At 40.8% G+C, this 72,089-nt stretch overlaps 2 protein-coding genes across 2 annotated transcripts; one reads left to right on the top strand and one right to left on the bottom strand.

Annotated features, from left to right (window-relative positions):
- The first annotated feature begins 38,739 nt into the window (after positions 1–38,739).
- Positions 38,740–53,560, top strand: LOC131227874 (uncharacterized). Its single transcript, XM_058223705.1, has 4 exons — positions 38,740–38,976; positions 40,089–40,229; positions 46,583–46,756; positions 53,154–53,560. Exons 1-4 carry the CDS (start codon positions 38,743–38,745, stop codon positions 53,235–53,237), a joined length of 633 nt encoding a protein of 210 aa, XP_058079688.1. The 5' UTR covers positions 38,740–38,742; the 3' UTR covers positions 53,238–53,560.
- An 8,380-nt stretch (positions 53,561–61,940) lies between these two features.
- LOC131227239 (uncharacterized) lies at positions 61,941–64,926 on the bottom strand. The gene is made up of 2 exons (XM_058222994.1): positions 64,896–64,926; positions 61,941–62,581 (listed from the first exon to the last, which is right to left on the bottom strand). The coding sequence occupies exon 2, from the start codon at positions 62,567–62,569 to the stop codon at positions 62,087–62,089; it is 483 nt and encodes a 160-aa protein (XP_058078977.1). The 5' UTR covers positions 62,570–62,581; positions 64,896–64,926; the 3' UTR covers positions 61,941–62,086.
- Positions 64,927–72,089: the final 7,163 nt, after the last annotated feature.

The following is a 72,089-nucleotide window of genomic DNA, read 5'->3' as shown; positions in this document are numbered from 1 at the left end:
CCTAAATACACTACAATGGGCTTTACCAAATTGGCTGGAAATATGTCATAATGAGCCTCAACCCATGGGCCCTATTACATCATAATGGGCCTTATCACATGAGCCTCAAATACATAACAGGTGGGCCCTGCACCTGGGCCTCAAAACACGCAACAGGTGGGCCCCGCTCATAGGTCAAAGATACACCATGATGAGTCTCATGTATGTCAAAGTGGGCCTCTCGATTAGGCCACAAAATACATCAAAGTGGGCCCGACTGATGGGCTACAAAGTACATCAAGGTGGATCTTACAAATGGGCCACAAAACACATCAAATGAGCCTCACGGATGGACTACAAAAAATACATCAAGGTAAACAATCTGCCCACATGTTCAAATAGTGGACGGTGTCTATGTACATCAATGTGGGGCTTGCTGCCAACAAAGGAGCAGTTAGATGGCTGCTGCACAGGCAGCTAGCTGCACTTAAGAAGGCAAAGTTGGGTGCCACGTAGGGCCCACCACCATGCATATATTATATAGTATGTAATATGTAATATATAATATATAATATATAAAATAATATATTATTTAGTAGTGAAACCCACAACACTTCTGTTGTCATATGGCAGTGGGTCCCACCACCAAACAGATGGACGACATGGAGGGACACATACATCATTGGGGTCCCACCATCCAGTGATGTGGATGGTGCGGACAAAACACATGCACCATGGTGGGTTTCACCGTCCCACACTGTGGACAGTGGGATAAAACACATACATGACAGTGGGCTCCACCGTCTGCCTAGACGGTGCGAATGAAATACATACATCACTGTGGGTCCCATGTGGGGCCCACCATAATGTTTCTATGCCATCCAACCCGTTCACAAGGTCACGCATACCTGGATGAAGAGTAAAAAGAAATTTCATATTGATTCTGAAACTTCTGTGGTGACCCAAAGGGGTTCCAAGGGCAGACGTTCAATCAACACTGTTTCCTATAATGCGGGCCACCTGAGCGTCAGATCGGCCTGAGCTTTGGAGGGGGCCCACTACAAGAAGGGGCCCACCACATGAACGACGTGGATGAAGAATACACATCATGGTGGGGCCCACAGCTGGGACCATGGGTCCTTGGTCGTCCGCCCACCAGCGCAAGACGCCTCCGCGTCCTCTCTCTCTGTCAACAGCAGCAGCAAAGCTGCTGTGTTTATTATTTTATTTTTAAAAAAAAATCTAGAATTCCCGGGGTTTTCCTACACGGGGCTCGCTTCAAGTGAATCCAATTTAGCCATTGCGTCCCATGGCTCAAGACAAGCCAATAAGTCCAATATTGAGTATTTTTTGGTGCATAAGAACATCAGGGTAAATCTTAATAGTGAAAAACATTGTTTTCTATGTAATGGCCTGCCATATAATCGGATTACTCTCATTTTTTTGGCTCAACGACTAAAATAAAGTGGGGAATGGAATGGATGGCGTGGATCAGATTTATACATTAAGGTGGGGCCTACATAAGCTACCCACCTAAAAACCATTAAATCAAGCTAATATATATATATATATATATATATATATATATTATTTTCATTTGCTGGACAGTGCACCATGCTGTCAGTCCACGCTTCGCTTTGTAACGACGTCCAGCATCCCTGGACGCTGGACGGTCAGGCACAACACATATATTTGAGGTGGGTCCCACCTACTGACGTACAAAGGAGGGGTGGGCCCTACCCAGGTGGGCCACCAAGTGGCCGGATGGTATAGATAAGACATACATGAAGGTGGGGTCCATTCGGGCGGCCACACAGCCATATCATCACTCAAAAACGATGGAGAGAGAGAGAGAGAGAAAGAAGCACCCACCTTTAAAACTACTCCTCCTTCTTCTGCACTAGGGCAATCTAGCTCCAAGGAGAAAGAATCAATGGTTGAGATTGGATTTTAGAGGTTGGATGATGGGGTATGAAGCTTCATGGTGGGTGAAAAAATTGAGGAAAGCTTGGACGTGAGTTGCTCTCATGGAGCTTGAGAGAAATGAGAGAGAAATGAAGAAGAGAGAGAGAGGCGATAGGTGAGAGATGTGAGTGGTGGATAGGTGTACTTGATGGGTGGAGAGAGAGAGTGTGTTGACTTTAGGGGTTGCTTGGGGATGGGTGTTTGTACTTGACATGATGGGATGGAGTACTTGACACTTAATGCGATTGATGGGACATTCTCTTGGGATTGCAACACGTGGCATTTCCCTCGAACTGAACGCGGGCCCACATCTCCTGGCTCGGGTATCATCTCGGCGCGTAATATGCAGCGTCGGAACCGTGGCGATGGCATGGTCGCCTGGGTATAAGTCTCAGGTCGGGCTGACTCTAGAATACAAGATATGACACAGGGTTGCGCGTAACTACCGATTACAGATCACTGGTCACCGGAGTTCGATCGAGAGGACTGCGGAAGCCTATGGAATGATATGGGTTGGGAAACGGGTATTACAAGGCTTGTTTTAGCCCCATATATGGCCCATATGAGAGGCTGTATCTGTCCAGATTGAAGGCTGGTTCTTAGCTCGGTTCAAGGCCTGATGAGGGCCTGGTTTCTAGCTACTAAATGGCCTAGTTTTGGCCCACATTTTAATCATCATGCGGACTGATTAAGAGAGCCAACAGTTATACTACCACTAGAATTCAAACAAATTAATGGACATGGTGTGCTCAGGGTTACCTGGGCTCTTTCTCCTTCACTCCTTGGTTGTGAAGTTGTAGGCCCACACTGACCTGACTTGGTCCGATTTTCATAGGCTGAGTTGGTGCAGTGTGCACTGAGTCCACTCGACTGAACTTGCACTCTCTCTCTCTCTCACTTCTTTTGCTTTCTATCTCCTTTTCTTTCCTCTCTTTCTGGTGTGAAATCCTGAAGAAATAGTGCCCTATTTATAGCTTAGAGGGGAGGTTATTAACCGTTGGGGGAGGACCTCCTTTAACAACGGTTGTGATCGAAGGGTGGCTGTGCATGGGGTCCATCTGACCCTTGAGACGAGTTGTCGGTGCTCTGATCTCTCAGAAGAATAGTTCTTTAAGGCTGGTGGGACCCATCTCGTGATCGGGTCCCGATGGGTTATTAGGGAAGATGATTGAGTCATTAATGACATATCATAATCCTATGAGTTTCGACATGATCTGATCCATTTGAGTGGACCAAATGTGTCCCCTGATTAGTGTGGGGCCCACTTTTAGGATCACAAATGCAAGTCCGGTTCATCTCATCAGAAGATCTATTTTTTTCTTCTTTTTCTCATGAGATGAGATATCTTAGCTTCTCATTTCGTATCACCCACAAGGATGGGCTGGGATCGTGCCACTGGCCCCAGGGAACGATCACAATCATGTCGGCCTCTCTTATCCATTTGCTTGACCATTTCTGGCTATGAGAAGACCTTTCCTTAGTTGGCTAGTGGGTGGCTGTAATCCCATGGATAAAGGGATGTTAGCTTGTATATCAGGCTACCTGATGGTCCCTCATCTTGGATCTTAGCCACACATGAAAGGAAAGGACGGTTCGGACCCAACTCCCCCCAACTCTCCCATTTCTATGCATGGGTCCGAATCCATATACCGTTCTGGTTGGGCGGACCCCACAAACAAAATGGATGGTTTGGATCATTCGAAAAGTGGCCAGGGTGGCCCACTTTGGGATTTGTAGTCCAACAGTTTTAAATTTAAAAAAAACGGCGAGTTCCTTCTCTTTTCATGAAATGTTGGTTAAAGGCCATTTGACCGCATGCACTGGTCCGGTGCACTTCGTGCATGATACGCTGTAGTGCACATGCACCACGTATGGGGCCCACCGTGACGGTTTCCTCAAATCCATTCCGTCCAAACACTTTGGGGGCCCCATTTGGAGGTCCTGGCCCACTTTGGTTTATGATGAGGTCCAGGTGGGCCATATCATGCACTTTGGGTCTTTGTTTGGCCCATACATCGCAATCCAATGGTCGGATGGGTTCGAGATCTTGTTTTGACGATTGAAAGGGGTTTTGAGAGGTTTCAAGTGCCTGGTTAGCCACTAATTAATCCTCGAGGGTTGATAGTTGTGTACAGTGTCAGTATAGGTGACCTACAGTATCTTTAACTTGAAGTGCTTGGTTAAACTTACCCTCTTGGCTGATGTAGGGTCCATTTCAGCTCCTACATGCGGTGATGGATGGCCTCAATGTTGCTTGGGAGTCCCATCCTACACGTGTTAAGTTCAAGTCGTCTAGTTAATCGGTTTCGGTTTTCATAAATGTGGGTTTAAGAGGTAACACCCGTGTACCGGAGGTATTATAGGTTACACTAAGGACTCTGAAATGCCAACAGATCTATAACAAATAGTTTTCAGTTCTACCAAGTGGACCTTCAGTAGCACCGAACTGCAATCGATGACACCAAAATATCACTCGGTGGTTCCAAATTAGATCCTGAAGCTACTGGATGAAATTTGTTACTTTCGTAGGCATCGAACATTGTACTTCGGTAGGAGTCAGTGGGATCGAAAATCTAATTGATGGTACCGAATGAATTACTTTGATATATTGCTGGATTTTTTTGGGTACTTTTGGTGGCACCGAAGGTGTCTTCAATGGTACTGAATAGCACTTCAGTAGTACCGAAGGTGTTATTCGGTCGCACATTTTCCAACCGAATTGGAATAGATTTTCCTGTTTGAACTTTTGTCCATCAATTCATTCAACAACTTTGAACCTACTAAAGCCAACATTAGAATGATGGAAAATATAGACTTAAAATGGCTTGAATAGATGATCTAAGTGGGTTTTCCTATTTGAGTTAGGATCATCTATATGTAAGATCAAGATCATAGAAGCTTCTTGGTAGTTTGAGCTTGTAGCTTGGGCTTCTGCTCCAGTTGCATCGTCGATCTTCCTTTGCCAAGGACTCATCCGACTACTTGACACAACTAGTCACATGATTGACAAACATGTGTGCACGGTGAGTGCACTAACATATCCTACTCAATATGGTGCAACAATTTAATTTATTTTAATGTGAAGGTTACGTTTCACTCAAGCTATGAGAAAATAAATTACAAATTTTGAGATCTAAAAAGAAAGACTCCTTAAAGAAATATCATAATTTTGAGACAATCTACTAAATGCAGGCTTTCTTATGAGCAAAAAGGACCTGACATTATTCAAGAGGTAGGCCCTATAGATTTCTTTGATTTTACATGTGTGTGTGATAGAATAGCATATGTTTAGGACATAAAGACCATATGTAAGTCATAGCTCTATCACCCAAGATGACCTTACCCTGACCCATTTGACAACTTGAGCATCATACTATGTGCTAACGAGGGTTACAACAAACAAGGCCAATTATCTAGGAAACCATGCCTCTCATATGTTTGATCGTAGTCCAACCATTCTCATTTATAGATATCAAGATCTAAAGTTCTCTAACTGCAAGACCCGTATCCTAGTCTGAACCGTTCTGTAGGCTTTCGCGGTCCTTTCGGTCGAATTCTGGCAATCCTCGACCCGTATCCAACATTTGCACATGATCCAAAGATGAGTCCTGTATACCAAAGCTGGCTGGAATCGAAACATGTACCTTGGCGACCGCACCGTCGCCGCGGTTCCAACGCCGTGACTTGCGCACTGATCCGATACCTAGGTCAGAAGATGTGAGCCCACGTTCAATTCGAAGAAAACGCCGCGCGTTCGAATTTTGAGAGAATCTGTACAACATGTCCCATCAATTAATCAATCACTCATGTCAAGTACAAGTCAAGTACAAGCCATACCCAAGTACAAGCAACCCTTCTCTCCCATTCCCAAATCAACTCTCTCTCTCTCCACCCATCCCTTTCTTACAACCCACCACTCAACCCATCACCCATCCTTATCATCCCATCACTTCTCTCTCTCCGTCATTTATCAAAAAAAAAATCTCCCAAGCATCCCACGTCTAACCTCTCTTCTCTCCCCAAAACAACAAATATAAGTGTGGCCCACCCTCTCATCTCTCATCCCCACCATCAAAACCCCATCAACCACCATTAAAAGTGAAGGTAAGAAGCATAGGAGTCCAAGGGAGCAAGAAGGAGGCCAATAGGTGGGTGATCCACCGTTGATTTCAATTTTAGGACCACTTGTTGTGGGACCCACAATGATGTTTGTAATGTAGCGAGGGACCCATAGTGGCGGGGTCCCTCTATCTCACGATCCTTTCTCTCTCCTTCTCTCTCTTTCTTTTACTTTTATTATTATTTATGCTAATAATGAGGTGTGGCCCACCTTGATAGAAGATCCACGCTGTCCAGTGGGACCACATGCCGTCCATATAGTGAGACCCACAGTGATGGATCCATTTCTTTTACTCACACTGTCCAGGGCACACTGCTGCCATGAGGACAATCTAGATGATGGAAAAACACACATATCAGGTTGATCCATCCAGTGGGCCACGTTAGTGTGGGACCCACCATGACAAATGTAATCACCCAACGGTCCAGCGTCCCTGGACACTGGACGTGGTCCAAGTGAAGTGTGAACCGGTAGTGGGAGGTACTACCAGCCTCTGGACATGAAAAAAAATATATATTACCTTGATTCCAAATTTTGGGGTGGACCACTCCTACAGCCCCCACCTTAATGTATGTATTTAATCCAAGCCATCCATCTCATTTCCCAGATCATTTTAGGCGTTAAGCCAAAAAATGAGGTTAATACGAGTATCTGGTGGGCCATAACATAGAAAACAGTGTGTCTACCATTGAAATTCACCTTAATGTTTCAATACGCCAAAATATATCGAATATTGGGCTTGATGGGTTTGTATTGAGCCATGGGGACCAATGGCTGGGCTGGATTTCCCTGATGAGGGCCCCACCTAGGAAATTCCTCAAAAAAATCATTTTTTCAAAAAAAATAACTAAGCAAACAGGGATGTTGTTGCTGTCAGTGTCTAGGGACGCTGCAGCAAGCAGCGTCCACTACTTGGGCATTGGGACCGTGGGCCCCACTTCAAGTTCCACCGTGATGCATGTGTTGCATCCAGACCGTCCAGCCTTTGGCAAGCTCATTTTTAAGGCTTGAGACTAAAAATAAGACAGATCTAGGATCAGGTGGACCACATTATAGAAAATAGTGGGTTTGAACGTCCACCATTAAAACCTTAGAAATTTTAATGGTGAAAATCCATATCACCACTTATATTTGGTGTGGCCCATTTGATATACGCGTGACCCATTGTTGAGGCCCACCTTGATTTGTATAAGGCACATGTTGTGAGGCCCATTGTGATGTATGCAAGGCCCATGGGTTATGGCCCATTGCAAGGTACGTAAGGCCCATTGGTGCGGCCCATTGATACAGCCCACTTGACAAATATAAGGCCCATGTGATTAGGCCCATCTTGATATATACAAGACCCATGTTATGAGGCCCATTGTAATGTATGTGAGGCCTATGTGATTAGGCCCACCTTGATGTATATATAGGCCCATGCTATGCGGCCCATTTGATGTATCTGAGGTCCATGGGTTGAGGCCCAATGGGGTGTATATAAGGCATATTACAATGTATAATTCCACCATGGTTTATGTAATGATATTTTGGCGGCCATGCCTTGGGAGCAATGATGGTTTAATGTCCACATTGTAAAGATAATGTTGATTAAATGTCCGCATTATGACTCTCTCTAGGGTCCATTGATAGGTCCATACTTGTAGTGTGTAGGCTGTCTAGGCCCATCATCGTTATGAACAGAGCCCATCACCACATAACTTGTTTAGTATAGATCCATGATTCATGCTCATTATGAATCAAATTGATATTAGATATCCTCCTTATAGGATCCCAGGATCGGAACCTGGTAAATAAGTGTCGGGAGCTAAGAATGGGGTTCTACAGAGGCTATCGGCGCTGGATTCGGCGATTGAGAATTTTGTGAGCTCGGTTTCTGAGTTTGGGGCGTGACAGAAGTTGGTATCAGAGCATAACTTGGAATAACTGAGAACAACATCACATGTTTGCTAAGAGTTTAGGACGATTAGGTTCCGAGGGCATAACCTTCCAATTGAATTCCCTAACATGCGATTCTCAAGGTTGATTGGCGTCCTTATTCTTCCTATAGGACATGCCGCGCAGGCGAGTGACCCGATCGACTCCAGCTCCACCACCTGAGGCTCCCGCTTTACCACCTGTGGCTCCCGCTCTACCCCCAGAGATCCCTACTCCCCAGCCTAAGGATGTCGTTCCTCCACCTGAGACTGGTACGGATCCGACCATGCCTGTGAGTGCCTCTCAGTTACAGCAGATGTTACAGGCTGTGACAATTGCACTTCAGAGATAGGGTAGGCGCCCAATTATTTCTCTAGCCTAGGCAAAGTAGGAGCGCACGAGCCACCTTCTTCGTGAGTTCAGACAGCTCAATCCTCCGCATTTCCAAGGTGAGTCAAATCCGACTGCAGCCGAGAGATGGCGCTCCGATGTAGAGAAGATCTTCGATACTATGGCATGTATGACCCAGCAGCGAGTCCAGTTAGTTTTATTCCTTCTCCAGGGTGAGGCAGAGCACTGGTGGAGCTCCGTTACCTACGTCGCAGGACCTGACTATGTCTGGACATGGGAGGACTTTATCAACTGATTCGAGGAGCAGTACTTCCCTGACCACATTCGACGTCAGAGAGCACTGGAGTTTGAGACTCTAGTGCAAGGGGACATGACCGAGGCACAGTACGCGGCCTATTTTGTGGCGCTATCAAGGTTCGCGCCATATATGGTTAATGATAAGGGGCGAAAGGCCCGCCATTTTGAGAACGGCTTATGTTACGGCCTTCGAGGCCGTGTGATTAGGCACGAGCTCCTGACTTTTTAGGCAATAGTGCGAAGGGCCCAGATTTACGAGACTGAGTAGGCTGGCTCACAGGGCGATCGAGATCAAAGGAGAGGTCGGAAGAGGTAGGCCCCCACCAGTAGCTCCCAGCAGCTTCGACGCCCACAAAGGTACAGGAGGCACCCACTTGATAGAGCACCAGCAACCCCAGCAATATATCCAGCACGACCCCAGCAGCCATTTGTAGGCACCTATTTTGGATGTGGTGGGACAGGGCACCGCCAGTCTAAGTGTCCTCGCCCTCATCTACGGCAGTCGAGAGGACCACAGCGGCCTCCAGTGTAGCAGCAACCTCAACAACAGCCTCCAGCACAGCAGCGACCCCATTAGTAGCGACCGCAGCCACCTCAGCCATCGAGGCCCCAGCAGCAGCAGCAGAGACAGTAGTACAGGGCGCTGCAGAGGCATTAGCAGCACCAGGGACCTCAGAGGGAACAGGCACCTCCCCAGCCAGCTCAGACTAGATTCTATACAGCTTAGCAGGACCTGCAGACTTCCGGAGGAGTCGTTGAGGGTATACTTTCAGTCTCTTCATGCATCGCTTGAGTGTTATTTGATTCTATCACTTCGCACTCATTCATGTCCAAGGGTTTTTGCTGATCGACTAGATTGTCGTCAGAGTCTGCTAATGAGGGATTGACCGTATTGACACCCTTGGAGAAGACTATAGTATTAGGCCGTTTCTGTTCATCTTGCCCTATTCTGGTCGGTGATATCTTTTTACCCGCTGACTTATTTATGCTGCCGATGACAAATTTTGACGTTATCTTGGGCATGGATTAGCTTACCGAGTACTACGCCATCTTGGACTATTCCGCGAGGACAGTCACGTTCTATATACCAGGCTTGCCGTAATTTCAGTTTGTTGCCGAGCCCCAAGGAGAGCCATTGTCTTTCTTGATGTCCTGTACCGTTGAGGAGCCTGTTGCTGCTTGTATTGATCAGTGGCCGATTATCGGTGATTTTTTCGATGTGTTTTAGGAGATTCCGGGATTATCCCCGTGTCGACATATTGAGTTCCAGATCAATCTTGTGCCCGGTACCGCGCCTATATTGAAGGCCCTGTATCGTATGGCACCAACGGATTTGCATGAGCTGTAATGACAATTAGACGAGTTACATGAGTTGAGATTCATTCGTACGAGTAGTTCTCCGTGGGGATCGCCGGTGCTCTTCGTCGGGAAGAAGGATGGCTCGTTGAGGCTCTGTGTAGATTACTGCGAGCTCAACTGGGTCACGATCAAGAATAAATACCCGCTCCCAAGGATAGATGATTTGTTTGATCAGCTGCAGGGTGCATAGTTCTTTTCGAAGATTGACCTGCATTTCGGTTATCATCAGATTCGAGTCCGAGAGGAGGACATCCCAAAGACGGCTTTTAGGACGCGTTATGGTCATTTTGAGTTTCAGGTCATGTCCTTCGGACTGACCAATGCACCCGCAGTTTTCACGCAGTTGATGAACAGGTCTTCCGTCCATATCTTGATCAGTTTGTTGTGGTCTTCATCGACGACATTCTGATATATTCAAGGACCTGTAAGGAGCATATGCAGCATCTGGAGATCGCTTTACAGACCCTCCATGCCCATTAGCTATATGCGAAGCTGGAGAAGTGTGAGTTTTGGCAGGTGGATGTGAAATTCCTCGGTCATGTGGTGACGAGGGAGGGTGTTACAGTGGACCCCTCGAAGGTTGAGGCAGTGCGTTAGTGGGGTCAGCCCACAACTGCGTTTGAGATTCGTAGTTTCCTTAGTTTAGTGGGATACTATCGGTGTTTTATTGAGGGCTTCTCCCGTATTACAGCCCCGTTGACCAGGTTGACTAGGAAGTGCGCAGATTTTGTTTGGTCTGACACATGTGAGCAAGCATTCGTGGAGCTAAAGGACCATCTCACGTCTGCTCCTATCCTCACTCTTCCCTCTGGGAGTGATGGATTTGTTGTATTTACCGATGCCTCACATATTGGTTTAGATGCTGTCCTGATGTAGCACGGCAGGCCTGTAACCTTTATGTCCCATCAGCTCAAGGTCCATGAGCTGAACTACTCCACGCATGATTTGGAGCTGGCAGTAGTCGTCTTCGCACTGAAGGTGTGGAGACACTACCTCTATGGGGTCAGGTTCGAGCTCTTCTCCGACCACAAGAGCTTGAAGTATCTATTCTCTCAGTCTGAGCTGAACATAAGGTAGAGACACTGGATAAAGCTTTTGAAGGACTATGATTTTGACCTCCAGTACCACCCAAGCAAGGAAAATGTGGTGGCGGATGCCCTCAGCCGTCAGCCACGAGGCCTGGTGGCACATATGATAATTCAGAAGTGGAGGATGCTCGAGGATATAGAAGAGTACGACTTCGATTTTGGTCTGCAGTCTACTATCGTCCAGCTATCGAGTCTGTCGATTCAACCCTCTCTTGTCGTAAGGGTGATCAAGGCTCAACAAGCAGACAAGTCATTACAGGATTACCGAGCAGAGGCAGCATCTGAGAGTCAGACAGATTGGTAGATTGGTACTGATAGTAGACTTCACATTTTAGAAGCCAATTATGTGTCCCAGATATTCCTGAGTTGCGTAAAGATCTTATGACTGAGGCACATCGATCGCGATTTTTTATCCACCCTGGCTCGACAAAGATGTATCGTGATATGAGGAAATAGTATTTTTAGGCGGGGATGAAGTGTCAGATTACCAATTTTGTAGCCGAGTGTGACACGTGCCAGCGTGTCAAGGCCGATCATCAGAGACCCCCTGGTCTATTGCAGTCGTTGAGTGTCCCAATGTGGAATTGGGAGCACGTACCTACGAATTTTATCATGAGTTTACCGAGGACTCAGCGCGGTCATGATGCCATCTGGGTTATCGTGGACCGTTTGACGAAGTCGGCACATTTCCTTGCTATTCGTGCGACTTGGCCTTTGAACCGACTTGGAGGTTATTCATTGAGGAGATTGTGGACTGCACGGCGTTCCAGTCTCGATCGTTTCTGACTGAGACCCGAGGTTCACGTCTCAGTTTTGGAGGAGCTTTCAGAAAGTAATGGGCACTGATTTGCAGCTCAGCACCGCATATCACCCATAGACCGATGGCCAGACCGAGAGGGTCAATTAGTCCTTGAGGACATGCTTCGGGCCTGTGTGATTGACTTCGAGGGTAGCTGGGATGAGCATCTGTGATTGGTTGAGTTCACATACAACAACAGCTATCAGGCGACCATTGGCATGACTCCTTTTGAGGCATTGTATGGCAGACCATGCAAATCTCCGAGTTGTTGGACCGAAGTAGGAGAGCGGCGTCTCTTAGGTCCTTAGCTTGTGCAGGAGATGTCAGAGGTTATTGATATCATCAGGCAAAGGATGTGCACAGCTTAGAGCCTGCAGAAGAGTTTTGCTAATCGCCGGCGTCGTTCCTTAGAGTTTGATGTAGGGGACCACGTGTATCTCAAGGTCTCGCTCATGAATGGCATAATTCGATTTGGAGCGAAGAGCAAGCTTGCCCCAAGATTCATAGGACCTTTCGAGATCAATGAGCGCATTGGCACTGTGGCCTATCAGCTTGCCTTACCATCCTAGTTGTCTGGCGTCCACAACATTTTCCATGTCTATGTTAAGGAAATGTGGGTCAGACGTAGTTCCTGTTATTGATTGGCAGCCGTTAGAGGTTCGTGAGGATGCTTCTTAGATTAAGCAACCAGTCCGTATCTTTGATCGGAAGGAGCAGGTCCTCCGGACCAAGGTCATTCCCTTGGTGAAGGTTCTTTAGAGTCACCATTCTGTTGATGAGGCGTCTTGGGAGCGCGAGGCCGAGATTCGAGAGCACTATCCCCATCTCTTTGATGATTGATTATATGTTGTATCTTGTATGATGTCTCCGATTTTATTTGATAATGTTATGTTTCCTCATCCTTCTGAGTTATGCTTACTTGCAATGATTGTGTAAATTTTGAGGACGAAATTTTTATTTAGAGGGAAGAGTTGTAAGACTCGTATCCTAGTCTGTACCATTTCGTAGGCTTCCACGGTCCTTCCGGTCGAATTCTGGCAATTCTCGACCCATATCCGACGTTTGCGCATGATCCTACGCTGAGTCCTACATACCGAAGCCAGCTCGAATCAAAACTGTACCTTCGCGACCAAGCCGTCGTCGCGGTTCCAATGCCACTACTCGCGCACTAATCTAATACCCAGGTCAGAAGATGTGAGCCCGCGTTCAATTCAAAGAAAACGCCGCGCGTTGCGAATTTTAAGGGAATCTGTATAACATGTCCCATCAACCAATCAATCACTCATGTTAAGTACAAGTCAAGTACAAGCCATACCCAAGTATAAGCAACCCATCTCTCCCATTCCCAAAGTCAACTCTCTCTCTCTCTCTCTCTCTCTCTCTCTCTCTCTCTCTCTCCACCCATCCCTTTCTTACAACACATCACTCCACCCATCCCTTTCTTACAACCCATCACCCATCCTTATCATCCTATCACTTCTCTCTCTCCCTCATTTCTTAAAAAAAAAAAAATCTCCCAAGCATCCCACGTCCAACCTCTCTTCTCTCCCAAACAACAACAACAAGTGTGGCCCACCCTCTCATCTCTCATCCCCACCATTAAAACCCCATCAACCACCATTAAAAGTGAAGGCAAGGAGCATAGGAGTCCAAGAGAGTAAGAAGGAGGCCAATAGGTGGGTGATCCACCACTGATTTCAATTTTAGGGCCACTTGTTATGGGACCCACAATGATGTTTGTAATGTAGTGAGGGACCCATAGTGGTGGGGTCCCTCTATCTCACGATCCTTTCTCTCTCCTTCTCTCTCTTTCTTTTACTTTTACTATTATTTATGCTAATAATGAGGTGTGGCCCACCATGATAGAAGATCCACGCTGTCCAGTGGGACCACATGCCGTCCATATAGTGGGACCCACAGTGATGGATCCATTTCTTTTACTCACACTGTCCAGGGCACCTTGCTGCCGTGAGGACAATCTGGATGATGGGAAAACACACATATCAGATTGATCCATCCAGTGGGCCACGTTAGTGTGGGACCCACCATGACAAATGTAATCACCCAACGGTCCAACGTCCCTGGACACTGGACGTGGTCCAAGTGAAGTGTGAACCGGTAGTGGGAGGTACTACCAGCCTCTGGACATGAAAAAAAATATATATTACCTTGATTCCAAATTTTGGGGTGGACCACTCCTACAGGCCCCACCTTAATGTATGTATTTAATCCAAGCCATCCATCTCATTTCCCAGATCATTTTAGGCGTTAAGCCAAAAAATGAGGTTAATACGAGTATCTGGTGGGCCATAACATAGAAAACAGTGTGTCTACCATTGAAATTCACCCTAATATTTCAATGGGCCAAAATATATCGAATATTGGGCTTGATGGGTTTGTATTGAGACATGGGGACCAATGGCTGGGCTAGATTTCCCTGATGAGGGCCCCACCGAGGAAATTCCTCAGAAAAATTATTTTTTTTCAAAAAAAATAACTAAGCAAATAGGGACGTTGTTGCTATCAGCGTCTAGGGATGCTGTTGCTGTCAGCGTCTAGGGACGCTGTAGCAAGCAGCGTCCGCTGCTTGGGCATTGGGACCATGGGCCCCACTTCAGGTTCCACCGTGATGCATGTGTTGCATCCAAACCGTCCAGCCTTTGGCAAGCTCATTTTTAAGGCTTGAGACTAAAAATAAGACAGATCTAGGATCAAGTGGACCACATTATAGAAAATAGTGGGTTTAAACGTCCACCATTAAAACCTTAGAAATTTTAATGGTGAAAATCTTTATCACCACTTATATTTGGGTGTGGCCCATTTGATATACACGTGACCCATTGTTGAGGCCCATCTTGATTTGTATAAGGCCTATGTTATGAGGCTCATTGTGATGTATGCAAGGCCCATGATGCCAGGTTCCGATCCTGGGATGCTACAAGGAGGATTTTCATCATAGGTTTGATTGGTTATAAGCATAACCAAAGGCATAACCCACAAACAACAACCAAAAACTCCATCACATTTCCACTATAATCAAAAACTTTACAAGTACAATGAGCATAAGGGAAATACAATGAATATAGACCAAAACTCCAAAAGAAGATCAGCCACGCGTCCAAGCCTCGCTGCGATCCAACGTCACCCGCACGCAACGGTCGTGCATAAGCTTATAGAAAGCTTAGAGGGTGGTGAAAGTGTATTCTCAAGGTGATAATTTATTAATTCAGTATAAGAGTAATGCGGAACATGCTGATGAATGCTAAGAATCCCATTAGCCGTACCAAGGCCATGCGGTGCAAAGAATGATGTCGGCCATACCAAGGCCATGCAATGCAAAATGCAAGTCAAGCATACAAATCCTCATCTAAGTCCACATGTCAATACGGCTCAAATCTGGAATATCACCGGGGTCTAGTACACTCCAAGCCGATTGCCGCCCCATCGCGCGCAATAAGGTGAGTGGAAAAGACCTCACTATCCGCCTGCCAATATCGGGCTCGGCTCATAGCGGACCCATTCCTCAAGCTGGTCAGACTCAGCCTAGCATTGCCCCCTACTCTCGGGCGGGTAAGGCCGCACCCCCTTCCAACCGACCACGACACAGTGGAAAGCGCAACCGTCTGGTAATCGGCACTCAGCGCTCATGCATCCACTCGGTCTAGACGTTGGAGCAACCTCCTGGTACCATAAGGGTTTAGGGACTTTCACCCAGGGATATCTATCGCACCCCATGTAGAACAGTATTTTCGGTATCCAATCCTGCCAACCACGATACGTCTGTGGAGGCTATGGCCCTGATATCGCTAGGGCGTACAGTAACCATATCACACAATGCGAATGCATGAATCACACTGTTCAGTCATGCAACAATCCTGCGCGTATCGTGCACTCATGCAGGGCAACACCCCCTATGCGGGAGTCCCTAAACAATCTACCCAAAGACTTATGCTATGATCAGTCATCTCTCATATCAAGCATACATATGATGCATATGATCATGAATTTATGGAATTTAAACATGCTATATAGGATGGATGACATGCATAACGAAGGTGGGCCTAGACGACCTGCACATAACACGCATGGGCCCGCCAATGGGCCCTAGGGGAAGGCATAATGCGGACATTTAACCAACATTATACTTGCAATGTGGACGTCAAACCAACATTGCTTCCAAGGCACGACTGTCATAAATCATGTCGGGATTGCACATTGCAATGGACCTTTGGTATATCCCATTGGGCCTTTAATACATCAAATGAGCCGTATCATATGGCCTATATTCATTAAGCGGGCCGCACCAATGGGCCTTATGTACATTGCAATGGGCTATAACCCGGGGGCTTCAGAACATATCAAATAGGCCTAAGCTTATGGGCCTTACACGTGTCAAATGGGCCTCGACAGTTGGGCTCCATATGTACATCAAATGGGTCTACTCACCTGGCCTTATATGTATCAAATGGGCCTCACTAATTGGACCCCATGTGCACATCAAATGGGCCTCAACTCATTGGCCCCATTACATCAAATGAACCTCGACCCATGGGCCCCTAATACATTAAATGGGCCTCGACCCATGGGCCTCTAATACATTAAATGGGCCTCGACCCATGGGCCTTATATATACATCAAAGTGGGCCTCAACCATGGGTCACAAGTACTGAGGTGGGCCTCCCACCATCAATAAATTATATATAATATAATACACACACACACACACACACATATATATAATATTATATTTAATATAACATTATATATATACATATAACATATATTATATATAATATAATATTATATATATATATAACATATGATATTATATATATAATATAACATTATATATACACATATAACATATATTATATGTAATATAATATTATATATATAAATATATACACACACACACCAGCACACACATGCACCCACACACACACGCGCACACACACGCACACAGAGGGCTCCACCGTCCAGGCGGACGGTGGAGGTAAAACACATACATCGCTGTGGGCTCCATGTGGGGCCCACCATAATGTTTATATGTCATCCAACCCCTTGATAAGGCCAGTGGGCCTTAGATGAAGGGTAGAAACAAATTTCACTTTGATCCTAAACTTCTGTGGGCCCCAAAAGGGTTTCAAAGGTAAGGGTTAAATCCTGCTGTTTCATACGGTGTGGGCCACCTGAGCCTTGGATCGAGCTGATTTTTGGGGTGGGCCCACGTCAGGTAGGGGCCCACCATATGAACGGTTTAGATAGCATATAAACATCAAGGTGGGGCCCACGGCTGCAGCCGTGCTGGGCTGTACGGCGGCCAGTCCGCCCGCCCGCTGAGCGCAGGCAGCGCCTGCTGCTGCTGTGTTCAAAATTATTATTTTTTTTTATTTCTATTCTTTTTGAGGATTTTACTAGTGGGGTCCATATCCAAGGAATCCACGCCATCCAGTGCTCTTCCATGGCTCACCACGAGCAGTTCAAGTCCAATATCGGACATGTTTCAAGGTACAACCAAACAAGGAAGTTTTCAATGGTGAAAACCACCATTTGCGATGGTATGGCCTGCCTGAAGGTCTGATGGATCCCACCTTCTAGCTCAACGCCTAAACTCGCCTTGGGAAAGGAATGAACGGCATGGATTTAATACATACATCAAGGTGGGGCCTACATGAGTGGACCACTCCAAGGTTTAAAAAAATATATATATTTGTGTTCCCTTCCAGCAACGTCCAGGGACGCTGGACTTTGTATGTACTTAGGAGGTGGGCCCTGCTTAGGTGGGCCACCAGGGAATGGATGGCAGGGTACTTACACATAGAAAGTGGGCCCCACTTTTAAATGATTTGGATAAAATACCTACCTCATGGTGGGGTCCATTCAAGTGGGCCACATAACCTCAGTATTACAAAAAAAAAAAAAAAAAAAAAATAAGATAAAAAGGGAGAGAGATAGAGAGTGAGACCGTGTGATGGAGGGACCCCGGCACTATGGGCCCTCCCTTGCACTAAATCATACATCAAGTGGGTCTCATTACACATGGGTCTATAAAAATTAGATCCAACGGTGGAGATCCCTTCTCCACTAAATTAAATGGTCTAGATGACCCTAAGCATGTAAAGAAATAAACATCATGATGGGGTCCATGGAGAATGGCCCCATCATGGAATGATCATGATGATCCAAGTGGGCCATTGGCCACATCTTAGGGTCCAAAGTGAGATCCAAACCATTGATCGGTTGGCCTCACTTGGCCCAACTTAAAAGCATCAAAATCTATCCTATCCAAACACCCACCGCTAGATCTTCTTGCTCCCTTGGCTTCCTTAGCTCCTTGTACTACCCTTTGATGGAGGAAGATGGGAAATGGATGGTTGAGATGAGAGATGAAGGGGTGGGAAAGGTGGACCTCACAAATGAAGTTTTCTCACCATGGGGGACTCATACGTATGGTGCTCTCTCTTGGATTTGGATTTTTGAAAAAATGAATAAGAGAGATAGTTGTAAAGGGAGAGAGAGAGAGAGAAAGAGATGGGTGATGGAGTGATGGGGGATGGTTTGGGTTGAAAATTGTGAAAAGGTGTATGGTTGTTGTTGAAATTTGGAAAAGAGGAGTGGTGAGGTGGAAAGAATGGTGGACTTTTGTAAAAGGTAGAGATGGGTTGATGTACTTGAGGTATGGGATGCTTTAATGGTTGATTGATGGGACTAATAGTAGAGATTCCCTCGAAATCCGTAACGCGCGGTGTTTCTTCGGAATAAACGCTGATCGGCATCTTCTAGCCTGGGTATCGGTTCGGTGCGCAATAAGACAGATCTAGGATCAAGTGGACCACATTATAGAAAATAGTGGGTTTAAACGTCCACCATTAAAACCTTAGAAATTTTAATGGTGAAAATCTTTATCACCACTTATATTTGGGTGTGGCCCATTTGATATACACGTGACCCATTGTTGAGGCCCACCTTGATTTGTTTAAGGCCCATGTTGTGAGGCCCATTGTGATGTATGCAAGGCCCATGGGTTATGGCTCATTACAAGGTACGTAAGGCCCATTGGTGCGGCCCATTAATATGGCCCACTTGACAAATATAAGGCCCATGTGATTAGACCCATCTTGATATATACAAGACCCATGTTTTGAGACCCATTGTGATGTATGCGAGGCCTATGTGATTAGGCCCACCTTGATGTATATATGGGCCCATGCTATGCGGCCCATTTGATGTATCTGAGGTCCATGAGTTGAGGCCCAATGGGATGTATATAAGGCATATTGCAATGTATGATTCCACCATGGTTTATGTAATGATGTTTTGGCAGCCATGCCTTAGGAGCAATGATGGTTTGATGTCCACATTGTAAAGATAATGTTGGTTAAATGTCTGCATTATGACCCTCCCTAGGGTCCATTGATAGGTCCATACTCGTAGTGTGTAGGCCGTCTAGGCCCATCATCATTATGAACAGAGCCCATCTGTAATGTCTCGGAAAAATCCGTACGAGGACCCAAGTACTACCTCAGACAGAAATCACCCAGAACCAAAACCTTTAGAAATTAGGTTAATATTATTAAGTGCTAAATTAGAGTACTTGTGAAATTAGCACTAATCACTTTAAATATGATCTGCAAGACCTAAAACGTGCAGTATCATCAACGCTACATTACCTTGAAATGTAAAATCCATGTCAAAACCTAGTTGCTCTCGGGAGCATCTTGAAACTTCGTATTGGACCTGGACCGCACGTCGAAAGTACGATTACCCTGAAACTATACGAATATGACCGTATTACTGGACTTGATATCCACCTCAGAAATCAAGTCTCAATTGTGTCTAGAAATGCACAACTTGAGCATGGAGCAAAGTGTGTGAGAAATGTGAAAATATTTAGAAATAAAATCCGAATTTAAGTAATCTGAGTTGTGTCACTTGCGGGCCAAATATAAGGATTCAGAACATCAAAATTTGACCCAAATACACCCTCAGATCAGGATAAATGTCTCACACATGTTGGTGTACTTGTGGCCCTGATCGAGTGCTAGTGACCATTAAACTGAAACTAGTTCGGCACGGCTGATCTGTAAATCCAATCGGAACGAAAACTCAGCCTGACATAGATCCATGGTCAGGGAGCTTAAGTCTGACTGCACGTGAAAAAGGGGCCACCAAAAGTGCTCCGTCGGACCGGAACAGTCTGTATTTGGATATAACCTAAGTATACCTTGGCCCTGGGGCCATTCCCATCAAACCTGGGCCTATATAAGGACCTTAAACCCTCACTCTCTCACCTTATACGAATTTGAAAAACCCTAGGAGAGAGAGAAGAGAAATGAGAAAGGAAAAGAGAGAAAGTGAGAGTGAGAGTTGGAGATTTTTCTTGGGATTCTATCCCGCTATTCCATGCACTCAACCACCATTCCTGTATCACTATACAGGTGATTCCGATTCCGTTCTTAGGTAAGAAAACCTAATCCTAATCTATATTAGGGTTTCAGATAGTGTAAGTTATGAAATAGCTAACCTAATTTATGCTATAGGCTGTCAATCTACCGTAGACAAGACTTAGCTTTTAGAACCGAGTTCGCTACGAGTCTACCGGCAAAAGGTGCGAACTATAAATATATAGGTTATGGTTTTCAAGGCTTTCAATGTCGGTTAATGGTTTATTACTGATGTGGGTGCTATTTCACATGCCAAATGCGATGTTTGTTTCACGTTTCAAATATGTATGAACTATGTAGAGTTTAGTGTATTCCATGTATTTGTAGAAAAGACCGTATACGTATGGAATTTGAAATTATGTTTGCCATGATTAATTGTCATGTGATTATGCTAGTTGTATGTGTAACAACTCCTTGATGAAAGGATTTACCCAAATACATGTTATCCCAACATACGTTGTGTATGTAAAAAAGGTGTAGTCTAAGTGTTCATGAAAATGTCTGAATGAGCAAGTACTTAGCATTAGGTACTTTATTTGGGTGTTGAGATAAGATTCTCAACTACCTTGACTATGTGTATGATTTCCTCCATACAACTTATATTATATCGTCTGTTTTACTTATCAAATGCGCATGTGTGAATTCCTGTGCATGTTGTACTTCATAATATGCTCAAATGGTTGTAGGATTGGAATTATATGTTTATTACTGCTTTGACTATTTCATACGAATACTTGTTATAATTGAATGTGTTTGGGACTGCAATATAGTCCAGGCAATCGGTAACAGGCCCTAATTTGGTGGCTGAGGTTGTTTTCGCCCCACAGGACGTGTTCAATGAGTCCGAGCCGTACTTCAGTTGTCGACAGTGGTTAGTTCACACGAAGTGCTCGTGCATTTCATGTCTATCAATTCGATGTGCGCTCGTACCAGTCGAGCTCGTCAAGTAACCCGATTGATCCGATGTATGTTCACCATGTATGGACGCTACCATTTGAATCTAAGGTACCAAACTCACCAATGAAAAATCTCTTTAATCCTTGGTACCTCGATTTGCTAAGACTCATGAGCCAGGCATGGTTGTATGAGACACCGTGGTTGAGCTGTCGGCCTACGCTGGGATGACGAGCCTTCCCGTAGTGACCAGTGAGCAACCCAGACTCATGAGCCGAATACGGTGGTATGGGACACTGTATTCGAGCTGTTGGCCTATGCTAATAAGGTGACGAGCCCTTTGTAGTGACCTCAAGTGTACTCTATGACCGCGTAGAGGCGACGAGCCCTTACGTAGCAACAAGAGTACACTAGGCCTGCACTGATAAGGTGATGAGCCCTTTGCAGTGACCTAGAACCGTAACATCGTATGAGATTTACTAGGATTGATGACCCTAGAATGGATCACCGGTTGAGAATTGATATAAGGGAGGTATCTTAGCTTCCCAATCCTGATGTATGAAAAAGACTAATAAGAACTTGGTAACACTACCAAAAAAAGGGGCAAAGGCTATGGATTAAATCTGTAGCCATAGACCTATGGCTACGGATTCAGTCCGTAGCTAGTCCGTAACACGACCGTCGTCGTAGGTGCCATAACGATAGGTCTAGAACCTATAGCTACGGATTTAATCCGTAGCTATAGGTCAATGGCTACGGATTAAATCTGTAGCAATTATATCTATAGCAAAAAACTTAAACAGCTACGGATATTTAATATAGCTGAAAGTCCGTAGCAATAGGCCAAAATTTAAAAGGCTACACCTGTCTGATTATTGGCTACGGATTTAATCCGTAGCTATATGTTAAATAGCTACAGATATAATCCATAGCAATTATATCTGTAGCAAAAACTTCAAACAGCTATGGATATTATTTGTAGCTGAAAGTCTGTAGCAATATGCCAAAATTAAAAAGGCTACACCTGTCTGACTAGTGGCTACGGTCAATATCCGTAGCTATTTTGTACATTGAAAAATTAAATCATTTGTTCATTCTATTACCACCTGTTCATTCAATTACCACCTATACAATCATTCATTCATTCAATTACAATTACAATCCTTCATTCATTCAATTACAATTACAATCCTTCATTCAATTAATTACAATTACAATCAATTACAGTTATAATTACAATAATGCTGAAAATACAAATCTTTGGCTTCATTAGAGAAATGTGCTCGACTTCATCCTGAAATTTCAACAGCTTCGTATATTCCATCATCCTACAAACACTCATGTCATTCATAAATTAGATGCCCATTGGAGAAAAGAAAGACAGTGAAAGAAATGCATCACATATAACCACTTTTTTTTCTTAATGAATTAAAAAAAAAAACTCAAAGAGGAATGAAATTGACACAAAAGAAATGGTCTCACCATATGATTATAGGTTTAGGTTTTGGTTTAGGTTTAGGTTATAGGTTTAGGTTAAGGTTAGGCTATAGGTTATAATTAAGTTTAGGTTATAAGTTAAGGTTTAGGTTATAGGTTTTAGTTTAGGTTTAGGTTAAGGTTTAGGTTATAGGTTATAGCTTTTGGGAACTTGATTACAGGTTAAGGTTTAGGTTTAGGAAATCAGGTTCGGGTTCGGGATCGGGTTTAGGTTTGGGTTTTCAAGTTTAGGTTTAGGTTAGGGAGTTGAGATTAGGATTAGGTGTAGGTTTGAGTTTAAGGATTTGAAAATACATTTAGGTTTGAAGTTTAGGTTTAAGTTAAAGGTTTTAGGAAAGGTTATAAGTTTAGGTTAGGTTTATGTTTAGGTTTAGGTTTAGGTTATAGGTTATAGCTTTAGGGAATTGAGAATGGGTTATGGTTTAGGGAAAGGTTAGGTTTAGGTAATAGGTTTTGGGATTTGGGAATAGTTTTAGGTTATAAGTATAGGTTTAGGTTAGGTTATAGGTTAAGGTTTAGGGATTTGAGTTTAGGCTATAGGTTTAGGTTTAGGTCTAGGTTTAGGTTTAGGGAATTGAGTTTAGGTTATAGGTTTAGGGAAAGATTAGGTTTAGGTAATAGGTTTTGGGATTTGGGAATAGTTTTAGGTTATAAGTATAGGTTTAGGTTAGGTTAGGTTATAGGTTAAGGTTTAGGGATTTGAGTTTAGGTTATAGGATTAGGTTTAGGTTTAGGTTTAGGGATTTGAGTTTAGGTTATAGGTTTAGGTTTAGGTTTTATGTTTAGGTTTAGGTTTATGTTTGGGTTTTGGGATTTGAGAATGGGTTCGGGTTTAGGTTATAGGTTTTGGTTTCGGTTTAGGTTATAGGTTTTGGGATTTGAGAATGGGTTCGAGTTTAGGTTATAAGTTTTGGTTTTGGTTTAGGTTTAGGTTTAGGTTATAGGTTTTTGGATTTGAGAATGGGTTATGGTTTAGGTTTAGGAAATCGGGTTCAGGTTCGGGATTGGGTTTAAGTTTGGGTTTTCAAGTTTAGGTTTAGGTTTAGGTTAGGGAGTTGAGATTAGGATGAGGTGTAGGTTTAGGTTTAGGGAATTGAGTTTAGGTTATAGGTTTAGGGAGGGGTTAGGTTTAGGTAATAGGTTTTGGGATTTGGGAATAGTTTTAGGTTATAAGTATAAGTTTAGGTTAGGTTGTAGGTTAAGATTTAGGGATTTGAGTTTAGGTTATAGGATTAGGTTACGGTTTAGGTTTAGGTTATAGGTTTTGGGATTTGAGAATGGGTTCGGGTTTAGGTTATAAGTTTTGGTTTTGGTTTTGATTTTGGTTATAGGTTTTGGTTTAGGTTATAGGTTTTTGAATTTGAGAATGGGTTCGAGTTTAGGTTATAGGTTATGGTTTTGGTTTAAGTTATAGGTTTTGATTTAGGTTATAGGTTATAGGTTTATGTTAAGGTTTAGGTTTAGGTTAAAGGTTTTGGGATTTGAGAATGAGTTCACGTTTAGGTTATAGGTTTTGGTTTTGGTTTAGGTTATAGGTTTTGGGATTTGAGAATGGGTTCGGGCATATAGGTTTAGGTTTAGGTTATAGGTTTTAGTTTAAGTTATATGTTTAGGTTTAGGCTATAGGTTTTCATTTTGGTTTAAGTTTAGGTTATAGGTTTTGGTTTAGGTTATAGGTTATATGTTTTAATTTAGGTTATAGGTTATAGGTTTAGGTTTTAGGTTTTGGTTGTGGTTTTGATTTAGGTTATAGGTTATAGGTTTAGGCTAAGGTTTTAGGGAAAGGTAATAGGTTTTGATTTAGATTATAGGTTATAGGTTTAGGTTTTAGGTTTAGGTTTAGGTTTTGATTTATATTATAGGTTATAGGTTTAGGTTTAGGTTATAAGTTTTGGGATTTGAGAATGGGTTCGGGCTTAGGTTATAGGTTTTGGTTTTAGTTTACGTTATAGGTTTTGGGATTTGAGAATGGGTTCGGGTTTAGGTTATAAGTTTTGGTTTTGGTTTTGGTTTACGTTATATGTTTTTGGATTTGAGGATGGGTTATGGTTTAGATTTAGGAAATCGGGTTCAGGTTCGGGATTGGGTTTAAGTTTGGGTTTTCAAGTTTAGGTTTAGGTTTAGGTTAGGGAGTTGAGATTAGGATTAGGTGTAGGTTTTGCTTTAGGGAATTTAGTTTAGGTTATAGGTTTAGGAAAAGGTTAGGTTTAGGTAATAGGTTTTGGGATTTGGGAATAGTTTTAGGTTATAAGTATAGGTTTAGGTTAGGTTATAGGTTAAGGTTTAGGGATTTGAGTTTAGGCTATAGGTTTAGGATTAGGTCTAGGTTTAGGTTTAGGGAATTGAGTTTAGGTTATAGGTTTAGGGAAAGGTTAGGTTTAGGTTATAGGTTTTGAGATTTGAGAATAGTTTTAGGTTTGGGTTTTATGTTTAGGTTTAGGTTTAGGTTTGGGTTTTAGGATTTGAGAATGGGTTCGGGTTTAGGTTATAGGTTTTAGTTTAGGTTATATGTTTAGGTTTAGGTTATAGGTTTTGGGATTTGAGAATGGGTTCGGGCTTAGGTTATAGGTTTTGGTTTTGGTTTAGGTAATAAGTTTTGGGATTTGAGAATGGGTTCAGGTTTAGGTTATAGGTTTTGCTTATAGGTTAAGGTTTAGGTTTAGGTTATAGGTTTAGGGATTTGAGAATGGGTTCGGGTTTAGGTTATATGTTTTGGTTATAGGTTATAGGTTTATGTTAAGGTTTAGGTTATAGGTTATAGGTTTAGGTTATAGGTTTTTGGATTTGAGAATGGGTTATGGTTTAGGTTTAGGTTTAGGAAATTGGGTTTAGGTTCGGGATTGGGTTTAGGTTTAGGTTTTCAAGTTTAAGTTTAGGTTTAGGTTAGGGAGTTGAGATTAGGATTAGGTGTAGGTTTAGGTTTAGGGAATTGAGTTTAGGTTATAGGTTTAGGGAGAGGTTAGGTTTAGGTAATAGGTTTTGGGATTTGGGAATAGTTTTAGGTTATAAGTATAGGTTTAGGTTAGGTTATAGGTTAAGGTTTAGGGATTTGAGTTTAGGTTATAGGATTAGGTTTAGGTTTAGGTTTAGGTTATAGGTTTTGGGATTTGAGAATGGGTTCGGGTTTAGGTTATAGGTTTTGGTTTTGGTTTTGGTTTTGGTTATAGGTTTTAGTTTAGATTATAGGTTTTTGAATTTGAGAATGGGTTTGAGTTTAAGTTATAGGTTATGGTTTTAGGTTTATGTTTTAGGTTTTAGGTTAATGTTATATGTTTAGGTTAAGGTTTAGGTTTAAGTTAATGTTGAGGTTTAGGTTATAGGTTAAGGTTTTAGGTCATAGGTTTTGGTTTAGGTTAAGGTTATAGGTATAGGTTAAGGTTTAGGTTTAGGTTTACGTTTAGGTTATAAGATATAAGTTTAGGGAATTGAGAATAGGTTAAGGTTTAGGTTTAGGTTTTGGGTTTAGGTTTAGGTTTTAGGTTTTAAGTTAAGGTTTAGGTTTAGGTTAAGGTTGAGGTTTAGGTTATAGGTTAAGGTCATAGGTTTTGGTTTAGGTTAAGGGTATGGTCCCTGCAAATACAGATATAAACACGGCCATCCGACACAAATGCCAGGCCCTTCCAATGCTGTCCATAAAAAATGGACAGCTTCATCATGGTCATAATAGCAGTTCCCTCTTTCCAGGGAACCCCACTCTTCCGAATAGCTCCGACGCACATCCGGGTCTGCTCCATTAATTTCGATCAAATACATAAACACGGCCTGTCCAAATGGCCAGGCCCCTCCAATGCTGTCCATAGGAAATGGACAGCTTCATCATGGTCATAACAGCGGTTCCCACCTTCCAGGGACCCCCGCTCATCTGGATAGCTCCGACGCACATCCGGGTCTGCTCCATTAATTTTGAGCAAATTTAATGGAGCAAATACATAACCACTTGGTCTCAAATACTTACTTTATAAAAGAAAATCTCCCATGTTTTCTCAAATTTTCCATTTCAATCTTTTTTAGCTCAAATCCATGTCAATGCATGAGAATCATGCATAAACATGGATTTTAAGCAAAATACATGAGGGAAATTACAAGATAGATATCATGCACACGATATCACATAATGTATTATTTGATGAACTACACATGTGCATTCTTGACAAGAGACGTACCAGATGCTTGAATCTGAAATATGCAGCTCCAACCCTCCCACATGCAACATCTGGTTATCAGTATCAGCTGGGTGTAAGAAGCTAGAAAAACACACGCAGAAGAAATTAGTGAGCAAAACAAACATTGAGAAACATGAAAAGCTAAGAAAATAGAAGACTTACTCATTAAACTCGGTAAGATAACATGCATATCACTTTGATCACCTAAAACAAGGAAAGAAAGGAATACAAATTAGACTATCAAAACAAGCATGTATGGCATAGCCATCACTATAAAACATGACATTTCTCTAAGCAAAGCTGCTCACCGGGAGTCCGTTGGTCATTCTCAGCATCAGCAAACAGGTCCCTTACATTCTTTTCAGTCTCTCCAACATATTTACTTAGGACTTAAGGCCCATTAAACAAAAGGCTAACGGTTAATTGAAAAAGGCCCATAGGATATTTTTCATTTTTAGCTGTCCAAAAATATTCATACCCCTCCGGCGCTGGCAGCCTTTTCTGGAACAATCAGAACTTTAGCCTTCCTCGGAACATCAATTGCTTGCGGCGTACAGGGCATATTTGAACCTGGCACCCAGACAAGTATGTATTATTGGCAGAAAAGACAACTAAAAAAAACACACACCGTGGGCATTGATGGGTTTTAATGGAAAAGTCATGTACGTTTATAGATATCTGTTTTCCATCTCATTTAGAGTTTTGATGAGTTATAGAATTTTATGATATTTAATAAAATCTGGAAATGTGACGCCACCTTTGAAACCTTCCTAGGCCCACCATGATGTTTATTTGAGAACCAAATTATTTATAAGTTAACAAAGACGTATAATAAGGGAAAATACAAATATTAGCTTAATCAAAAACTTATGTGGCCCAAAGAATTTTTTAATAGGAGGTGTTTAATCCCAACTATTTTCTGTGATGGGGTCTACTTGAGCTTTGGATCTGCCTCATTCGTTGTCTCATGCCCTAAAATGATGTGATTTATGATAATACAACCGAGGTAAGGAGAGACATACTTCTTGGGTAATAACAGCTTTAAAACATAGCGGAGTTCTCCAATGTTACCGACCACCCACCAAAAAAGGGACACTGATTGTAAATATTCCAGCTATTTTGTGACTGAAATTCAAGGGTCTAGATTCCCTCGTAGCTCGTTTCCTTTGTTTTAGGGTCCTTAGTGGTTTTCTAGGGTGAAGAATCTGATGGTATGGTTGAATAGTGCAAATAAATTACTTGGGACATCATGTTTCCAAATCGAAGAGTGGAGGTGATATATTTTTAATAAAATAAAGTAAAAGAAGCTCACCTGCTCCATTTGGATGTGCATAGACAGCTTAAAACAGTTGGCACCTGTGATAGGACACTTGAGATTAGACAGAGTATATGGATGTGCTACCATTTATCTTAAAGCGATGTATATGCTATAGTATTGTCAATGCCCATCAAACGCCTACATATCAATTTATCATATATTAGCATAGTACACCTTCATCTTTAAGTTTTCCGCATGTATGATTGTACAAGCGTACGCCATGCCCATGCACCACATGTCCCTCACCCATCTTCAAGCTCCGCTTGTGCACCACATGCGGATATGCCACGGGGCACCGTGAGCTACAATCCATATTCAACCGCCCCATGTGCCAGGGTACCACATGTTCTTAAGTGACAAAGTAACATGTGCTACAATTTATCTTTAACACTACAAAAGATTAGAAGTGAGAGGTGATAGATTTGAAAGTGTATGAAATTTTTTCAAAAACTAATCTCATTGAAAACCAAGCCCTAAGCATACAAATGGAATTATAGGTTAGGTCTAGTGTTTTAAAAACTAGACCAGACCATCCAATCCAACCGGGTTCAACTAGAACTGGAGCCCTTTTTAGTTTGGTTTTAATAAAACTACTCAAGCACTCAAAGAACATTAAAAATGGACTGAATAACGGCATGCCGACAGTGGAACCTGTACAAACAAGTATGAACTGTCAGTTTATTCGGTTTAAACCAAACTTAACTAAACTCAATAGGACATGTGCAATCAGTATAGCTCCATATACATCATGAACTCTTCACCTTTTAAATCTTGGCATTCATATTATCTATTCACTATACAGCCGAGGAACTTGCCTTGTAAAATGAAGTGAAAAAAAGGGCTAGATTTTGAATAAATGCCTGAATGGACCAAAAGAAGCATATCAGACATGCTCAATGGCACATCAGAATCTCAGTATGAAGATGCAGCAGAGGCATCATGAGTTTACATGCATGCAGCAATTCCATGCAATGAAGAAGTACCTGCTCTTCCCATTTGCATAAGAATTAGGAGTATTTGTTCCAAGTGGGAGAATACTCTATGGAACATTAGATGATGTGTCATTGAGCACACTCAAGGAAACAAATAGCAATTTTGGATATAGAACTAATACACATGCAAATATGCAATGATAACAGAACGATACCGGTAGTTGCATCATGAACATAGTGTACATTTTAACATATTGCATGTCATAGTAATCTTCAAATTGAAGGGACGAAACCTGTGAACATCATGACATTAGGAAACATAGAATAATCACTACTTAACAGAGAAAAATGGTAAAATATAGATTTCTATTGAACTGTGAAATGGATTCTTACATCTGTTAAACACAGGAGAATAAGATTCCTATACAATGCCATGGGAAAGAACTTTAGGAGTGTTTCCAGCTATCACATCCACAAAACATTAGCAAATGCATAAGATTAATGGGAGATAAGAAAGTCGGATAAAGGAAAATGTTATAGAAAAATATAGAAACCAAAAGTAACTTAGCATTAATAACTCTTTAGATCCGTAGTTGTTAAAGCACAAACCAGCAGGGATTCAAATATATAGCCCAGAGGAATCCATGATAGAAAAGCATGCTATATTCCCAGTGTTGCTCGTATAAGTTTTGTCCTTTGTGATGAAGATAGTACATATAAGCACAATTCATGAATTAGCTGAAACTCACTGTAGAAAAACCAAACAGGATGTCAGTAACATGGGCACTATAACTAACTAGAAATAACAAGAACACAAACTACAATTAGTGGTTTGCATCTTTCCAAAGATGTATACACTTCACTATTCCCATGTTGTCCAAACAATAGATGTTTTAGGTGAGAAGAAATTGTTGAAGCTCACTGTTTAGATAGCAGAGTTTTGAAATTATATATTAGAATTTTTGGACGGATTAGATCAAACACATATATTCCAATGGACCTCATGGATCCCCTTAAGCACCATCTATACTTAATATGTTTTAGGTGAGAAGAAATTGTTGAAGCTCACTGTTTAGATAGCAGAGTTTTGAAACATGGAAAATCCAAGCTTGCCCATCAGTTGGATGCTTCAGATTCATCATCAGACAGTCCACATGCACAGAAAAGATGCAGGCTACACAGATATCATCTGATTTAGGAAATTTATTTGATTCCTATTCTAGGTAAACCAGTGGAGCTAGCTCCATTCCATTCAAAATGGCAGAACTAGGCCCCAAATTCTAGCTAGGATTGCTTCAGGCCTGCTCGAAATGCATGAGAATACAACTAAAGATCGGCCATCAATATGAATTAAATTGGTGTCACCCTGCTTTAGCAATTTCTGGGTTGATTTGATTAACAAATATCTACACAATTAAAAAACAACGCTAATAAACTAAAACCTAACAATTGAATTCGAAGCTAATTTGAGAAACTAGGCGGTGTATTAGAAATTTCCAATGATACGTTGCAAGATAGAAATCATTGGAGATATTAGAGACTGGAAATGATAGAATCAGTTTAGCGACTCTCCATCTTAAACCCCATGATCCAAATGCCAGCAAATCAGTTTAGTTGCCCTTTGATCTTCTATTGCCCCATTTGTTGACACCCGGTTAGCTAGGTGCTTGGTACGAGTCAAAACGGGGTGGATTTACTGAGTCGACTCAGGCAACTCACAAATCTGCCTGACCTCTTTGTTTTTCCCATATTGGACGGTCAAGTTTTGATGCTAAGTGACTGAGCCACCATTGGTGAGTGGTGAACCAGGTGCGTGATGTTTTTGAAGCCACAACACCATGAGTCACCAATAGTTGGATAGTGCGAATCCAGCTTAGTGGCCAGAAGATCAGAACAGGTAATAAAAGTATAAAAATGAGCAATGTTAGAGTAAAGTAAAGGCAAGAGTTCAACAAGGAAGAGGCAGGCTCAGGACTAGAACTATAACAGAACATATTGAGATTCAGCACATGTGAAATACAAATAGAAACCAATACGAATAACAGAATCCGGAAAAAGAAAGTCATAGAAAATCAGAAAAGTGTACCATAAGAATACAGCATCATTAATATTACTTTGAGCAGAATATCAATGCCAACAAAATACAATTGGGTATTGAAAAAAAAAAATCACAGCAGGACAATCAAATAAGCTCACCTTCCTTGCTATGTTCTCAAAACTAGGCCTGCTAATGAGAGAGAAAGCAAGGAGAGAGACATCAGCGCCACTGGAGCTGAGAGGTCTCAACCTGTTATAGTCTTCTTGACCTGCATGGAGTTTCAATTTCTTAAAAATCAGTAATTACAATGCACAAAATAGGAAGATGGTTTTATTTTAATTTCTTTCCCAAAACCATTAAATGCTAAAAATAATTCAAATTACTAAGATTTAGCACCACTAATTCTAACAATGGATAAAACCCAGAACAGGATATGGATTTGGTCCTCATTTAAATAAATCAAATCTTATGTTTTGATCTGCAAAACAGGCCTGAATATAGTTGAAAATGAGTTCATAGGCTTCCTATACCTTCAAATGAAGAAAATACCTTGACAACTATACAACTATCCATGACTAATTGTAAGAAATAAGATTCTGTCATAGAAAAGACATAAATCACAAAACCTGATTTGGATCAAGAGGAATTCTTCATGATCCCATCCCCAATTCAGGAAACCGATTCAGGGCTAGAAATGGAAAAAAAAAATCACCCAATAACTGAAATTAGTTGCTGAAAAGAATCCCACCCAAATCCAAAAGGTTTTTTTAACAAACACACTCTGGTTTATATCATGACGCCGGAAAGAATCCTACACAAGTCCGATTCCCAATTCAGGTTGAGGGTAGAAATGCAGGGGGGAAATCAACACAGAGCCAATTCATCACTTCTCACAAGAAATCCAGTTAGGGTTACAATGACAGATGCCATGTTAATGAATTGCCAAAAAGAATTCATCGGGATTCTCAAAATTCATTATTCTAACCCAAATCCCCAATTCAAACCCAAATCCTACATATTCCAATTCAAGAAAATCCCATTTCCAATCAAACGTGACAAATCCAAATCAGTAATTCCTTACCGACGCAACAACAGAAATCGCAGAACAGTCAGCTCGAGTGCTTGACATTTTCTTCGATGAAATAGAGACGGACAACGACACCGCTGCTCTCATTAACGAGCAACATGCACCATGTCGGCATCCCTTCGACATTGTAGTCCTCGATCTTAGCACATTCCTGGTGGAACGATCGGATATTGTAGCGAAACAGGCCCGAGTAGTCGACTGGGCAGCTAGGGTCTACGAACGCATGGAATGCATAGGCCTTGATCTGCCGTTTTTGCTTCTTGTAGGCATCAAAGATGGTAGACATGAGATAGAGCGTGGAGGTGCAGCTAGGGCGTGGGGACCTTCTTCCAATTCAAAGAGAGAGAGATAGAGAGAGATAGAGGTGGGGGTGCGGCCAGGGCGTGGGGACCTTCTTCCAATTCAGAGAGAGAGAGAGGTGGAGGTGCGACTAGGGCGTGGGGGTGAGGTGGAGGCGTGAGAGGGATGTTTGAGAGAGAGGGAATGAAAAAAAAAGGCCCGCGTCAATGAAATAGAAAGGACCCGCGTGGCTTTTTTTCCGTCAGATTTAGCTACGGATATCCAGACTTTAGCTACGGATTAAATCCGTAGCTATATAGCTACGGCTTTAAACCGTAGCAAAATTCCGCCATAGGCTGTATCCTTTGCCCGATTTTTTGGTAGTGTAATCATATTCATGCACCACATTACATATGCCTTTTGGCGATGTGCATGCGCGACCATTAGATGAAGATCGCTGAGGGAGTACAAGCGAGGGCATGCATCATTTATTCATACCATTCCTGCATTAATCAGAGTACTTAGGGATGTTCGATTGTATTGCTTTATCATTATTTCTTGACTGAATTGATAACATGTTAACCTTTGCTTTATTGTTCCACTGAGTTGATCACTCACTCCCACATTACTGGACGGTGTCTTGAATACCAACCAAACCCTGTTGTAGGTTCAGATGATGGCGTAGCCTGCGAGGCGGAGCCAGACTTTGAGGATGATGAGGAGGCGTTCTCATATATGCAGTATTCAGGCGGGTTCTCGTAGACCGTTTTGAATCGTCTAGGCTTCAGGGTTATACTTGTAGTGGACTATTACACTTTTGACATTTTGTATTTTGAAACAATACATGTAATTATTGACCTGGCAATGCATACATACTTTGGGGACCTAAACTAGTTTATCAAGTTATACATATTTGTTTTAATCTTCCGCTTGCGTATTACAACTATCCCTGGATTATGTTTTGCTGATTTGGCTTAATTTTATTCATGTTTTATGCACTAATACAGACAACATTTAATCATCATTAAATATGTTACATAAGTGATGCGTTGGAACTCAGGAGTTGGACTTTTACTCAACCCTCATTTTTCAGGGCATTGCACCATCACCATATAACTTGTTTAGTATAGATCCATGATTCATGCTCATTGCAAATCAAATTAATATTAGAAATCCTCCTTATAGGATCCCAGGATCAAAACCTGGTAAATAAGGGCCGGGAGCCGAGAATGGGGTTCTACGGAGGCTGTCGGCGCCGGATTCGGCAATCGAAAATTTTGTGAGCCCGGTTTCCGAATTTGGGGCGTGACACTAACCATTCTCAGTTGGTGCATATGTTCACTTTTATACATAATTTTGTACATGTGGTCTAAAAAACTTATATAACAAGTATCAACAATATCCTGACCATTAGGTGGGAAATAACAACTCTAGATTATATGGGTCATGACTCACAAATCGGATTGGTGCGGTTTCATTTTGGGTTATTCCAACCAGATAAATGCAACCCTAATTCTTAAATAGTTTTTCTAACAAATCCGATTTCAAGATTGTTAGGATATGGAGTTTGGAAGACTATTTATACAAAATAAATTTAAATTACGAATAAGAGAAAACTTATCAATTTATATAAGTCAAGTCTTGACGTGAGACTTAAAATTGAATTTGCTCCCCTTGGACAGCGTCCCAAGTGCGATGGGTTTCCAGAGCAATCGACCTTTAAGATACAACGACTATGACTCGGTCCCAGCAATGCACTCATTGTACATGGGCTCGAACCACTTGTAGTCTTAACCCGAACTAGAAAAGACTTAAACTATATTTTAACATAAAACAAACTTTTTATTACACACTAAAATAGATGAGAAAAAGTCTATTTATATACTTTGTGGAAACACCTTTTAAGGGTATAGAGACACTCTTTGAAAAAGGGTTATGACTATTGGGTTTAAACTCAATTGGTAGGACTATTAGGCTTAAAAAGACACAACTTTTCAAAATAAAATATGAAAGGATGCAACCTTTCATACTGAAGTGAAAAGATACATCCGTATAACACATGCGCACCTATAGCCACTGCCATGGCCCGTCCCAACAGATATTTTAAAATACTAAATTATTTTAAAAAAAATTAAAATACAACATCATCTACACATGATCACAAATAATTCTTTTTAGAGAAGCTAATGATGATTAGTTAACATCAGTTAAAAGGAGCTAATAATCCAGAAAATCCTCACTCACCTTGGGCCCACAAGGAAAAAGCGGTAAAAGAGAACCCTTGAATATATTTCGTTAATGCTACTTCCAGAAGCTCTTAGCTAGGTAGTGGAAGGACCTGGCCTTACTTGAGAAAACGTAAAATATCAAAATGATTTTCAATGATTTCGTTTTCATTCACGGTAAAATGGTTTAAACAATGGAATATTTTCTTTGTTCCATTTCTAAGGGTTGCAAAAAATTCATTTTTCAAGTACATAAAAGGTGTACAATGAATCAAGAGACCATTTTGGGAGCATGTTTCCACATTAATCAACATTTTCTAACTTCAAATTTTAGTTTTGGGTGTGCTTGGTTGCACCAAATATCATGAAATTTTATTATAATTTACACCAAATTAGATTGATTAATCCTGAAATATTACGATATTTGATTATATTAATAAACCAAATGCACCGTTGCATAAAAAAAAATAATAATAAAATAAATCAAGTACTATCCCACTACTATAATCTTAAATGCTGCACACTCCTTTTAGCCAATGTCATATGAATAGGATGTCTGAACCATGATAAATGTTGGTCCCATAATGGATCTCCCGGGCAAGAAAATCAGGTGGTCCATAATGTCATCTGGGCTTATTCGCAGAATCAATGAACTGTGAATGGTCTGACCGAACACGCAGGTACGGCATACATATTGATGATTCCAGCTTATTTTGATACCATGGGTCATTTGATATCATGGATTTTAGATGGTTAGGATTTGAGATCCAATATTTTCAGTCCAAATGATGTTTGCCACACCCAATATTGTCTTTGGATTCCAAATCCAACTCGTATTAATGAGAATCTTCAAAAGGTCTCCTTTTAAAATCCAAGAGAAAAAGTGGCGTGTAAAATGTGAATTTTCTCGTAATCAGTGACCTTTTTTTATCAGAAATTGCGACCTCGCACGTACAAGTTTGTGAATGTGCGGTGGGTGCAGTATGCATGCAGACAAACTGTCTTAGGGACATACCAATGGATGCGTACATGTGGAAAAAAAAAATGCTTAGGTGGTATGGTCCCACATTCATGTGTATAATACAAACACGTGCATACACATGTATTATCCCTCGTGGACATTGGCAACCGAGCTCACGTGCACTTTCACACGCATCTATTAACCACCTTTATTTGAACTTTTTTTAAACCTTTATTTACCACGGTGGTCTTCTGTTGTATTCTGGTGTGGCAAAAATTAATGCCTGTTTTATACAGTGGCTAAAGAAATAAACTCATGAAGAAATACACTTTAAAAGAAAACCAGCCTTAAAATGGATCCCACGCATTATGACTAGGTAATTTTCACACCTACAGTAGAAATCTAGATTCCAAATTGGGGTGCCTTTTTAGATGACAACAAGACGTCTTTAAATTAATAAACAATAGTCACCTTATTTATGATGTTAAAAGTTATAAAAAATAAAACTAATAACATGTGAAACACTCCATTTCAAGTTTCATGTGAGTTGGATCCTTACTCTTACTCGGGTGGTAGACTCCCAGGAGTTTCAACAACGGGTCAAGGGTTCGAGTACCCACGGTGGTGATATCCCACAGGGTGCATGTGTGGGGTGTGTGTGTGTGCATAAGTGTGTGTGTGGTGTGTGAGTGCGTGTGTAAAAATAAAAATAAAAAAGTTTCAGGTGAGCTGGATCCTAACTCCTGCTCCGGTGGTAGACTCTCAGGACTTTCAACACCTGGTCAAGAGTTTGAGCATCCATGGGTGGTGAAATCCCACTAAGGCATGAGTGTGTGTGCGTGTATGTTTATTTTATTTTTTATTTTTTTTTTTAAATGTTTTAGGTGAGATCAAACGTTGATCCCTAGCTAGCACGCCCCACCTATATTTTGAATTGGATTTTATGTATTTTTTATTTTATCCGATGCCGATTGAAAGACAAGGTGTTCACATGATGGATGGAGTTGATGTTACATGCAAGACAAGGTGGGCCCCACAGAGCTCGTTGTATTACCCACTACTTAAAACAGGTGTTTACACTGAAAGAAGAAGGGCGAAAATATCTAATTCTGAAAACGATATCATATCATTCAATCCACATGAATATACATGGGCATGGTGGACATGATTTCGATTTTTATATTTTCCTCTATTATTTTTTCTTCCAGTATTTAATATCTAGAGTTTCTTTCTTTTTAAAAATATGCATTTATTTATTTATTTTCAAGAAAGGTGGGATCACACTAACTGTATCTTTATTGATACGGAGGATATGAATTTACCTCGTCACTCGTCCCAGACAAACGACATATAATAATAAGGATAAAATGGTATATTTCTAATAACATCAGCTGTCCTATTTCTAGGTAAAAATATGCTGTAACATGATTTTTGGGAAAAGAAAAGTAAACTCTAGTGTGGTAAATGAAGGTACAATACTGGCTCGACAGCAACTCCTCTACGCACGCCTGTTTGGGGACGCAGATTTCCTGCGAAAGCCTTTGCAGGAAGTTCCTGCCCAAGGATGCTGGATGGGGCCACCACCATAGTTTTTGAGAAATATACTTCATTCATCCGTTTTGCAACATAATTTTAGTACAAGCTACTAAAAACGAGTTGGATCCATGACTCAAGTGGGCCACACAAAAGGAAACTGTAGGAATTCAGTTAGAACTATTGAAACATTTATATGACCATAAAAGCTTTGTTTCAGGCTAAATTTTTTGTATTTTCATTCATCCCTGTGTTAATAATCTTATAAATGGTTTGGATGGCATATAAATATCAAGGCAGAGCCCAAGAAGGTTTCAATGGTAGGTATTTCTTTCCCCAATTTTCCCTCTCATGTGGTCCACTTTAGCTTTGGATTCACTTCGTTTTCGGTCGCTTTTCCTAAATGAGCTCACCAAATGGATGAATGGAGTACATTTCCCAAAAACATGGTGGTGAGCCCCACCCAGCATCCTTGCGTAGGAACTTCCTGCGAAAGGCTTTCGCAGGAAATCCGCGCCCCCTGTTTGGCCGGCAGATTGGATGGGATTGGATGATATTCAAGTGGATTGTACATATTTCAAAGTAATGATAGCTGCACCAGTAGATTGGTGCAAGATCTATAAAATTGCTATTTCCCGGGATTGCTATATCCGGTTTGCTTGGCATGCCCGGCCAATCCTGAGATTAAACCTTCCAATCCCTTGAACCAAACACGTCCTAGACATTTTTGAAGGGATTAGGATGGATTGGATGGGATTTAAAGGTAACGATGGTGATGCCAATGGATTGTCCTAAGGCCTGTTTCGACGGTGGGATTAGAAGGAATCATGTGGGATAACATAATTATTACCCATGGACCCATGGCAGGGATTGCCCCCCCCCCCCCCTAGTGGGATAAGATTAATGTCATGCTTTGTTGGTAATTCGGTAGTACATTGAATGGATATACCCACTATTATTTGAAATTACTGAGAATAACAGACATGTATTATATCTAAATTGTTCATTTGTTTTGTAACCTCAGTTTATGGCATGGGCCTAAAAATGAGGCAGATCCAAAACTTATGTGGCCCCAGAGAAGTTTTCAACGGTAAGTATTCAATCCCCGTTGCTTTCTAGTGTGGGGTCCCCTTGAGCTTTAGATTTACCTAATTTTTTGGCCCATGCTCTAAAATAATCTCGAAAAATGGGTGGACGGTGTAGATATAGCCCACACATCATGGTGGGACCTACACAACCTACTAACATTGAGTGAAATTGGCACGGGATACAATGCAATTCCATCATATCTAATTCCAAGCTTTTCCATTCTTCCCAGACATGGAGTGGAATTGGCACGGGACCGGATGAATCCCATCCCACCTAATCCCATCTAATCCCACTGCCCAAACACGCCCGGATTGCTATATCCCGGGATCAGGATCCCGTGTCTGTTTGGCACGCCTCCAATCCCATCCAATCTGCCCGGCCAAACAGGCCCTAAATGGAAAAAAGTCATGAATTCCGCCTATAAGAAGAACCGCAAGAAGCTTAAAGACCACAGCTACTGCGAATTAACGGCGATGCAGCAACAAGAACCGTTGGGAGCTCCGGCCGCAGACATAGGCTCGAGCCAAAATGGCAGTTCCTCCGAAGACAGTGAAGAGAGTGTGGGTGGCGATGGCAACGCGGGGAGGAGAGTAGCCGAGCAGCTTCAAATTCTCAAATCTCTTATTCCAAACATAAAACAGGTTGGAACTCCATCACTAGCATTTTCGAAATTTATGTCTATGTGCAGAGAAGAGATTGACAGTTGGTGGGAGTTGTTAGTCATCAGGCCCTCCACCTCACATGGGACCCACAGTTCATGATCAGAACCGTTCATCCGTTGATTATTTGCATGACTATTCTCCCAATGAATGGTTCTGATCACCAAAGGCAGTGCCATGTACAGTGGTCAGGCCTTTGAAAATCAATCCTTTCTAGAAAGGTTTTGGTTTAAAATGCAATTTTATAAATTTAGAACAATTTTCTTTCTTTTTCCTTTTTCTTTTAGATTCTCATTTTGGTTTAATTTCCCAACAATACCATCTAGCCATTTGTTTGAATTGAAGAGTGCAATTCCAGAGATTTGTAATTACAATACATCCCCATGTATAGCTCTAAGGTACATCGAGTCTAGTCGTTCAATCCAAGGTCATGTTTGGAGGACCAAAACGTTGATACATCCTATGTTGGCTGCCTCAAAAAATCTTCAATATTGAAAGATCCGGCTGCCTCAAAAAATCTTCAATATTGAAAGATCCAAGACTTTTGATCAATGGCCCACGAAACAATAGTCAAGGATCAGGTCCTTGTTCAAAAGATAAAAGTTATAATGACCATAGGATTGAAATATTATTATTTTTTCTTCAAAACTCACCTATAATCTTATTGATAGGAAAAAAAAAAAAAGATATTTCACAACTAATTATAACGCCGCTAAACCCAAAAATAAAAAATAAAAAATAAAAATCCCGAAATCACAAAGAAAAGGAGGAACAAGGCCCATGGAAAGAAAGAAAGAGAGAGAGAAACTGAGCTCACCTTTGATGCATTTTATCTCACTCACCACCACTACCAAAGCAAGCCAAGCTATCGTATGGTATCGGATTATCTGAAAACATGGTTAAAATTTTAATTTTTGGGCATCATCCATGACAATCATATAAACAATTCCGCTCGTTAAAACATGAACCTAGATCCAACAGCTATGTTTCCAATACACCCATTGTATTTCCTGTTATACAAATCATGACATTTCCTTTCATTTCTATTTTTTTCACTAATTGAAAATTCTCTATATAAACATGGCCAAGATCAGACGGATGAGAGATCAATCGTTGAAGAGACCCGAGATTATCTACAGAGAATTCACCATGATACGGATCAGATCGAAAGGGAATTATTACAACAGTCCCAAGGTTCAAGCTCGCTTGGAAGTCAAAGATACTATATATTGGGAGTAAGCTTTCTTTTGTTTATTTCTCCTAATTTTCTTATTTGGCACGTTCATGTACATTAAAATTCATAGACATGCACGTGTTTGCAGCTCACCTTTGCTTATCACGTGTAGGAGTGCACACATGCATGCAATAGTTTCACTTTGCACACGTGTACACTTGTTCCACATGGGTCCACACGTGCATGGAAGTTTTTCTTCATGCGGGTAGGTTGGAGCAAGATGGGGTCATTGCACATGTGAGTGGTCCTCATGTGCATGCACGTGTGGATTGGAATGATGTTGGGTTTGACAGGTGGAGCACGTGTGGCATGTTGGATATATGGAGTTTAGAAAACTATTTGGATAAATTAAAATTAAAATTAAAATGAGAAAATAGAAAACTTATCGGTTTGTAGAAGTCGAGGCATGATGTGAGTCACTCAGCTTGAAATCGAATTTGCTCCCCTTAGATAACATCCTAAGTGCAACAAGTTTCCAAAGCAATCGACCTCCAGGATACAACAACTATGACCCGGTCCCAACTGTGCACTCACTATACACGGGCTCGAACCACTTGTAGCCTTAACTTAAACTAGAAAATACTTAAACAAAATTTTTAAAGAGAAAACTAATTTTTTAATCCATTCCAAAACTTAAAATCAGAAGTCTATTTATAGACTTTGTGAAAACACCCTTAAGGGTGTAAAGACACCCTTGCACAAAGGGTTGTGACTATTGGGTTTAAACCCAAGTGGTGTGTCCCTTAGGCTTCAAAAGACACAACTTTTCAAAACAAAAATTGAAAGGATATAACCTTTCAGTGAAAAGATACATCCGTAGGGCACATGCACACCTATGGCCACAGCCATGGTCCATCCCAACGGATATTTTGAAACACCAAATTATTTTAAAATAATTTAAAATACAATAATCCCCCACATGTTTTAAAATTTTTAACATTTCGGGTTAAGATGGAAGAGTTGTACAATGGTGTCGGTGTCACCATAGACTTGAACCGACATTAGAGTAAGCATGATAAGTCTACAGAATCAGGTGACACTATAGTCTTGAACCTGATTCCTTTTTATGTAGATCGCAAGTACATACCACTCACACAACTTTTCCGCTACAAGTGATTCTGCGGTTCGGTGCATTTCGGCCATCCACCATTACCTGGATTTCATAAGTGCTCTAGAGAATTCGCCTAAATTCTCATAGGAAGCGGCCTCCACCTCCACACCCATATAGGTAAATTTCATCAAGTATATGCAGCAACTGTATACACCACCAAATATATGACTATGGATTCATTAAGAGTTCTAAAAAACTCATCCTTCCGCATTGCTGCTCGTACTGTACACCATAGAAGGGGCTCATTTATATCAATGCAATCATCTACCTCGTGTCTTGTTGTTTACTCATTGAACCTATCGCATAGGATCTCTACTTGTATAGGTTGGGTTACCAACATGGTAGCTCATATATTAGGCTCAGCCCCATTCCCTTCAATGTATCATTGACTAATCTTTTAAATAGTCATTCGGTCCGAGGATCTATGACCCGTAAGCCTTTTACCTCCACCCGTCATTACTTCGTCAGGCTTTCGCCTATTACAGAAAATTTACCATCATTACCTCTCATACGAGTTTGGCCATGTCTTAGTCCTATTGTGGCTAATCATCCTTTCAGATCAGCTAGGGATCATTATAATGATAAGCTATTGCATCACCAACTAGCTACTTAGAAACAAGTCTCTGCTTAGGCTGGTTCATTCTTTTACTCCTCAGTTAAGTATTTGGCAGTCAGTTGCAACCTCTTTGATTATTCATATCTCAAGTCAAAGCACACCGAACTCATTTCTAACCTCACAGAGTCAATAATTACGACTCCATCAAGCAACAGATACTGAGCATCACTTTTATTATGATAGTTGTTGTATCACCGGCTCTGAATATAACCAACTTTCTTAGCCCCGAATGTACTCTTACTATTCAACCAACTTCACTAGCCCACCATTCAACCAACTGGTGGTAAAGTCAATCGAACTTATTGTATCTGCAGTACAAAGAGGCTGGAGTAATCTGTCATGCATAGACATATGACAACTAAAATAGAGTATAGCCTTCATGTAATCATATTACAACATTATCATGTTATCATATGTTCCTTAACACATGAAAAGTTAACCAATTTATCAATTAGTGATTAGAATTTAATACAATCAATGAAATTTTGGTAGCTGAATATGAAGAAAAAGGTCTAAGATCCTAAATAGCTAGGACCTCTTAATCCATGACCAAGCATATTTTGTTCATTTAAACATAGCCCCCCAAAGTGTAGAAGTCTACTAATCATAAAACTGCATTTATTTATAAGTAAACTTATTGTTACACATATAAACATCAAACTTGCCTCCAATAAGAATTGAGTTCAGCTTAAAATTTTCATTGATCGAATAATCATCTATTGAATTTAAACTATTGATCATTTTTTATCTAACTATTCATTTAATGGTCACCAATTAGATCATTAAAACATGCAATCAATTTGATTTCAGACACCTTGTCTCCAAGACTCAAATATCTTACATGTGTCATGTAGCATATGTACATGAATTTATAACATATATCACAAGGTCCTTGACCCCCACATTTTCAAATCTTTATAACTAGTGATGTGATGTTTATCAGATGTTTTCTGTTTAGTAAGGTATCCTAGTTTGATTTAATGCATGCCACATGTACAATTTCTAAGTATCTATGTACCAAAAGGTATTCACTTTGTGATGTTTCACATTACAATGGGCCAACTATAAGATTCAAACAAATCAACTATCGGCCTCACATAAGATGGGTCAAGGGCCACAAGACACATGCAATCAATCTTAACCATTTGTTTTGGGAAGTAAAACAGACTAATAGAATTGAAGTGTGTGAACATACTGATCCATAACTTATACCAGTCCACTTGTCAATGTGTGTACAATACTAATGTAGACTAATTATTATTATTATTATTAATTATACACTACAACCTATTTAATAAGAGAACAAAACAAATATTTTGACTCATGGCATCACAGATAATTTGGATCTAATATGTATGGGATAGATTGATATGTGTTTATGACATAAAGATTATCCTTTTCACAAGGGGGTGATCACGTGATAGACATCCTTGTTTGACTTTCGGACAAAGCCTACTATTCAACCCCACTTGGTAGATGGCTAAGATCTCTCACACCATAATGCTAGCATATGTACTCCAAAAAGTCTTCCCATCATGACTAGACCAGTATGATTTAATGACCACTATATATATATATGGCCTTCTTTATAAAAAAGACTAAAACAATGTGTTGGGTAACTCCTTAGTGTGCACTCGTGCAGTGCATCATGGTATTTTCCTAACCATTTTTAATCATCTGCTTTATCACATAATTACTCATTTCATGCATATTCGTGCAGTAAAGACAAAATCAAAACATAAAACTAAGCAAAATAATGACATATTGTATACCAATAGAATGGCTAAACCATGCACTCATCCACCGCCCATCATCAATGTCATTAGTCATCTTCCTTGAATCCATAAGATGTACATGTATGATTATCTAATGAGAAATATATTGTTAACACACACATCATTAATAATGGGGTACACTTGGAACAATCTTGATTACCAAATGTTGAGTGAGGCCACCTATATAGTTGTATGATAAGTCACTATCAAAGCATACAATTTTCAAAAGGAACCAATGGACCCATTTCAGGAGGTCGACCCCACAAAGAATAGGTCATAAATGGTCCCTAAAAAAATGATGCCTAACATTATGCAGCTATCCACTAATCAAATGGCTAGCATCATTTGTGGAGATTCAAACTTTTCTAATGTCCCACTCAATATGGGTTTTACATTTGGAATTGTTCCGATCATCCATACTAATGACCCAATTTGCAGACTATGAGCGGACAATAAGAACCAACAGACTAGGTTTCCTACAATGATCTCAACAACAAATGGAAACCACATAATTTGTTAGTAGAACACCCAAGCTTTGTGAGATTTAGTAGAAAACTTTCAATGGATCATACCAACCTCCATTAATTGTAAAACCTCTAATATAATCCTGATGACCCGTTTTGACCTTGCACAAGAGAGATTAGATGGCACATGTGAACCTTTGCGTTTCTGATTTGGTGCCATGTATGTGAACAGTTTCTCTAAGTACCTGTGTAATAAGAGTCATAGGCTACCTCATTACAACTTAACCATTAAAGGGTATTCTCCTTATTTATTCCAAATAATAAGGGTAAAAAGGTAATATGATTGACCCAAGCATCATTCTCTCACTCGTATTAACCAATACCATTCCTGCCTAGTTTCCACAAACTAAGAATAGTGGACAACACCATTTATAGCTTTTTTTTTAACCGTCGGTTTCAATTCCATTTATCAGATAAAATGGTGGATATATGTGTATTATATTTAGATATTATCCATTCATTATATATCAAAAACTAGATGGACGGTCGGAGTTGATAAGAAACTTTGCTACTTGTAGAATTCCAGAACGCTTGCGTATGAACCATAGTGCTCTGCCAAACACTATATTAAATTGAAATTCTAACTGATTTGACAATGAAGCACTTCATTTACATGCCTCTCATTATCATGATATTATAAAAATGAGGGCCCCTCTCCCCATATCTGTCAATTGAGTTTTAAGTAATGCACAAAAATGGGAACAAACAAACTTTCTCGGAGTATATAAAGAATAATATCGAAGTCTCATGGCCATGCTGTATTGGATTGTTTTACCCTCTCCCGTCATCACCACCACCACTCGCTCATGGTGGAGAGCAAGTAAATGACTTTCTTCATTAGCCTCAACGCCACTCTCATAGACAACAATGACAATCTGACCACATCAATAAGAATGATTCCATAATTATAGTTGATCCACTATACAATATCATTGCAAAGAGAAAAATGAGAAGATGACTAGGTGAGGATCATAAAAGATCTCGACATTTTTGGTTTGAAGCGAGTACAAATCGTCAAGAGGAATAATATGAATTTCTATAAGAAGCCAGTTTCTTAATTTAATTCACTTGTTATACACGCTAGTTCGAAGGTCACTCACTCATCGGGTGGCAAGGATTGCCAGATTCATGTAATTCTCAAGAAGCGGCCAATGCACAAAGGAGTCCACTAAATAGATGGTCAAAAATGAAAGAAATAGCAAACATTTGTCACATGGGCCTCATCATGTATTTGTCATGGCTTATAGATTAGATTATTCCAATAATCAAGAGCCACACATGTATGCCAGTGGGAATTATAGGTTACTTTCTTCACTTATTTTAAACCTATCTTATGAGTGTACCAGTCTTAACTTTAGGCCACGGGTAATACAAAGTGGCATAATTGCATAGGATGAGCAACCCATAACTCATGTACACACCACATTACAGCAGTTAGAATAGCTGGTTACATCCACTCTTAGAGAATATCATTGATTTAGAAAGTGATGCGATGATATAGAAATGTCTCCATGATAAACTTCCTATTTCAATTTGTCATATATGCAGTCATATATGTGAAGACACATGTATGAGCTACTACAACGAATGAAGACAACTATATTCATAAAACATGTGAACATTTTCATATTAAACTTAAGCATATATGGTCATGGTGCACTCAACTATGTTATCATGTTTCCAAATAGTTTCCAAATAAAAAAGCATATTCGATTTCAAGATTGTTGGATATATGGAGTTTAGAAAACTATTTGGATAAATTTAAATTAAAATTAAAATGAGAAAATAGAAAACTTATCGGTTTGTAGAAGTCGAGGCGTGACGTGAGTCACTCGGCTTGAAATCGAATTTGCTCCTCTTGGACAACGTCCCAAGTGCAACAGGTTTCCAAAGCAATCGACCTTCAGGATACAACGGCTATGACTCGGTCCCAGTGGTGCACTCACTGTACACAAGCTCAAACCACTTGTAGTTTAACCCGAACTAGAAAATACTTAAACAAAATTTTTAAAAAGAAAACTAATTTTTTTAATCCATTCCAAAACTTAAAATCAGAAGTCTATTTATAGACTTTGTGAAAACGCCCTTAAAGGTGTAAAGACACCCTTTCACAAAGGGTTGTGACTATTGGATTTAAACCCAAGTGGTGTGTCCCTTAGGCTTCATAAGACACAACTTTTTAAAACAAAAATTGAAAGAATATAACCTTTCAGTGAAAAGACACATCCGTAGGGCACATGCGCACTTATGACCACAACCATGGTCCATCCCAATGGATATTTTGAAACACCAAATTATTGAAAAATAATTTAAAATACAACATTGCAGGTGGAAACGGAGAAGCTGATGGAGGGAAGATTCGTTATAAAGATTAGATGGAGGAAAGGGCCGGGTGTAGCGGGACACATGCAGCGCGTGATCGATCTCTTGGACGTGAAGATGATTTCCGTCGAAGTTAATGACCAAAATGCCGAGGAGATGTTAACCACCGCATTCGTCAAGGTAATTTCTTCACTTCCTCAATGCGTACGAATGTGGTATAGTGGTGTGAGATCTGAGCCGTCTATCTGGTAGGTCTAAAGCTTTGGATGTTCTTTCCATAAGCTTAAGCTGATCAACTGGTCAAGTGGGCCAAAATGTTTAGACATATGTGTTTTGGAGCCATTGGTTAGGCCTGCATGTAGTTCGGTAATCCAGACCATTGGTTGGTTGAATCCCACTGTGGATGGAGAATGTCTCAGAGATCCATGTGGCCCATATCAAGACATTTGTCAGTTGAATTTAAGTCTTGGTTGCATTTTCCTAACCGTATGGGGCCCACTTGTATATCCACGCTGTCCATCCGTTTTTCAATCTCATTTTAGTACTTGATCTCAAAACTTAAGAAGATCTAAATCTCAGGTGGACCACACCACTGAAAACCGTGGTGATTGACCATTAAAAACTTATTATGGGTCATAGAAGTTTTAGATCAAACTGATCTTTGTATTTTCCCTTCATCAAGGTCTGTTTGACCCTATCAACAGTCTGGATGGAAAATAAACATTACTATGAGCCCTAGGTAGTTTTTAATGGTGGGCATTCAATAACTACTATTTACTGGAGTGTGGTTCAATTGATATTTCAGTATACTTTTTTTTTATATAAAAAAAAAAAACCATGCACGTCAACATGATCTTAAAAAAAGATGGACAGCGTTTTATTTATTTTTTGTTTAGCTTGTTAGTACACACCTAAGTGAGTACACACACTCCATGTTAGCCACCACCACTCAGGACAGCATAGATATATATAAAACATTCATCAAGGTGGACCTCACAGTCAGAGTAACGCCCACTAATGTGTTACATGGGTAACACCTTATCGGCTCCCAGTGGACTGGAGCTTAACCTTGATTAGAATCCAATCTATAGAATGATTGGCCGTGACCCACCTTGCAATGATCTATTTTGTAACGACCTTGGTGTTTAAGTAGGTTAAAACAGCAAGACAGTTCAAATAGTCAAATCTACCTGACATGTTTTCTGATTGAGGTAGAGCCCAAAAATTATAAGTACAATGTTTAAAGATTAATGATAACATCTTTTTATGAATCAATAAAAATTGTCACGTTATCAGTGGTGAAAATAGATGTGACAGCTACAGTAAGTAAAAGTACATGAATCGAAGTCTCAACCAAAATGTCAGAGAGGCTTTCACGTGCGCATCTACCCCAGTAGGAATCCTTTACCTAATGCAAAATTTATGTTTGCAATCTGAGTGGGTACTTACAACGTCACTAATGATGTGGACCAATTATAACGCTGGAAAACAAGATTTTCCATTTGAGGCAAGCAGAAGAAGTCAAATTGGTTGGTGTACCATACTCCATTGATTTGGTTGGTGTGTTGAGTTGGCCGATTTTTTTTTTCTTTACACACACTCACGCCATGGTGGGATTTCACCACCTATGGATACTCGAACCCTTGACCGAGTGTTGAAACTTCTGAGTGTCCACTACTGGAGCAAGAGTAAGGATCTGATGAACTCAACATAGCAACCAAATCACCGAGTTGAGTTCATTGAGTTGGGTTAAGTATATGTTATATCTAAATGACACAAGGTAAAAATGGCAAAGAAATAGTTATTTTGCAATGCAATGCACCAGTTGTATGCTAAATTTCTTTCAATAGAGAATCACTGCCCATCCATTTGGTGAGCTCTAGAGCTAGGCATCAGTCCGGATCGGATCGGATTGGGTCCAACTCGATCCGATTCGAAATCTCAAGGTCCTGACCCGAATTCAATTCGATCCGAGACCAAGTCCGAGTCACCTGACTCAGACCAATCCGAAATGTGCTTTGTCCGATCCGATCCGAGTTCGACTCAGTCAGGAAAATCGAGTTGGATCAGATTGGGCACGGTTAGGATCGATAGTGGGCCAATATGAACACCCGTAGGTCAAAATGAGCATCTGAATCACCAGACCATGGGCCTCCAATGCAAAATCTCACAACTAAGACTACTGCGCGTAAACAACAAACACAGAAAATGAAAAAACATGAAGAAAAACTTGAAGAAAATTTTCAACGGTGAGAATTATTATCACCGCTGCTTCCTATGGTGTGGTCCACTTGAGCCTTGTATCTATCTAAATTTTGGTTCTATACTATACAATGATACTAAAAAATGGATGAATGGTGTGGATAACACTCATACTTCACGGTAGCTACAACACATACATCATTTGGGGCACACAGAACTTGGTGACTTCACTCCTTTAGCAACTCTGGCTACTCAACCTCTGCTAGTATCCAATCCGCATCAACTACTCAACCTCTGTCGTGACGCGGATTCCCTACGAAATCCTTTGGCAAGAAGCTCCAGGGCAAGGATACTGGGTGGGGCCCACCACCATGTTTTTGGAAAATATACTCCGTTCATCCATTTAGCAAGCTAATTTTAGGACAAGCGACAAAAAATGAGGTGGATCCAAGACTCGATTGGGCCACACGAGAGGAAACAGTAGGGATTCAGTGAGAACCGTTGAAACATTTTTATGACTATAAAAGCTTTTTTTAAGGATAATTTTTTGTATTTTCACTTCATCCCTGTGTCAATTACCTTATAAACAGTTTTGATGGCATATAAACATCAAGGTGGAGCCCAGGAAGGTTTGAACGGTAGGTATTTCTTTCCCTATTTTTCCTTCTCGTGCGGCCCACTTTAGTTTTAGATCCACCTCGTTTTTGGTCGATTTTCCTAAAATAAGCTCGACAAACGGATGAACGGAGTATATTTCCCAAAAACATGGTGGTGGGCCCCACCCAGCATCCTTGTGTAGGAACTTCCTACAAAAGGCTTTTACATGAAATCAAATCCGCCCCTAATGACGCACGCAATTTATAAAGTTCGTTGGAAATTTAGGTGGGGCCCACCATGATGTTTTTGAGAAATCTACCCCGTCCATCCATTTTTCCTTATCATTTCAGGGCATCATCCTAAAACTGAGGCAGATCCAAATCTCAAGTGGACCACGCCACAAGAAGCAGCGGTGATAATGATTCTCACCGTTAAATATTTTTTAGGGCCCATCGTGATATTTATTTGACATCCAACCTATAGATTAGGTCATATAGACCTGGATGATGGAAAAAAGAAGAAGCAAATATTAGCTTGATCCAAAATTTTGGTAGCCCCAGGAAGTTTTTAATGATGAGAGTTCAATCAATACTGTGTGGCCCACTTGAGAATTTAATCTACCTCAGTTTTGGGTTCATACCATAAAATTATTTTTAAAAATGTATAGACAGCGTGGATTTATCACTAACATCTTGGTGAGACCTATCTAGCATTTAAGCGGAATAATTTTATGTGAAAAGGCTTACACCGCATCCTTCAGAGAGTGGGTGAAAAGGTGTCCGAGAGAAGGAAACTCGCTTTTTTAAGCTCCCGCTAAGAGCGCCTTCATTTGACCGTCTACCTTATCCGATGGTTAATAAGAAGGTTCGCACGTAATGACGTGGAAACCGATGCATAGCTGAGCGTTCTTTTATATACACACACACACACACACACACACACACACACACACACATATTACTTATATCTAGTCTGAATCGGATTCAATTGGATCGGATTACGGATCGGATCGGGTTGGATTAGGGCCAATTCGAACTCGACCCAAAAAGATTTCGGTCGGATCAGGTCGAATCGGGTAGATTTCGATCGAATCGGGTCTGATTGGGTAGATTTCGGTCAGATCGGGTCTAATCGGGTCGGATCCACCGGGTCGGATCTGTTTTGCCCAGCTATAGTGAGCTCCTTGTAAGTCTTGAGCCGAAATTAAGAGGGATACAAAGATCAAGTGGATCACACTGCAAAAATCAATGAGTATTAAACTTCTATCATTGAAACCCTTTTGGGGTGACGGTAGTTTTGGATTGATAAGATTTTTTTTTCTTTATATCACTCTTTGTGGCCTTATGAACAAATTGAATAGAAAATAAACATTATGGCGTGCGCTATGAATATTTTAACGGTGAGAATCATTGTCCCCACTATTATTTGTAGTGTGGTCCGTTGAGATTTGGATATGATTCAGTTTTGGGCTCTTGCTCTAAAATGATCTCTCTGAACGGTGTGGATATAATAAATACATCATTGTAGGGCGGTGTTACTTTGATCTCAAGAGCGTCTTCACACCATACCTACCCACACAAACCTTTTGGATGGTGTGTGGTACACCAGTCATTCCATTTCCTAAGTAGAGGATCCAGATTCCATCTACCCAGAAGCGCAGCTCAGTGTAGGTACGTGTCGTGCAAAGACGAGCGGGCGGACGCTCCGAGTTGTAGGAACAATTTAAAGGAGATCAAAGTTACATGGCCCCAAAAGGATGTATTTATTATATCCAAACTGTTCATCAATTTTACAATGCCATTTTAGAGCATAATCTAAAAATGAATCATATCCAAAGCTCAAATGAACCACACCAAAAATAGAAACGGGAGAATAATTTTCAACCTTAAAACATTCATAGGGCCCACCATAACGTTTATTTTCCATCCAATCTGTTCATAAGATAAAAAAGACCGGGATGAAGAGGGAAAACAAATTTCATATTGTTCCAAAACTTCTGTGACCCCTAAAAGGGTTTCAATGGTAGATGTTCAATCCCTCACTGCTTTTTTTAGTGTAATCCACTTAATCATTATATCTGTCTTATTTTTTGTTTCAAGCCTTACCGCGGGTTATTCAAATGGATAAACAGTTTAGATATAGCACATACCTTATGATGAGACCCACAGAACTTGCTCACATCAATACACCAGCTACATAACTGGTGTGTGGTACATCAGCCAATCCGTTTCCCATCTACCCACATTAAGATGGGAACCATAATGTAAAAATCCAGACGAAAACCTGTCGGTTAGAATGCAATTGGAAAATAACAATTGATGGTCACATGTGGTTCACATGATAGTTGGGTGGCCTAAGTTATTGGACACATCGAAACTATGGTTGTGGATCAGGGATCATATTCGGCAATCCAAACCGTTGATCCAACGAGTTCAAAAAGCTTCAAACTTGAAATATTTTAGAATAATGGTCAAGGAACAGTCCATATTCAAAAGGAAAGAGTGATGGTCCAAATACTCCAATTGAGGAGTTTTTCTCGGTATTCTCTATCGCGGATAATGTCCATTGTATAGATGATTTAGATCATTGAAACATACATGAACCAATGGCTGAATCCTCGTGGTAAACCTTGTGCGTCTCTCACAATAAAATTACATTGTTCAGTTCTTACACATGCCTGGTTGTCATGGATATCCCCTTGTGCAAATGCATGTGAGTGGTGTATGTGCGGCCAGCAAGATCATCTATCACCCTGGTCCCCGCACGTACAGTTGGGCAGTAGCGGTTCAATCAAGAAGATATGTCTTATGCAGGCCACTGGTCCCAGAGTAATTATGACAAGGACTGTTGGGTTTCCAAACACGGGACGCGGATTAGCTATGACTGGTTAGGTAGCGATGATCTCTGTGTTGTATCCACACAGTCCATTCATTTAGAGAGACCATGCTAAGGTGGACTTAAGAAGGTTTCATAGTAGGAATTTCTTTTCGACTTTTCTCTCCCGTGTGAGGTTTGGATCTGCCTCACTTTTTTAACTCATATCCTAAAATGAGCAAACAAAACAGATGGACGGGTGGATTGATCACAAACATCACGGTGGGTCTCACCTACCTTACCAGCGCAGGAACATTCCTAGGGAAGCCTTCCCCAGGAAATCGGCGTCCATCCAAACACCACCTAATGGTATCTGTCCCTGTGTCCCATCAACCATACAAAGGGAAGGTGGAAAGTGTCAGCGGAGACCCGTCGGATGGTGCGATCCTCCATCCAATGCTTGGGTTCCAACTGAGAATGTTTATGTTTGGTGGAGCCGGTCCTCAACCAAATTAACTAGGCCTCAATCAGGCGAAATCTTTTGTGTATGTAATAAATCCAAGCCGTTCAATAGGTTGTGCCCATTGTGAGGATCACCTTGTGCAAAAATCATAGACATCCACTCTACGAGCAGACCACACTTGTATTTTTCTATTTATTATTGGCTAGACATTGTTTTCTATGGTATGGCCCACCTAATAAGTAGATGAAGGTGATTTTACAATAGAAATTGCTCATGGTGGGGCCACCCTATTAGAAGGGTTGGATGTCACATGCAATTAATAGATTAGAAGCTGTCCGTTGGGTGGTCTAACCTGTTGGACTTGACACCTCTAAAGAGACTGTAACCTTCCAAAAAGATTTCTTGCAATTTTTTTTTTTTAAGCCGTTGATTATAATCTATCAACTGATTGATCATTACTGAGGCTGATTGGAATTTATTTCTTCTAAATGGGGTTTGAAGGTGAAGAAAGATATGCAGATGACTGAAGAAGGGCTCCAAGATCTGGTCATCAAGGAGGCTCAGCGGTCTGGTTTGTCACCCTAGCATCCTAAATGTGGGGCCCACTTAGATGATGTATGGATGGATAGATGGACGACAATGACAGTGGGGACCATGGAAAAGATGAGATGCACGTGATGTCCATATGATCATGATGTAATCTTATTTAGTTTATGCATCATTTCTATTCATTAATGTAAGGGATCCAACTACTTTTTCGAAATACTGGGTCTTTATTTTCTTGTTGTTTAGGCAAGTGACCTGAGTTGCAGCACACGTTAGGATCGGGCCCTTAATTAGGTGACCACAAGTATTGCAAGTGCTAGTGTGCATGATTCCTGATGAGTGAAACGGCTCAATTTTGGTCTTGTGCCTGATCAATGTGGGCCTACTTAATGAGTGGCATGGATCTTGCACATGTGCATTATGATGACACATGTGTCTCAAACTGCCATTTCAATCTCTCTCCTCAGGCCATACCATTTTGCTTGGTTATAAAACATAAATCATAATTCTGCTATGTAAGAAGAGAAGACGAATAAAATATATGACTCTTGTGCATTCAAAGTTTATATATATATATATATATATATGATGCAAATCACAATCACATTTCACACTTACATTTTCTGTCTCTTTTTAAAAGAACAATCCATGCATTATTTCCGGCATTTCTTTTCCAATTCAGGACTGATTGGCCCAGTTACGGCCAATTCCAAACTCTGAACAAAGTGTAGCCGCCCTACCACCAAAGCTAGACTATTCAAAGTGATCAGAACCATTCACCTGATGGGTCCCACAGCAGATGGTCTACGCTGAGAGAATTGTGCCACTACGATGAATGACAGGTGACATAAAGTTGAGTAGTGTAGGTGGCAGGAAGGCAGGCAGACCCGGGTGGGCCCTGGGACATAAGCACAACAGGTTGGTCATCCATACATTTCAGGCCCAGTTAAGAAGTAGGGTAGACGGGTCCAAGTTTTGAGACACCGTTCTACCAAGACCCGGCCAGAGGCCCATCTGAGCTGTTTAGGGGGGCGTTTGGATGTAAGTTACAAGGTACTTATGTCATAAGTAGCTTATCTTGGTTTACACTTAATCAACAGCTAAGTATAGATAAATATGTTCTGTTGACAACATACTTATCATACAAAACGTAAAAAAGCATATTTGTTTCCAATAATTACCCTGAAAGTCTAGTTGGTATAACCCTCACATCCATCGTCTATCATGCGGGGCCAACCTTTGATGTGGTTCGTTCATTGTGTGGGCCCCACTTTGATGTGGGTCGTCCATCTTGTGGGCCTACCTCTATTGTGGGCCATACATCATGTGGGACCCTCCTTGGATATGGACCACTCATCATTAGACCAACCTTTTACGTGGATTGTCCATTATGTGGGGCCCCACCATGATTAATTGCCCATCATGTGGAACCCACTTTTGATATAGGTTGCCCATCATGTGGGTCCCACCTTAAATGTGTGTTGCCTTCATCATAGGGGTAGAGCTTTGATGCGGATCGTCCATTATGTGGGGTCACCTCCATATGGCTATCATCATGTGGAGCCCACTAGATCATCTACTCATTCATTGGATGATTTTCCAATCTCATGAACTTAAAAGGGATTCATGGCCACATTTAGAGCTGGGGCATAGGATGACTCAACTCGTTCAACTCGTTCATGTCCGACTCGATTTGAACCGAGTGGATGAGTCAATATAAATCGAGTTGACTTCGTCCAATCTTAACTCAAACTGAGTCGAGTTCAAGTCACCCGGTAACTCAACTCAAAATCCAACTCAATACAAACTAGACTCGTGTGTGTGTGTGTGTGTGTGTGTGTGTGTGTGTGTGTGTGTGTGTGTGTGTGTGTGTAAACTCAAATACGATGTTTCATATCTAAGATGCCATGTAGCTGATGGAGAGGCAACAATTATGGCAAGTAAATGTAGGTTTTGAGTTGTGATTTCAGCCCATGGATACCTGTTGCACCAGAACCGACTCTGTGTTGACTCAACCCGACTTAGTACTTGTGATTAGGTCAAACTCGGTTTGAATTAGTCCAGGCCGGACCCGAATTCAAATCAGGTCAGGCATGTTAGACTCAGTATCGAGTCAAGTCGAGTTTGGGTCGAGCCTAATTCAAAATCGAATCGAGTCAGGTCAGCCCTAACTCAGTTTGACTCAACTCGATGCCCAGCTCTAGCCACATAAATCATACTCCCTTGAACTTAAAATGGGTTCATGGCCACATAGGGCATGTTCCCTTAAATAATTTTCTAAGTTGTTATGCCACTAATGAAAATAAAGGAAGCAAGTTACTTTTGGAAGTTGAAAAGCAATTTTTTTTAAAAATACCTTTGAAAATAAGTTACTTTTTTTAATTTTTTTTTTAAAAAGTTACTTAATTGAGTTTAATAACCAAACTAGCTTATTTAAGAAAATTAACCTACGTGAATTAAAAAATCTACTTATTTGGTAGTATCTAAATAGGCTTTTAGTGACTGATTTTGGTTTATTGCTTGAATTTTTATTAATTGGCGGTTCAAGTTTGATTTTTAGCCGACAAGAGAAAGGGTCGATTGCCACCTTTGATAATCAAGGCTGTCTTTGCAAGACATCCACCCCACATAGGCACTCAAACCCAAGACATTACTACAATTCAACCATGCCTTAAAACCCCGATATATCTAACCTATTTATGCAATACTGATTTATCTAACCTATTTATACACCAATGAGAAAAATAAAGACATTATATTTAAGGTGGAATAAAGCAAGAACAACATATCTCTTGAAAATGGTTGCTCAAATACATCCCAAGGTATTCCAATAAAATATGCTTGGGACCTTAGCCTTCCAATTTGGGTCATCTTCCATTAATGTTCCAACCTGTTTATATGAACAGTCTCTTTTTTTCATGATGGAAAATCAGGAACTAAAAGGACTGAATTGATTATTCCAACTCTTGATAATTTTGCTCTTTTACTTGGAACAGTCAATGTAACCTTTATCAGAACCAAAGGGTTGAAATAATCAATATGAGTTTTTTTTTGAGGCATCCCCCAAGAAGATTCCTACCAAATAAAAGGTATGGGAAATTGAATAAACCTCAAATCCAACCACTAGAGTCCCAATGTATCTTTGGGGTCATTTGGTTTATGTTAAAAATTTGTAATAGGTGGTAAATGGATGCACATGGGCAAAAGGATTGCTTGGTATGGTCAACTGTGGTAGTTGGAATCAATGTGAAATAAAATGCACCCAAATCATATAAATTAGAATCCTCTCAAAAGGTAGAGAATTGGGTGCAGATTTCACAGATGGTTAGATTTTTAAAAGTGAACCCACTTTTATTACCCACCTAAGGCTTAAGAATTTACTTACTTTTTGCCAAAATATATTATTTCAATGACTTGTTACAATTATTAAGTCAAATGTAATTTAGAATATTAAAACTAATTTACTTAACGCATTTCAATTACAAGCATCCAAACACAATTTTGAAATCCAGGGTATTCTATTATAGGCACGCCTAAATAAAATTGAGGATTTCAATTCATGTCGATTTTATTTACCATGTGATTTGGATTCTATTGTATTCTAATTACCAGCATTCAAATAAGCCCTTATTGCAATGTTAGGATGTGTTTAAGCAAATCTACTATTGAAAAATGCAAAATAAAGATGAATAGAGCTCATTCTACATGAACTATTCGAACACTACACCATCCATCTTTTGAGGACATGTGCCAGCAATCCATTTCTGGAAAGTTTGATGGACACGGTCCAAAATCCTGACTTTAAATCAAATTTAGAAAAATAAAATAAAAAGAATACTATCAAAAATGTCTATATAGAAGGTCATGTTTATTAGGTAAGAGATGCTTAATAGATTGAAGAACCCTATTTAGAGGTTTATAGTTGATAACCAAATATAGAACTTCATGTTCTTCCCTTGCAGTATTTTTAACAAAGAGATTGGGTTTTTCTAATGAAGATCTTTTATCTCATATTATTTGCAATCTTTTCTCATCATTGCCCTTCTGATGAATTTAGTTATTTACAATGCAATATATTTGGAATCCAAATGCAACCTCACTTACCCTATAGAGAGTTTCATTGTTAGGGACAAGGAAAACTTGGAAGACATGCAATAAAAATAAAGACTAACAAGGTAAATTTGTAATTAGAGGTACATGGATAAAAAGTCTTCACAGAAGAGACGAGTAGATTGTGTAATGAGTAAACTCTGTTGTGAGGCCCACCGTCATGTATGTGTAAGACCCGTATACTAGTCCGTACCGTTCCGTAGGCTTCCGCGATCCTTCGGGTCGAATTCCGGCAATCCTCAACCCGTATTCGACGTTTGCGCATAATCCTAAACCGAGTCCTGCATACTGAAGCCGGCTCGAATTGAAACCTTTACCATGGCGACCGCGCCGTCGCCGCGGTTCTAACCCCTCGACTCGCGCACTAATCCGACACCCGGGTCAGAAGATGTGGGCCTGCGTTCAATTTGAAGAAAACGTCGCGCGTTGCAAATTTTGAGGGAATCTCTACAACATGTCCCATCAATCAATCAATCACTCATGCCAAGTACAAGTCATACCCAAGTACAAGTAACCCGTCTCTCCCATTCCCAAAGTCAACTCTCTCTCTCTTTCTCCACCCATCCCTTTCTTAGAACAAATTACTCCACTCATCCCTTTCTTGCAACCCATCACTCAACCCATCACCCATCCTTATCATCCCATCACTTCTCTCTCTCCCTCATTTCTCAAAAAAAATTTCTCCCAAGCATCCCACGTCCAACCTCTCTTCTCTCCCAAACAACAACAACAAGTGTAGCCCACCCTCTCATCTCTCATCCCCACCATCAAAACCCCATCAACCATTATCAAAAGTGTAGACAAGGAGCTAAAGAGGCTAAGGGACCAAGGAGAAGGCCTAGAAGTGGGTGATCCGCTATAAATTCTTATTTTAGGGCCCACTTGTTGGTGGGACCCATTTTGATGTATGAGTTGTATCATGTGGGGCCCATAGTGGCGGGGCTCCTTTATCACCGTCCTTCTTGTCTTTCTTTCTCTCTCTTTCTTTGTTTTCTTTGATGATACAGCCATGTGGTCCACCTAGGTAGACCCCCGTCATGAAGTATGTGATTTATCCGCACCATCCACCCTCGTGGGACCCATTTGATGGGTGTGTTGATCTACACCATCTAGCCCATTGGTGGGCCCGGATGGAAGGAAAAGCACAAACATCAGGTGATCCAAACAGGTGGGCCACGTTCATGTGGGACCCACCATGACGCCTGTGATCATCCATGCCGTCCATCATCCCTGGACGCTAGACGTAGGGGTGGCTAATGTGGAGTGCGTGTACTGACATGGGCGTGTACTAACAGTTAACAAAAAAAAAATATAGCCTTTTTAAAAGTTTTGGGTGGGCTGCTCATGTAGGCCCCACCTTGATGTTTGAACTCAATCCATGTCGTCCATCCAGTTCCCCAGATCATTTTAGGCGTTGGGCTAAATTATGAGCCCAATCCGACTTTCTGGCAGGCCATAATGTGGAGAATAGTATATTCACTATTGAAATATACCCTGATGTTGCGGTACACTAAAGTACTCATTGAATATTGGACTTGATGGGTTTATATCGAGCCATAGAGACCAATAGGCGGGGCGGATTTCCTAGATGTGGGCCCCATGTATGAAAACCTCTAAAATACATGTTTTTAAAAAAATAATAAAATAAACAACAGCAGCATTACAGCTGCTGCTGACAGAGGACGTCGGCAGCGTCCTGCGCTGTCGCGTGGGCAGACGACCAGGGACGTGGGTCCCAGCCGTGGGCCCCACCATGATGTGTGATGAGCATCCACTCCGTCCATTTGATAGGCCCCCCTTAGGGCTGTGGGCCGCCCAAAAATCAGCCATATGTGGTGCTCAGGTGGCCCACATCATAGGGGACAGTGAGGATTGAACGTCTGCCATTGAGACCCCTTTTTGGGGTCAGAAGTTTTGGATCAATATGAAATTTATTTTTCCTCCTCAATCCAGGTCCGTGTGACCTTATCAACCGGTTGCATGGAAAACAAACATTACCGTGGACCCCACGTCCATGTGACCTTGTGAACAGTTTGGATGAAAAATAAACATTACAGTGGGCCCCAGGTTGGGTGAAAAGTAAACATTACGGTGGGCCCCAGGTTGGGTGAAAAAAAAATAAACATTATGGTGGATCCTACTTGGGACCCACTTATGTATGTATTGTGTCCACACCTTTCATCAGTGTGAACCTCCACCGTGAAGTATGTGATTTATCTATGCCTTCCATCCTTATGGGACTTACCATGATGCATATGTTTCATCTAAACCGTCCAACCATTTTGGAGATTATTCTAAGACCTGTGATGGATATATATATATATATATATATATATATATATATATATATATATATATATATATATATATATAAGACAGATCTAGGATCAGGTGGACCACATTATAGAAAACAGTGGGTTTGAACGTCCACCATTAGACCCTTGGGAATTCTAATAGTGGAAATCCTTATCACCGCTTATATTTGAGTGTGGCCCATGTGGTGTGGCCCACTTACCATATTTATGACCCATTATTGAGGCCTACCTTGATTTATATGAGGCCCATTGTTGAGGCCGCCTTAATAGATATGAGGCCCATTATGACGTATGCAAGGCCCATGTGATTAGGCCCAACTTGATGTATTTGTGGCCCGCCCACTAAGGCCCACTTTGATATATATAAGACCCATGGTATGAGGCCCATTTGACGTATTGGCCCATGGCTCAAGGCCCAATAGGATGAACATAAGGCTCATTGTAGTGTGATTCCACCATGCTATATATGTTGACAATTATAGCGGGCTATGCCTTGGGAGCAACGATGGTTTGATGTCCACATTGTAAAAATAATGTTGGTTAAATGACCACATTATAACTCTCCCTAGGGCCCATTGATAGGCTCATACTTGTAATGTGTAGGCCATCTAGGCCCATCTTCGTTATGAACAGAGCCCAACACCACATAACTTATTTAGTATAGATCCATAATTCATGCTCATACGCATCATATGTATGCTTGATATGAGGAATGACTGGTCATAGCATATGCCTTCGAGCAGATTGTTTATGGGCTTCCTGATAGGCGGAGTTGCCCTTCATGAGCCCACGGTACGTGCAGGACTGTTACATGACTGGTAGTGTGATTCATGCACTTCACATTTGTATGACATGATTACTATATGCCCTAGCGAAATCAGGGTTATGACCTCCACAGACACATCGTGGATGGCAGGATAGGATACCGAAAATATTGTTACTAAGCATCGGGGCGCCATATATGTCCCTAGGTGAAAATTTCTAAACTCAATAGTACCAGAGAATGACTCCAATGTCGAAACCGAGTGGATATATGAGCGCATGAAGGCTGAATACCAGGAGGCCGCGTCTCTCACTGTGTCGTGGTCGGTTAGAAAGGGGTATGACCTTACTTGCCTGAGAGTAGGGGGCAATACTAGGCTGAGTCTGACCAACTAGTGAATGGGTTCGCTATCGACGTGCCGGATAGGTATTGGTAGACTATTGGCCAGGCGGATAGTGAGGTTTCTTACGCTCGTTTGGACTATGCGGCTAGAAGAGCGGCAGTGCCATTTGGAGTGTACTAAACTCCGGTGATTATCTAGAATAAGAATTGTACTGATATATGATAAGGATTGGCATGCTTGAACTGCATCTCGCATCGCATGGTCTTGACATAGCCGATAGCATTCATATCTTACACCGCATAGCCTTGGTACGGCTGATTGCATTCATGTACTCATTAGCATGATTCCGCATTTTTCTGACCTTGTATTTTGAGTACGCATATATTACGCACACACTTACACCACCCTCTAAGCTTTCTATAAGCTTATGCACGATTGATGCGTGCAGGTGACGTCAGGACGCAGCCATAGCCTTGTTGCAGTTGGAGTGTGCAACCGAGCTTTTGGAGTTTCTGTTATTATCATTATCTTGTATTTCCCTTCATACGCACTATATTCAAAGTTTTCGATCATAGTGGATTTTGTGATGGTGTTCTTGTGGTTATTGTTCGTGGATTATGTTTATGGTTATACTCGTTACGAATCAAATCATGATAAGAAATCTTCCTTGTAGCATCCTAAGATTGGAACCTGGTGTATGGGTGCCGGCAGCCGAAAATGGGGTACTACGGAGGCTGTTGGCGCCGGATTCGGCGATTGAAAATTTTGTGAGCCCAATTTTCGAATTCAGGTCCTGACAGTATGTGTCTTGTCCACACCATCCATCCATTTTACTAGTTCATTTCAGTGCATGATCCCAAAATTAAAGCATACCCAAAGCTCAAGTAGACCAAACTGTAGGAAACAATGTGAATCGAATGCCTCCCATTGAAAAATTCATGGGGGCCACAGAAATTTTAAAACAAGCTGATATTGGTGTTTTTAATTCCTTCATGGATGTCTATATGACTTATGGACAGGTTGGATGACAAATAAACATCAGTGAACCGTAGAAAGGTTTCAACGGTGGATATTATTATCCACCCTGTTTCGTGTGGTGTGGTCCATTTGAGGTTTGAATATGGTTTAATTTTATGGTTATTCCATAAAATAATCTAGAAAAACCGATGGACGGCGTGGATTTATTTTCTCAATTTACTCAAGTGTAAAAATATTGATCAATTTTCACATTTACTCTTTAAAATAAAAACAACCATAACACTATATTTGTGGAAATGAAGCATATCCAAACTCCAAGAGATGCACGTACAAATCTCAATTCTCACAAGTGAGGAAGAAAATCCGTAGATTTTTATCTTTACATTTTTACCCCTGAATTACAAATTTCATACGACAACTTCCTCCTTTCTCGCTCCAAATCTTTCAAAACCCGAACGACTTCAGTCAACACATCAGCTGGTTGACTAGAGTCAACACCAACCATCCCAGCCAAGAACTCAAGCTTCGTCTTCACACTCTCTTCATACAAGATCTCATTCACGCATCTCTCATCACCGTCCGATTCCTCGGACACCTCCTCATCAAGTTTCGATTTCGAGTCGAAATCTTCTTCCGATACATCATCGACAACGTTCATTTCCTCCATCTCAAGCCTCTCAGAAGGCTCAGAAGAGCTACCACCCATAAGCTCGGAAACAAGCGTGCATGCACCTGAAACCTTCAAAATATCGGAATTCCCAAAATGGGTGTTGGGTTTTGGATAGAAAGACGTAACGGAATGGGTAGAAGGATAGAAAACGATGTAGGGATGATCCGCTATCATATTCTTCATTGCATCCATTTTCACAAATACCTGAAGAAAATGTAAGTGATGGGTTATGTAGAAATGAAAATGCGGTAGTAAATAGAGAAGAAATGGACGGTGCATGGTTATGAAGTATCAAATTCTGGCAGAGTATTAAAAGCTCCTCTGTGGAAATACAGCGAGGTAGTAAGAACCCTTTTTTTTAGTTACCGTAGAAACGGAGTATGGGCTCATGCTGTATGGGTCCCACATAGCCCCACCTAAGATCAGTAACGGCTGATGGGTAGGAACCGTCGAATGTTGATTGCACATGAACCCAAAATCGTCATGATCGGATGATTATATATGGCCATTTACAATGGTGATTTTGGAGCCAATTGCCATATTTTGCTATGGACCCCACAACGATCTAAAGTGGGCCCATCCCATATGGCAGGCTGTAGCGTGATCGGTCGGCAACCGATCAGCCAATACTGTCTTCGTGATCTGAGGCATTGAAATGGGATGGGAAGCGGATTGGCTGGTGTGTCGACGTCAGCAAGTTCTGTGGGTCTCATCATGAGGTATGTGTTATATCCAAAATTCACGGCTAAGACCCCCTTTGTAATGCTTGAATCGAAAAATAATACAGATCTAAACATCAAGTGGGTCGCACTGCAAAAAAAGAAGCGGGAGATTTAATTCTATCATTGAAACCCATTTGGGGTTCATAGAAATTTGCATCAATATGATATTATTTTTCCTCTTCATCCAGGTGTTTGTGACCTTGGGTCCTTACTCTTGCTCCGGTGGTAGACTCCCAGGAGTTTCAACACCGGGTCAAGGGTTCGAGTATCATAGGTGGTGAAATTTCACTAGCGTTGAGTGTGTGGGGTTTGTGTGCGAGTAAAAAGAAAAGAAAAGAAAAGAGGTATTTGTGACCTTATGAACAGATTTGAAAGGAAAATGAATGTTATGGTGGACCCTACGAACATTTTAGGAGGTCACATAATTTTTGTATCAATATGAATTTTTTTTTTCCCTCTTCGTCCGATTGGATGGAAAATGAACGTTATGATGGACCCTACGAATGTTTTAACAATGAAAATCATTATCCTGCCGCTGTTTGTGGTGTGCTCCAGTTGAGCTTTAGATATCATTCACTTTTTGGTTCATGTTCTAAAATGATCTCAACAAATGGATGAACGGTGTGGATATAATAAATACATCATTTTGGTGGCCATGTAACTTTGATTTCCTTTGAACTGTTCGCGAGTTCGAGGAGCATCAGTGTTCGTCTTCGCACAGCACGTACCCACCAGCTGTATCGGTGGTGTGTGGTACACCAGCCAATCCGCTTCCAATGGGATGGGAACTTGAAAACTATCAGCAGTCCACATCCAAAGCGGGAAATCCCATCAATGTGAAGGATCAGATCGTCCAATCTGTGTGGTTTTTGAACTCTGTGACAACAGCTCGAGGGTCTACCAGATGGATGGTCCAGATTCACTGATCATCAATCCAAGCATACAGTACCATTTGGCAATGAACCAAGATGCAGGACCTGGTCACCAGGGTTACCCGGAAGATTCTTTTGACGAACACGGCTACAAGAGCACGTGTGGTGATCTGTCACTGGAAGGGCCCACGTGGACAAAAGTTTCGTTGATCCAAACTGTCCATTTTGTAGGCAGTGGCATGAATGAGCTATAGTCGAAAATATACGCAAATTGATTATCTTGATCATCAAATCGTTAGCATTCAAATGGACGCTTGAGATAGAACTGATCAATGACGCACGTGAAATTATAAAAGTTGGTGGACTGAGATGTCAGACGATCGCAGCGTTTGGACAAGCGTGCATCGACGATGTTGCTCGATCATGCAAATGTTCAGACAGGTGGGCCCAAGCTTTCACATAGTAAACTCAGTCTCAGACTTCTGTCATGGCCTATTCATGATGGGACCTCCAACGGTTCAGATCATATAAGCACATGGCCCAGCTTCGAGCACTACAAGCCGGGCCTCTACTGATGGAAATGTTGCTTTTTGGACGGTCCGATGATTGAATCCGTATATGCTCCGAGCGCTAACCGTGAGAGATCACAGTAAGATGATTCTGACCGTTGACATGTACAATTGAATGTGGACCATTGACAAGAAAATTTTCAATGGCTCACTTTCAACTGAACAAATCGAATGGCTAAGATCATCCTTTCAGCATGATTAATGGACCATACAACATCCAGGCCCTCTGGATGGACAGTTTTGAACAGAGGCCATCTCTGATTGAAGGCCCACAATTCAAGGGACGAAAAAAAAATAAAAAAAATAAAAACACTAAGGATTCAAAATCCCATACAAGAAAAGTTGGAAAGAGTACCTCAGATGGCTTCAACACGAACTTCTCCGAGAGAGAGGGGGGGGGGGGGGGGGTGTGTAAGAGCATTCAATGAATGCGGATGGTGTCATGAGAGATTTTGCATCGCCCGCACGTGTCATTCCCGATGTTCCAGCGATCGTGTGAGATGGCAGTTGCCACCGTTGATTTTTAGTGGGCCGCTATCAAAACTTAGCAAATCGCATTGATTGAGCTCTTGTCTTCTTCCTCTTTTTAAACAGAAATTACTTAATGCTATTGCTTCGCATGACGATTCACGCGCATGCACGACCATGCACGTGGCCTGCTTTTCTCTTAATCCATCCAAGATGTGCATGGCACCAACTTTAGATGGTTCATAATTAATAAATAAATTATCACATTAGTGATACAACCTCCTACTTAATATATACAGCGTTTTATTTTCTGCATATGGATCATTTTCAGTGGATCATCCGACCCGTGGAAATAATGGATTATAACATGGGATTGACTAGAGCAAAAAACTGGCACAATCCAATCTTCTTGTTGGCCACACAAATTCACTAAGTCAGATCGTCGGCAGTAAATTGATTTCGACGGTGTAGCCATACTGATAAATGGAACAACCTGTTTTTTTTTTCCAGATGATCTTTATAATGTGTCCCACCTTTTTCACGGATTGGATTTGACATAAAAGTGATACGCCGCCCAGAATGGGAAGTCACATACAACATTGTATGGGAAGTTAACATGCGCACGTACAGTTTCAAATAAATCGTCGAGTTTCTGATGTAGCTCACCCAACATGTTGCAATGATGAACAAGATCCAGCCGTTTAGCAGGTGGGCCTATCATCTGGATTGGTAGCAACAAAGTCATATATTGAAAATCTTTGAAGATCGAACGGCTTGATTTTGTATTAAGATGACTCCTATCGTGAGTTCCTAGTGTCCGCTAGGTGGGCCATTTGTATGGGTCATTGGAGCCACTCGAGAGGAGAAACGGATTGGCTACTCCATCTGCCACCAGCTCTGTGGCTGATGGTCGGTGCTCTGTGGGCCCCATGATGATGTATGTGTTTCATCCATTTTTACGGATCATTTTATGGCTTGATCCCAAAAATGAGAGGGATATAAATCTTAGGTGGACCACACCACATGAAAACAATAGTGATTGGATATCCAGCATTAAAATCCTCCTAAGGCCCACTATACTGTTTATTTGACATCCAACCTGTTGATTAGGTCATACAGGGCCAGATGAAGAGAAAAAACAAAGATCAGCTTGATCCAAAACTTTTATGGCCCCCAAAATATTTTTAATGGTCGACCCTTATTCAACACTGTTTCCTGTAATGTGGTCCACTTGACGTTTAGATATAACTCATTTTTGGACTGATACCATAAAATGATATGTAAAGATAGATGGCCGGCATGGATGAAACACATACATCATGATGGGGGCCACATAGCACCTACCACTAGCCATTGGCTGGTGTCAGGGGGAGTAGCCAATCCGTTTCCCTCTAGAGGTGGGTCCCAAGATGAATAGACCATGAGTGAAGTATGAATTGCTACAAACCATCGCATCCGTTCAATCTACAGTCAACGGATTTTGCATTTCAAGTCCATGTTACGAGTTGTAGGGATCATTTTTATACGAAGAGAGAACCATCCAGACTACAGGACCAGTTTTATGGACCGTCGGAGCCTTCAGTAGGTGGGTCCCACCAAGAATAGGAATTATGTAAGGATGGATAGAATCATAATACCGCTCAACGTTTCTGCATTTAAGTACATTCTACGGATGGCTAGGATCATTTTTATAAAAATACACCATCATAGCCTATCCTTTGTCGGGCCCACCTCATGAACTAGATTGTACAATGATCACATGGCCCAACTGGCCGGAGAGGATTTGCTTCTGTTATTCCACGATTGCACGTTACTCATCCAAACTTTCCAACCATGGATCGTAATCTGAGATGAGAGGGTACGTATTCCTCCGAAAGCTCGTTCATTGGACTGTCACAACTATCAGAGCAACAGATGTACCTTGCAGGCTTAGACCCTCTAGATTGAGATATATGCGCGGCGCGTGTACTATCGATATGTGCGTTCGTAGGAAATGCTGCCTTTGTAACAGGTGTACAAGAAGAAGGATATTTACCGGCGCTTTTAAGCGCCGCAAAAAGATATAAATGCGCCGGTGTTTTATTTTCCTAAAACTTCTACTGGCGCTAGTATACTTTTAGCGGCGCTTCTCTGAGCGCTGCGTAATCTTTACCCCTTTGCGGCGCTCATTTTCCTTTACCGACGCTTTGGTGGGTTAGTATTTCTGACAGAAGCGCCGGTATAATCATCTAAAGCGCCGCAAATGTGTATCCAGGCGCTGGTGGAAGCATTGTTTCTGAATACTTTTTCACAAAAAAGCGCCGCTAAAACTCATTGTATAGATTTCAAAGGCCCCAGTAAGCCAATAATATTTATTTATTATATATAATTCAATTGAAAAACCTGCATATTTTTAATATTTGAAAGATAAAAAATGATGCAATACAATTAAAATTGAATATTAAATAAAATTTATATTACTTTGTAATAAAAAAATATAATATTTATTACAATAAATTAAAAATAGTCTCAAATAAATAAAAACAAATCCTCTATATAGTCTACTCGTAGCACGAGTGGCATCAAAAATTACAATTGGATATTAAGTTACAAAAACAATAAGCAGCACAAAAGAAAGCCAATACTTACATGTTAAGACAATGCAACTGTCACCCTGCACTAGTGGACATGGCTCGTGTGCAAATGGGGTGACACAAGGCTTGATGCAATGTCTGGCAAGAATGCCAAATGGTGAGATGGATTTGTTGGTGGAAGGAGGGCTCAAGTTCTAAAGCCTTGTAGATTAGAATTCAACATGCAGCTTCAGCAATCTACAACATGAGAAATCAATCATTTGGGTTGATTGATCAGAAGTACCTTAGAATAGGAACAATTCATAAAGAACTCACATTCAACAAAAAAAAGCAAAAAAAGAAAAGCCTACAAAATAATGGCATGGCTCTGGATCATTTGGTTTTTATGATTTCGGACATATGGAGTATCCACAGTTAGGTATAATAGACGAATGGTTTGGATCTCATACATATGTGCCTTATGTACCTGACATAACTAAGATATTAGCATCTAGCACTGGATGCTTGATGATTCATACAACAATGAAGCACTTTGGCATCTGCAAAAAATAAAATGACAAGTGGAATTCTGCATATTACTGGTTTGCATTGGAACAAATAAGCAACCAAATGGACTATAAAATGAAAATTAAAGAATGAAACACATTAAAAGAATAAATTTTCATTAGTCAGAGGTTAAAACTTACAATTTTCCAAACAATCTCAATTTGAGGCCCTGTCCCGTCTACAGATAGGCCCATGGTTTGAGTTTGGATCAGTACATGTATGCCCATGATTTGAGCCTGACTTGTGTTAGGTTGAAGTGTCCTGTTACCTGTTACAAGTGTGGCCAGTAGTTGTGAGATATAAACTTTAATTTGATAAGCTCTGTCAAAGAATATAGAATATAAATATCAATTGTTTTAGGAAAAAGATGGACAGCGATTAGATGGTAACGTACACCCAATTAGATTTGGTTAGGTTATGGCAAAAAGAGAACTTATAAATTCCTAGATGGCCAAAGAGAACTTAGATGGTAAGGTACACCCAATCAGTTTCTCATAAAGAATTTGTTTCCAGAAAATAAATTCTTTAGCAACTTGTAAATTCCTAGTTTCTACAAATCTTCAGGGTTCATTGGATGCTTCCAAATAAGATAGAGGAACTTCTAATAGCTTGGCAAGGTGGGGGTATAGGGAAAGAAGGTGGCGCATAAGCTTGTTTGCAAGTCTTTGGGCACTATGGTGAGAAAGGAATGATCATTGCTTCAGGAAAAAAGAGAGGGAGCAATGCAAGTTTTCAGTCCGGACCACCATATGGATGGTTTAGATATTGCACCTATTAGCTAGGTTGACACATCTGGTGGTGTGTATTAGCATTATTGTACACGCATGTGGGCTTATACTGGTGGCTGATACTATACATTGAAATTTTCTTTTTGTGTCTATTACAACCTTCTTCTAATGCATGCTCAACTAAGAAAACAAGAATACCAACCAAATCCAACTATACACTGGTGAAATATGAGCATTCATATATACACACACCCTACAATTTTCCACATGGCATACATGTACCACAATCCAACCTGTCTGAATAATCCGCATGAGCCAAGCAAAAACAGGAATTTTGTGATTTTGCACCTGTTAGTTTCCACCTTTTGTGATTTTACACCTGTCACATCAGTTTACTGAATTTTATTTAATAACAATTTTGTGATTTGCACCAATGTCTAAATCTAGTAAGTGATAGATTTAGAAGATTTTTTATTATTATTATTATTACTATTTAGTATGAGGGGTTGAATACACAATCCTTCAAGTAAAAACAGGATCATATGAATATCAACAGGATATGATTGGATGTGGAGTAAACAGTTAAAAGGCATGTCCATCAAAAACCATATAGACATGGCTGCATGGGCTGTTAATAAACAGTTAAAAGGCATGTCCATCAAAAACCATATAGACATGGCTGCATGGGCTGTTAATCTCAAGAGAGGAGGCGAGAGCAGTCCAGATACAACCATTGTCAAAGGAAAGCAGCCCCAAGGCAATGTTCTAATAAAAACAATGAGGAGATGTAATACCACCAATCTCACCTTAAGATGCTCTGGAATGACGTACAATTCATCCTCTGCACTTTGTAAATCATTCTCAATATGATCTGTAGCATCAATGATCTTGCCCCTTTTCTTTGCCAATTCTTGTTTAACATACTTCAACCTATAAACAAGAAAACATGGAAATATGGGAGTTGATACAAGTTGAAAGGAGTCAGTCGGTACAATTGGAGAAGTTAAGAATTCAGCACTCAACATTGGCAGACAAACAGTGCCAACCATAACACAAATCGAACCAATAAATGCATAAAAAACACTGAAAAAAAATCTACTTATGGAAACACGCATATCAAGAACCAAAAAAAAAAACCTACATTTGTCCCAGAAACTCCTGAAACAGCACTTGCCAGTCAAGCGGCATCTTTCATTTCTTCTTTACACAATGGGCAATGCAGGCCATCTGATTTTCAGCTTCAAAATGAATGGTCAAAAGTGTAACAGCCAACAATCCATATACAATTGAAATATGTTCACCGACTGTATGGGACTAGATGGAGAAGTGTTTGGATGCACAATCAAATTGAATTGAAATAATTAGTTCAATAGAGTAGAAATTAACAAAATTGCAATTGTTTAAGGTAGTCTTCAAATTGTTATTACAACTACTTCAAATTAACAAAATAGCTTCCATGTCCCTGAGTACACGTGGCAGGGGGATGTTGAATCTTGATATGCCTTCTAGTGTCCTTTAATGTGAATGGCCCACAGATCCAAACACCACATCAATTAGGGAAAAAAAGGATTAATGTAGCCGACCCCAATTAGTTGGGATAAGGCTTAATGATGATGATGTTGATGATTGAGATGGCAGAGTATGAACTTCCATCTCAAGCAGACCTCATACATAGTGCCTTTGCTGGTGATGATGTGGAGGGAGAGTTTGAGAAGGACAAGCCTTATCCCAACTAATGTGACAAATGGATAAGCATCATATCGTTGCTCGATCCTTCTACATACCACTGATATTGAAACAGCCATTAGGTAGTGATGCAGGAAAGATGTAAAATGGATGCTGAAATTGAAATTTTCAACAAATCTATTTTTGTTTAGAAATCTTGAGCCTCTAATTGATATCTTGTTGAATAGGAGCAGAAAACCATGTTTCTTTTGTAACAGAAGTATACACATGACAATCTCGAGCTATGCGGGTTTGAGAAGATTGAAGGTGGGGAGTTCTTGTTCCTGCTTAGGGACAAGGTGGACATGCTAGTACTACACTCAGCTGGATCAGAGCTGAATTCTGCCATTGTCAATCCCTTCTTTGGAGTTCTCTGAGTTGTATTGGACCATAGAACCATCATCAGTCTCATGAGTCCTTGGTAACATTATTTATGGATTGTATTTTTGGCATCCTTCACTGACCTAACCCTATATTTTCCCAAACATGAAACAAATGACCCATGATAATAATAATAAAAATAATAATAATAATAATAACACTAGATTAAAATAAAAAAGAATCACCAAAACAATTTGGATAGTTGCTTCCACCGCTGAATTGAAAAAGACAAAACAGAGGAAGCCAATAGTTAATACTGCAGGCCCTAAATTCTTGCCACCTCCACCCTTTAAAGAATGCTTTCCAAAGAGCACAAAAGAATGCAGGAAACATTTTCATGCATTATATACAGGGTTGTTTGCTAGACACGTAAAAATGAGTTCATCTCATTTTAGTTACTCATAATATGTATTAGAGATAATGAATGTTGGTTATCAAGATTCTTTTTAATCCTAAAATGTGATCTCTAATACATGATAAAGATTGAAGAATATGAGATGAACTCAATTTAGGCGTCTATCAAACAGTCCCTGAATGTGGACAACTTTTACATTAAATAGAGCACCACTAACAAACCTGCATTTGTTAATGCTTTGTAGCTCTTCAGCCCCGTATTGTTGAGTCTCAGCCTATAGAAATTGAACAATAATAAAATCAGGACAAGATATACCGGTGTAGCAGCAAAATACTAAATTCATAAAAGAGCCAAAATCTATGAGACACGACATGGATAGAGTAACATAGGCTAAACAAGTGCTATTCTAAACACTTGAGTGTCTTCCTTTGCCTTCATAAGCTTCAACAAACCCTTGATCAGCCCATGGTAAACACTTACATCAAGCTATCTTATCCCCTCCATAAACCAAAGCAGCTAATGTTGCATTAGCAGCACTTATCCCTCTCTTGAGCATTTCGTCGAACACCATTTATGCTTCATTCAGCTACCCCTTTCTACACAACCAAGTGATCAAGAGTCTATATGAAGAGAGACCACATTATGAAATCTCTCCATCTTTATAGATCTGAACATCTACATCGCATCGAAAATCCTATCACATTTGGCAGGAATCAAGCAATGCAGCATGTGGCCCATCATACCAATGGTCTAGATCACAGAAAAGCATAAAG

Source organism: Magnolia sinica, chromosome 15 (assembly GCF_029962835.1).
Source record: "Magnolia sinica isolate HGM2019 chromosome 15, MsV1, whole genome shotgun sequence".
Classification (NCBI taxonomy): Eukaryota; Viridiplantae; Streptophyta; class Magnoliopsida; order Magnoliales; family Magnoliaceae; genus Magnolia; species Magnolia sinica.
This window is presented reverse-complemented; position numbering and strand designations above follow the sequence as displayed.

What these genes read in the sequence shown, in the direction of transcription:
- LOC131227874 (XM_058223705.1), top strand. Translation starts at nt 38,743, where the DNA reads ATGAATTCCGCCTATAAGAAGAACCGCAAGAAGCTTAAAGACCACAGC. An exon ending in TTATTCCAAACATAAAACAG is followed by an intron (nt 38,977 to 40,088) that starts GTTGGAACTCCA and finishes GGCCAAGATCAG; the next exon opens with ACGGATGAGAGATCAATCGT. An exon ending in TAACCACCGCATTCGTCAAG is followed by an intron (nt 46,757 to 53,153) that starts GTAATTTCTTCA and finishes TGGGGTTTGAAG; the next exon opens with GTGAAGAAAGATATGCAGAT.
- LOC131227239 (XM_058222994.1), bottom strand. Translation starts at nt 62,569, where the DNA reads ATGGATGCAATGAAGAATATGATAGCGGATCATCCCTACATCGTTTTC.